Source organism: Cyclopterus lumpus, chromosome 16 (assembly GCF_009769545.1).
Source record: "Cyclopterus lumpus isolate fCycLum1 chromosome 16, fCycLum1.pri, whole genome shotgun sequence".
NCBI lineage: Eukaryota > Metazoa > Chordata > Actinopteri > Perciformes > Cyclopteridae > Cyclopterus > Cyclopterus lumpus.
Window position 1 is genome coordinate 6,007,549 of NC_046981.1, and position 72,089 is coordinate 6,079,637.

Sequence of the window (72,089 nt, forward strand, 5' to 3'; positions counted from 1 at the left end):
ACGTAAGAGTAGCTCTTTTTGTTGTTGTTGTTGTTGTTGGTGTGCCCCTGAACGCTTCATCTGTGTCCCAGCTGCGTGCTGCTTCAGCCACTCGACTCTTAGCTTTTGGCCAGGATGGACCAGCTCTAACGTAACTATAATGGCCATACAGCTTTTGTCTCGCAATTGGGATCAACCTGTTGTGACTTTATTATAACAAAGATCTCTCTCCGTCGCGCGACAGACTACTTCTTCTTCTTTTTTTTTCTTTTTTTTTTTTACGCACAACGATGAGCTCGGAGAAGCCAAACTTTCTGTCGCAGCCGGTCGTGAAGAACGTGTTTATGTACCGAAACGGCGACCCGTACTACGATGCCCGCCGCATTGTCATCAACCACAAGAGGGTGGCCAACTTCGAGACTTTGCTGAGAGAGGTGACCGGCGGCATCCAAGCCCCGTTTGGAGCCGTGAGAAACATCTACACGCCGAGAGGAGGCCACAAGGTGGACTGCTTGGAGAGCCTGCGGAGCGGCGAGCAGTACGTCGCTGCTGGGAGGGAGCGATTCAAAAGGCTGGAGTAAGATGAACTAGCATTATTATTTATCGAATGAATTCATATATATTTGCATATGCATGTTTTGAAGATTAACCTAAAAGACCACGACTCCCCGGTGCTGATTCACAGCATGAGACAGATGAGATCAACACTCCAGAGGAGTGTGCTCTGCTCTGGCCTAAACATAAGTGGATTTATACTGCAGATAATGAGATTTGTGCAGCGAGTTATTCATAGAATGCAGTGGTGAAGCAGCTAAGTGGGGAAGTATTATGAAGCCAAGACGCGCGTGTGTAGCTGCCACTGTGTCACCATTACAGGGACAGTTGTGGCTTTTGTATCATCATGCTGCAGAATATCAATTGCACTTATAGTCACCATCTTTTTTCGTTCCTCTCACTGCATAACATGTTGCAGCTTCAATGCCCCGAGAGATTGGGTGGAAAATCAGATCTCAAGAGATGATGAATTCACAAATGATTCCCCAACTCACCGTTTCCTTACAATAAATGTGTTTTGAACTTATTGGGCACAATGAGGAGCTACATTACTTTGACCATAACAGCAAAGCTAACAGCAGAGGAAACCCACGATTATGGATATGTCATGCTATAAATGTACATGTACCGATTGATAAACAAACCTTGTTTGTGAGTTAGAGAATACATCTGTCGAAAAATCATGTATATGTTTAATTGAGACAAATGTACCTTCATGTGTTGTCTGTAGTTACCTACAGATTGGTTCAAGAAGGAAGAAGATGATGCAGACTCTTCCCATGCAGGTAAGGCAAACGTGATGCTAAATTAAGCATGCCTTCTTTCATTTAGTCAGAAAGTAATTTGTGCATCTCGTCAGTCAAGAAATGGTACAAGTCCCATCTGAATGTAGTAAACTGTCTTCAGTAAGGTAGTGAAGTAGCTGTAGCTATAGCAGTGTGTTCATAGTATTTGCTTTAAGACTTGGCCCCAGCTTTATTAATACAGATGAATGTATCACAATTCAGGACCGATTCCTAAACGTTTAAGTGTAAAAGAGTGAAGTGTAGTTTACGAGGAAAGTACACGTACACCTGTAATTACCAATCGGTATGATCTTTGTCATCTTATGAACACACTCTGCAGAAATGGAACCTTGTTTACATCATCTACAAATTCTTGTCAATCACTCAGACATCCTCTGAGTGCAGTAAGTCCAGAGAAGATCCTCATGTTCCACTTTACCTCGTGGTCCTTTACTTTTAGCAGTAGGAAAAAACTAGCTTCATTTGACTGAGTCTGTCTGTCAATCAATCACTGGTGATTGGACAACATCTAAACAGTATCCCAGTACCCCCCCCCCCCCCCCCCCCCCCATGTCCAGCTGTGTAAGCTCAGTTAGCGTCTAGCCACATGAGAATGAAAACTTTAATTGCAGACACATTGTCTAAATTGTGGTTACTTTATTCCATTATTATTTAATTTTTTTGTTTATGGATTATTGAAATCCTTCAATGGCTATGTTTTTTTTTCAAGACGTGGTTTCAGTTACAGTATACCCTACATAATCCAACCTGTATGCAAGATACATGAGGATTTGTCACAGTGTCACGCTTTTGGAAAGATCATTTGAGGTGTTGTGTTGAGCATTCCTCTCTGTTGTTCACTGGGAATAATCACTTTGTTGTTCTCTCAATTACCATGCATTATTGATTTATGTATCATAATCACCCCTCCTTGCAATGCATCTTTAATCACCAGCTATGAAGTCTCAGCCACAACAAGAGCAGCTAAAAACCTGGTTCAAGGGTGTGTTGTTTTTTTTCCGTTTTTTTCTTCTCGTAATTAAATAGAATAATGTAACAACAAATAAATAGAGGCAAACGTTTTATGATGCTGATTTTAATCATTCCCAGGATTGTATAATATTTTCTTTGACTCTGGCTGACACACAGATACCTTTCTCTACTGTACACGTCAATCAAACAAATTGAACCAGGGACTGATTGGGAACCGCTCTTGATTTCGTCTTTTTTCTCCGGCCATTTCAATGTAAATAAGCCTTGTTTTTTCCCAGCTGAATGAGCTCATTAATAACCGTTAACCTCAAGGGTTTGTTGCTGCTGCTGTGATTACGTGACAGGCATGAAAAAGAGCCAAGTCCGTTGACGAGGACCCGGGCCCGCCCCCGCTACCCCCCCCCGCTGACCTGCCTGATTGTGTCGATTAATGATGAGAACTCTCAGCCGGCTGGATGGCTGGCGAGTTTATTTCTTGTCCTTATTGATTATTTTGAAGCGTCAGAGGAAGGGCTCATTACAGGAAGGTCACTGCTTCAGATGTACCATTCTGTATGTGGCTCATTATTCAATTCCGTTTATTTTGTATAGCCCAATATCACAAATTACAAATTTGGGGCTTTACAATATGTATACATACGACATCCCTGTCCCAGGACCTCACATCGGATCAGGAAAAAAAAACTTTCACGGGGGAAAAAAGGGAAGAAACCTTCAGGAGAGCAACAGAGGAGGATCCCTCTTCCCGGATGGACGGATGCAAACGATGTCATGTGTACAGAATGAACAGTGTTACATAAACACATTTAAATGAATATGATAATGTATGAATGGACCTCCACAATCCATGAAACAGAAGGAGGTAGAGAGGAGGGCGGGGGGGGGGGGGGGGGGGGGGCATCAGCAGGGTCCATGGCACATCAGCAGAGACCCCAGCATGGTGACAATAGTAGACAATTCTTACTTTTTAATGCACATACAAGATTCTTCTGTCTCACATTCTCGTTTACCTTGCAGTGTCCCTCTTTATTGCTCTATGTTTGATGAGGTGGGCTCGAGAAGACCCACCGCTCAAACCTGCTGGTTGCAGTGAACAGTCCTGGTTATTCACAAAATCCTTACATCATAAATTAGACAATGCGTATTAATTTAGCTACATCTAACACCTGCCCCCTGTAGATGGAATGGAGTGGGTGTGAGATGTATTCAATAGCAGGAGCAGCTTTTCTCCCAACATAACGTGCACATGCACACTAAAATGAGCTGAGGTGACATTTCCTTCCTGCTCCAGCCTCAACGATCACGTGCTTATAAAAAATCATTTGTGTATATAGAAAAACAAATCTAGTACATCTAATGGCTCCCTAGAGAGCGATGTACCTTGCTCGTGTTCTGTTTGTTCCTGGCTCGGAATGGTTACTAGCTGTGAGGTTTATTCTAGTCTCGGTGGTACACATCCAAGTGCAATGGTTGAAATGGAAGTGCAATGGCATTTTTTTAACAACCTTTGTTGTAAGAACCTCTCTTTGCTATGACGCGGTCAGTCGAGACCTTCTGCCCCGTCTCTGGTATCCCTCTAATTGTGTCCCACACCTTTTTTTTAATGAAGTAAGTTACTGAATTCTACTTCTGGCCTTCATATCTCTGTTGCCACGGTGCTCTTGGAGGCCCCCAGAAGACTTTTAATATACCTCCTTCCCTATCTCTCTCTCCTTCTCAGAGGATCCAAATCGTGGCGTCACAGTGGGTTACCGGGTGTTATGGGACAGGACCTGCAGTGCTCACTCTTTGCAACCCTCACAACCTCAAAGGATTTTTTTCCGATGGCTCATTCTTCTGCCGTCGCAGAGACGAGAGGCAGATTATGTTTTGGGGTGTATACAATAGCTCTTTCTTTTTTGCCGTCAGGGGTTCAAGCTTTTTGATGTCACATAATAAAGTTTTTTGGTGCCGTTTATCTCTCACAACGAAACTAGGAACAAAAAGATGGCAAACGGGAGATCGATACTTTTTTGTGAATTAACATATTATTATCTACAAATATGACACATCAAACTCTTCCCACTCTTGGTGGCTCTGGTTCTCCAAGCAGTTCTGACTTAAAGGACCTTCAGTATTAGACCTGTTGACACGGGCTGCTATATTTAGCTGACTCCAGTGTTAGTGGCTGGTCCCTAAAGCAAAAGTCCCCAAAGTTTGCACTGGTCTGTTGTTCTGAGTCTCCACTGGGAAACAAGAGATGTCCTTAAATCCCAACTGTTCACACTGATTTGCTAACAATAAGCAGTGTTAGACACACACACACACACACACACACACACACACACTCTCTCTCTCATTGCCCATGCCAGATGTAGCTGTGTGACAGAAAGTCCTCAATGATCTCTGATCAGCTGCATGTTTGACATATTTCATTATTTCCAGGTCAAACCACTGCCCCCGAATCGATTTGTTGTGTCAGCTCGATTTCTGAAACCCATCAAGGAGCCGTGTACAATTTTGTAAGTCAAAATTTCCCACTAACCACGTTGCACTGTTTTGATTTTGCCTCCAACGTTTTGAGATCGATTACATATACGTATGAAACCCCGATGTGAACTAGTCGGAGTCCGTGTTTGCGTCAGCGATGTGTGTTTTCTCTACTCAGTGCGGTAGCAAATGGCGATGTCTTGAACCCCGCCATGAGGCTGCTGATCCACCAGAGGATGCTCAGCCAGTTTGAAAGAATCCTGGAGATGATCACAGAGAAGATGGGCTTGAAAGTCCTCGGGGGGGTGCGAAGGTAGGCCCACGGCTCAACGATGCTCACACGTTTGATATTGACCTATTTCCCCTACATTATGATGTCATTTTTGTTTTGCTAAAGGTATGCTATGCAGCATTGTGAGGTGCTGATTGTAAAACAGTGTTCAAAGTTGAGGGAGGATATTTCTGTAACCGAAGTGCAGATCTTGTTTGGACAAAACTGGTACAAACGCATGATGGGAACTGTGGGACTCGTTGACGTTGTTTTCCTGTTTCCCAGTCTCTACACCTATGAAGGCCACCAGGTGACTGATGGGAATCAAATGGAGAGCGGTCAGCTGTATGTTGCTGTGGGAAGAGAAAGGTTTAAGAAGCTGCCCTACAGTGATCTTCTTTTCACCAAACCCAGAGGGACAAGGAGAGTCAATGGGTAAGTATAAGAAAACCTTTATTTAATGTGTTTATTTTCCTTCTCAAACCTATATATTAAAAGAAAAACGTCAAGGTGCGGCGTGTAGTATTTGGCGGCATCTAGCGGTGAGGTTAGATCCCCCTAATTACTACACACTTTCAGAAAACCTTTGAATGTCCTTGAAAACTCTATCAACAATGACCTTATACTGAGCAAGGTAACTTTTAACATTTAACTTCACCAACATTGACCAAAGAGTCACATGACAAGCATCATCAGTAAGACCATAATGAGGGTTAATATCTGCTTTCCAATGTCTTAAACCCCACATCTTCTGTAATGTTTAAATAATCTTTAGAAAGAAACACAGATCGTGTATCCTTACCATTTCACACGTTTACACACAAAGCTAAAGCATCTTAAACACACTCTATTTATTTATCTATTTCTAATTCAGTATTTCAGATATCACACATCACGGTGTTTGAACCTCAAACTTTTCACATTTTCAGATGAAGTTTGATTCTATTGTGGTTTAAAATCTACATTTCATTTCAGATTCCTTTATTCAATAATGGCAAGCAGTCTAGCATGTCTTTATGTTAATAAAACAATTGTTTTGTTCACAGAATGAAAGCTTACTCATTACCGCCTATCTACAGATTCTCCAAGCAAAATGGAAATGTAAGAATGACATGTGCCTTCCACATAATGTATTTTCGATTATTTAGTTTAGTTTCAAATTGGAAATCAGAAATTCAACATTGTCATTGCTGGCGTACTGGTTGCTTAAATAAACCAGCTTGCATATAGATACATGACAGGAGGAAAATATTGGATTTTCTGTATGATTTAGTTCATTGAGTTCATTGTTGCTCATGTTTTCCACACGTTTCTCATCCACTGAACTAGACTTGTTTTTCCTCCAGAGTAAGTCTATGGTCAGATGCAGTGATAGTGGTGGTGGAGACTCAAAGGCCTCTCCTCCGAGCCACAATGGCAGCAAAGATCAGCTGTCCTCCATCGTCAGAGAGATCTCTCAGGCCAGACTCATGTCCCTCAGGAAGAAGAGGAGTGGACAGAGCATGACCCTCGGCATCTCTGATAATGGTAAAGCAGAAAAAAGAATAGAACAGTATGAAATTGCAATGCAAATGCAATGTGGTGGATGTGACTTTGGCTCAACAGCATCACATTAAAACATAGAAGATGGTACTAAAGCTCCTATACGTGCACATCTATGCCTCCGCGTAGCCCACGGCCACGGCCGAAGAAATGACGTGTTTGGGTTGTCGGTCGGCTGGCGCACGGGAAGTGATGTGTGTTATGTCCGGGGCAGGAAGGGGAAGAGACCATAACGACAGTAAAATACAAGTGCCCGTTCAAAACCTTCCCTTATGTGCACACGTTGATAGTGTTTGTGTAATTACTCTCACTGCCAGAAGGAGGAAATAGAAGTTCCGTTTCTGTTTCTAAATCCCAGATGAAGTGAATCCTCGTGTGGGTGTACACTGACATGTGTGGGTGCATGTGCTTGTGCAATCAAGCAGATGAGTGCCCGGCTTAAGGGCACTTCTCATAAGAACGTCACATACTTTTTAACGTCCGTGCATCTGAATTGTCTTCGCCCATAAATTATTTCCAGAAACATGTGCACAAACTGGGCTCGTATATAGTTAAAGTGATACGATATCCAGATGATGTAATGCATGGCCTTTTAAATCTTATGTAACCTGCTGCAAATCTTAAATTGCCCACATAGTGGCGCTGTTGCACTGCAAAAAAAGATATAGCAAGAAATATTGAAAGTAGGTCTTGCATGATGACATTAACTACTATTCTAAGAAACACATTACGTCATCTTCTGGGCTTGTGATCAGTATTATAAACGCCAGTTTTGACCTCTGAACATTAAGCTGTGTTGTTGCTCTGTACCTACACATATTTTCCATGAATCGTATGTACATTGTAGATATATAAGGACATATACACATTATTATTACATATCATTTAGCTGACGCTTTAATCCAAAGCGACTTACAATAAGTATATAATATATATATATATATATATATATATATATATATATATATATATATATATATATATATATAATAATATACATTGTGAGAAGGAGTTAATGGCATTTCTTCTCTTTAAATAAACAACATCTTCCAGTAAAAAGGATTTTCTGCAGACGGCTGCTGACTTTGTTATAACTCCGACTGCGGTACGAACCACCATTACGTCATCTCTGGCTCATGATAGATGTTGCCTGTTTGCTCCTCTGGCAGGAGTCTTGACAGCAGAAGCCCAAAGGAGCGTGGAGAATTGTGTCTGTGGTTCAGGGGAGCTGGCATTTTGCATCAAGAGAGGGATCAGGAATGTGTGTGTGTGTGTGTGTGTGTGTGTGTGTGTGTGTGTGTGTGTGTGTGTGTGTGTGTGCGTGTGTTCGTCTTTGTGTGCTATTTGAAACCTGGTAATGTCACCCTCAAAATCCTCAGATTGTGTGGCATGTAGAGGAAACATGTTGCATTATTGGTCCCCTTCGGTGATATTGAGCAAAGATTAAATTAACAGACGGAACGGAAAACAAGACCAGGTGTCAGAAAAAGATAGTTCGAAAGGCTTTGAGAGCATATCATATTCTCATGCATCATTCACTCTTTGACCTATACAGTATTTTTTCAAATGTGTCGTGTTTACCAGGAAACTATATGTATTCTGGCTTATCAGCTTGGTATAATCCATGTGCTGCAGTCTCTGCGTGGCGGTTGGTTTGTCTCTGTCCATGGTGCTGAACAACTTTCTGTCAGATTCAGCAGGCTGAGGTTTCCTAAAGGAATCTGCAATTTTTTGCTTCATATTCTCTCCCAAAGCAAATCAACGCTAACATGTTTAATTGTGCATTTGGCTTCTCAAAAGCAAAACGAGAGCTGCGATCATAGTTGCCCATTGGCTGACCAAAAACAAATTATGTATGTACCCAATAACTGTTACATTTAGTGTTCATGTTTGTCCAGTTTAGCTTCTCACTAGGGACACAGTGTTCATATCCACGTTTATTTAGTGATTCACAGCAGCACAGAGGTGTTTTTTTTTTTTTGGTGTGCCTTTGGGAAATCCTGCCCTGGCTGCATATCAGGTAAACACATCCCAATCCGCTGCCAACAGGAACACAGCCAACAAGTTGACTGGCAGAGGCCGTGGAAAAAAAACACAGCATGAAACTCACACTTTACATCTCTGGTGGGCTGGAACACTGGAATGAAAACAAAAGATTATTATAAAAAGGTGCATTGGCATTATCAATGTGTTTTTTGAGAAAGGAGGCGGGGCAGGTCAATATTAGAGAGACGTTATGCTTTGAAAGAAGCAAAGGAAAAAGAGAGATGAGACAACGTGACCCCCCCGTAACTGGAGATTCTCCCTCTGTTCTGTGCTGACTGTGTTGTGACAGGGGGGGTTAGTTTTTGTCCGGTGTATTGTAAAGCTTCTGACTTTGTTTTGCTTCACAGTGGTGAGTGACAGCAAAGACAAGGGGGGGGGGGGGGCAGTGCAATAACTCATGCAGCAAAGGTCACGGAATTAATTTGAACTATAGCAAAGACATTTGCCATAAAAGACGTTGCCTGTCCTACACTTCACCCAAAATAGTTGTATTTCATGGCAGCCATCTTCAATGAAGGAAAATGATTTGTCCAATTTGGCCGGTAATGAAAAACACATTCAAGTTTCAGGTTGCATTTAACCCGTCAGCAGTTGTTGCTGACCTCAAAATAGAAATAGGATGTTTATCAGTGTTCTCTTTCTTAAAGGTCCTCGGTGACCAGTTCAGTTAATGTTTCCCTTGAGAAGAGAGGGGGTGGAGGAGGAGAAGTAAAAAAAAAAGAGAAGCAGCAGGAATGGGAGGACAGAGAAGAAAAAGGAAAGGAGTTGTTTTGGCAGGGGACGGGAGATAGGATGTAGAGAGATGGGGGGATAGAAGAGAAAAGGTTAAAGAAGAGGGAATAAATAGAGATGATGAAAGATAGAGGGCATTATGAGGAAGACATAACAAAAATAGTACAGTTGGAATCAAATAGTGAGTGCCTGAGACGGTGGAGCACAAGCATTGAGTGGAGAAAAAAAAGCTGTAGAGGTAGAAGGATGGGTGGGGCTGGAATAATTGCCTTTCATTTTGGATAATCTCTCCATTTAGAGTCATCAAAGCTGAATTTTACTTCCCAAATTGCTGCTCTGAAAATCAACAAAAGAGCCGTGCACTTAAAGCGGGACGGACAGACAGAAAGGTATGGACGAGAGGAGAGGAAAGGAAAGGGGAAGAAAGGGGGAGATGAAGGGGGTCTCCTGATTACCTGTACACTCACATGGATTGTATATGCCTCTGTGCATGCATTAGTAAAGGGGGCTTTCTGATTTGCAAAACTGTGTGTGTGTGTGTGTGTCCTTGTCAAGTCTACTCTGAACACGACTGGTATCTGCACAAAATAAGCAAATTCTCCCTCAGGCAGGAGATTGACGACATTAACGTCCTCTTAACGCAACGTAGCGGTCGCACTTTGGTTCAGTTGAGGCAACAAAACTACTTAGTTACGTTTTGATGAAGCGATTTGGGTTAAAAGGCTGTTTGTTGTTCAACTTAAGTTACGTAAGTAAGTAAGTTAGCCCACGTATGAAAGTTATATGACTAAATGTGGACTTTTGGTTTGTCATGGGAGACGAACAGCGGCCTCCTGTTATCCTTAGCCCCTCCCTATGCAGACGTTGTAGCTTTTTCGCTCTTTGCTCGTACAAATAAATGTAAATATGGGTCGTAATAAGGTGTACAAACAACCTATGGGTTAATTTGTTTGCAGTGAAAACGAACAATTCTTCCTTCCTTTCATTTTCTTTGAATCTCCATTGTGAATTGTTATTATCACAGTAAGGTTCATGTAGCCTTTTGTTTCTCTAAGTCTGGATACGACTCAGGTACCTCAAGGACGTCCACTTTACACATAACATCATGTTCCGAGGAGCCTGCTGCCTCCTTTTCATGGACAAGGCTGCATCCTTGAATGTAGCAGGAGCCAATTCAATGCGTGCCACACAATAGGCACCCATTATGTCCATTCCATTTTGTTCATGAAAGGACTTTGATTTGGAGTCTAGGAAGTTTTCACGTATCTTTTTTTCCAAAACTCGAAATGGAAATCCTCTCGCTAGTATTTGCGAGTTGAATATGAGAGTAATGGTGATTTCCTGCATATGTGAGCGTGCCTGTGTGTTTATGCGTGCCATTACACACGCACGAGCCGCCAGATCAACCTTCTGCCTCTGGTGTCATAAAATGTGACGCTGCCTCTGGGAATTAGCTCTGTTAGCATGTGTATCTATAACGCCTGTCAGATTGAAATAGGGTTCAAAACAGAATTGGAAGGCAGGAGACGTGTTCATAAAGAGTCTGTGTCAAAAAAAAAAAAAGAGAGAGGCTCAGCAGCAAAGGATGAGAGGTGGCAACATGTAAAGGATGTTCTTTTTCCCTTGCCAAGTTCTTAGAAAGTGTGGTGTGTGATTACTGCGTTAAAAGTATATTCATGTGTGCGGTATGTGCGTGACTGTTTTTTTTTACGTGCAAGCGCTTGCATGTCACATTTTCAGACAACATGGCCATCCTTTCCAATTCCCCTCCTCAATTCTTCTCCTTTCATCTCTCCCTTTTCACTACGGCTCAAAAAAAGGTTCTTGGTGACCCTTTGATGCAGGATTACTGGATTAAAGTGCAGGGTAGCCGTACTAATCTGCCACATAATCTGTTAACAAGTGTTTCAGCTGTGACATACAACAGTGAGGTCTGTGACACGTCATTTATCGGGTTAGGGTAACGTGTGACACTTTCAATGAAGGAGAAATTCTTAATTTCCCTCACTTGTAATCTAGCGTGCGTTTTTGAATTTGTTGAGGTTTAGCCAGTCTGGAGTAGCTGTGATAGGAACATCAGCGTTTGCAGGATTTGTATCAGCCAAAGACAGCGAAGCGGCGTTGACGTTCAACCTAAATGGCAAGAGTAAATATCTGTCATATGTTGGAGCTGGACTCAAGAAGTTACTGTGTTGCCAGGGCAACGTGCTTTTTGTTAATCATCGTGGGTTCTAATGCAGTCATACATACACGTTCAAAAGTTCTACATTCATCATTTAAAATCAAATAACACATTTTAGGGTGCAAAGAAAACATATACATGTTTTTCATGTTTTTTTTGGAATTTGGAAATAAATTTTTCATTCAGTTTCATGTCTGGTCATATCACACTGATTCATACGAAATAAACCTTTCATGTGATAAAGACACTGGGTGGTATGGTTTCCGGCAGCCGTGAGAAAAGTAAGAGAGAACAAGCACCATGAGTTATTAAAATATTCAACTGAAGATGTGACCTTTATGAATAGTACTCTGCCTGTCTGACTGCAACATTGTTAAGCAGCATTTTCCTCTGATTTTATTTCAAAACTGTCTAAGGACAGGGCTGCCCATAACTTTAGATTAGCGGCATTATCTACACCATTGAAAAAGGTTTTTTGAGTGACTATATATGTCCTATTACAAAATCAAGATAGCCCAGCGGAGCAAATCAGATCTCCGCGTAGTTTGGTTGGATCTCATAAATGGCTACTGGTCCCAGTCAGGTCAACGACTCCTCCATAGCTGAGTCAATGACGTTAGCATCCTCCCTCAGACACCAGCGTGCATCTCCAGACACCTGAAAAGGCCGAAGGAGAGCTGGGCCAGGATGAAAATAAAATCAGACTCGCAGTCTCTCAATCTAGAAAGGAGAACATCTCCCTCTCAGTTGATAGTGAACATTTCCAACTTCATGTGATATACCTGTGAAAGGTACACCCTGCCTTCCCCCAATGTCAGCAGAGATCAACCCTAGGCCCCCGCAACCCTGAATCGGGTAAGCAATCACAGATAACAGATGGATTGATATTTTAGTCCCCCTAAGCACAGTTTCCACCAGGCTCATTCATTAAGTGATTTAGCTTTGTATTTAAATGCTTAAAGTTGTAGGATTTAAAAAAAAGAAAGCTCACAAATGGAAGCAGCAGGGCTTAAGATATCATGACTTTTAGGCCCCAGTCTGGGTCAAGCCCTGTAAAAACACTGGATCCTACATTTACCACAATGCAACTGAATTTCCATTAATAAAGCTTCCTCCAGAGCCACACAACTGATTTGTGTAGTGCCCAATGACAAGTCATTTGAACGTCACGTGTTAAAATGATGGCATGACCCTTAAATACAGTTATGTATTTATTTAGCATCTACAAAGCATTACCATTACAAATATGATGACGGTGGATGTGCTCATGTGTGTGTTGCTGGATTGCTGATTGCATAAAATGCATCATCACTGTCACCCTAAAGACTCTCTTGATACCGACAATGTTTGCTATTTATCCGCGTACACCTGTGAATAAAATGTAAATATATTAGAAGAAACAGATGATCAAAAATAATGTTCATTTATCAGTTTTTACACTATATAGCTGGATTGCTTTCCTTTGTGTTCCGGCACTATACTCAATACCAACTGTTTTTTTTCCTCATGTTGGCCTTACGGTCATCAAGCGTTTTGACAAGACTCCGGCCGGTGACTGGAGCACACTTGCTGAGTGGCAACATTTCATAATGATCATTTAGAGTTACTACCCATGTTGGTTTACATCCCATCATAACTCAGCTATGAGCTGAGTGGGCTAAATCAGCTGGCTGTAAATAAGCCATATAATCTACTGTATGGTCATATACAGGGAGTGTTGTGTAAAGTGATTTAGGTACATAAAGTAGGAAGTCAAGTGTTTATTTGACACTGCAGAGCTAATCCGCTAAAAGTAGAATAGGCGTGTGGAGGCCATGTCAACAATGTGTTCCTGCCTTGGTTTATAAGCACAGATACAGTGTGTATTAAAGCAGTAATTTGATTTATTTTGTTAGAAGTGGCATTGAAATAAAGATTCTTCTATTCCTCATCCCAAATACAATTTAAAAAAAATCACTAGCAACGACCGTGGAATCCAAAACATGTCCAAGAACACTCATTAAAAAAGGCAGTCACAAGGAACAAGGCAGACAAAGGTTGCTCCCCTTGCCTCCTTGCACCTGAACCACATTCATTTTCAGTCGAGGATCACTGTATCCTAGTTTTAATCATTCCCATTCACGTGTTCACTCGCTGAGAATGGAGAATCCTTGACCTTTTTTTCCGTCTCCGTCTAAGCTCCCCAGACTTAAATCAACAGCACAAACACACACTTCCAAAGAAAGGAGAATTCCTTCCTTTTCAGTCCCCGTCAAAGCTCCTATTGGCTACAGTTAAATAGACAATTTGTTACACGGCAGTCGCTCTCAGTGCTGAGCACAGCTGTTGGACATTTTTATTTTACTGTCAGTACGAGTCTCGAATCTCTTACTCAATATCGTTCTTCAATTTTGTCATGTCCACTGTTTTATTATCTAGATTTTCCTATTTCACAGTCGCACAGCAATTCATTTAGTGTACAATTCATAGGTGATCTTTATCCCCTGAAAAACACTCTTCCTCTGGCCTATCTTAAGGGCCGGCTCGACCACATTACTATTCAATTACATTATTACTAGATATCAAAATTTAAAAAAGTATTTTTTTTAAATGTAATTTTTAACCCTCTTATCTATGCTTCTGGAAAATAATTGATCCCCAGAGGATCTATTTCTTTGTTGTTAGCGTTCCAAACGTGTGAGATGCAGTCACAGAACTTTTCCGGTGCGTTGAGATGAAAAAGAAAGTCAAGATTGAAGGTGGGCGTGGTCCGAGGAAGGGAGGGGGGGACATGAAATGAGTGTGTATTTATACGCTAAAATGAAGCTAGAGGGGGTAGTTTGAAACTTGACCAAGCTACGCATTTGATGCATTGGTGTGAACATGTGTTGCCAGGGATGGAGTATGTTTGCAGGCCGAAAGTTAGTTAGCATTACTATGGTTCCCTTGACAAAAAGCCAATGGGATTTTTCTATTGGATTTTGAATTATTGCAGAAAATAAGCTCTGTGACAAACAGACGTTCATGGCACATCTCCACTTTTATGATTTTGGATGCTTGAATGTAAGCATTAATAAAGGGCAAAGATTAGGCTATGAACGTGCAGTACAGTGTAACACAAGTGTGCACAAACGCATTGCATCAACAGAACTATTTCAGACAAACAGACAGAAGCACCGAGAGCATCTTAACGTGTTGAATATGATTCAACAGCTTTAAGAGAAATTATAATAATGATTTGCAGAGCATTAAAGGAAAGGTTTATTTAGCTTAGTGACTTCGCAACGCATATTTGCACTTCCAGTTGCCATGAAATAAAAGAAATGGGTTCATGTCCTTGTCTGCTATAGATTTCCTGTTGGAGTCAAGAACGTGAATGTATTTTATGGAATAAAGTCATGACTTCTTCCTGAAGGAGTGGAAAAGCATCTAAACATGATGATAGACCCTCCACGTCTCTGCTGGTACATGGTTACTCACTCCAACTCTGCAGTAGAGGACTGAAGAATACACAAATGACACAATCAACATTGTGATATTTGCTGATTGGCAACAATCCCTCATATCTTGTGGAATTCATCAAACGATGCACCTGTTTGCTTACGCTGCGCCGGGACTTGAATTTAAAAAAAGAAATGCTCTGTCATTGTTGACAATGTAGCTCAGATTCAGGGTTCACCTGAGCACAGGGAACCACGTGGGGTGCTTCTGCTGTGCTCCATATTGTTTTATTAATTCAGTTGATGAATAGAAGTCATACATACAGCATTTCATGGAATAGTATTTACATCATTTACCTGGTGTGAACTGCACACTCGATTCCCCCGGTGTGTTTGGGTTGCCAGTAACGGATGATCAAATGGAAACACAGATCAAAGCAATGGTGCACAATACAACTCTATGTAGCTGGAGTGGAGAGACACAGATCAGATGCCTTTTTGATTTATTTTTATTTTTTATTAAGGCAGAGGTGTTTGTAACGAGAGAGATCAATAGTTTTGGATTTATGGGAGGTTTTTGTACATTACATTTCTCTGGAACAACATTCATTTATAACTTTATCTTTTCATCAGAATGGCAGCTAGAGCCGTTTCATATGAGTAATTTATATACACGTACAGTTGCATCCTTGTTTCGCCTCTCACTGATGGATGAGATGTACCATCACTTCAGAAGTGTGGGTGTGCTCCGTCGGAGTTTGTTTGACACTAGTGTGTAAGGAAATACGGAATATGTGTGTGTGTGTTTGTGTGTTTGTGTGTGTGTGTCTTTGACAGAAAAAAAGAGACAGACAGATTCACATTCACAGACACACACACTATAAAGTCATTTGCAACACCACAACCCTAAATCTACTGGATTTAATGAAGAGCAAGAAAGGGAGATTCTAAATATTGTCTTTAATTTGATTTAGCATTTTCATGAGCCCGTGCCTCATACTCAAATCACGTTAAGATGTTTATAGTCGTTGCGGCTCATCCACTGCTTACTGCTTACACTCAATCGCTCGACTCTGGCTGTTAATGAATGCGGGCGATTTCCATAAAATATTCTTAAAGAGGTCCGGTATTATTACCATAACGTTTCATCTCCCACCATAGCTAAACTTCAATCAGTTTTGCATTTGAAATGCATTAAATGTCTCCATAAACTCTTCTAATCTCTACCCGAGTCATTTTTCTTCTTTAACTGGTCTGTGTAGAAAGGGAAAATAATATTAAAGACATTGATTACAGTTTTTTTTTCCCTCACTCTTTTGCTGCAATGCCAGTCGCATCCAGTGTTTCACAACAAGTGTGTAATGATGTTGTTTATCAGAGCGTATAGTTATCTTCCGCTTATGATGTTTAAGGGTTAATTACTTCAAGCCCTTTGATGCACAGGCTCACACAAAAAAACTGAAAAGAAAAAGAAAAGTAATCATTTTTTGCACTCCAACAAACAGCTGAGCTGATTGCTTCAATAGAAATGAGTGTGCAGGTATTGAATTGTGGCATGATGTCTTCATTTCCATCAAAAAATCCACGATATCACTATGTGGTTGTTTATGCTGTAAATTATGACAGATTAGTCCTTTTGGGGACTGGGCAATATGTTTTTCTATTACGGCAAATATATATATATATATATATATATATATGTATATATATTGTCTCCAATCTACTCCCACAATATACTTTTCAGTCTGTTTTGCACATCGTGTCTTGGGGTAGAATTATTTAGACTGCAGCTTGCAACAATGTTGATAAGAATATAGGAAATTTAAAAAAAGCTTCCGCAGATTAAACAAGTGATTTCTCCATATTAAGAATATATTTTGGGCCCCATTTCTTTTTCCAAATCAATGTTGAGTGCCTCCATTGAAAGCCAGTGTCGTGGGTAAACAGCAACACTGGTGATGAGCTTATAAAGGTGTGTGTTGGTTCTCTCTGCCACACTTCCATTGTCTGGGCAAGTTGTTTACTTGGCTGAGGCGGTTCTGGGTGCTTTTTATTTCTCTCCACCAGGTGTCAGTCTTGCGCTGTGTTTTTCATCATGAAAGACTGAAAACACAGCTGTGGGATAAAAGATGTATAATTTCAATAACTGGATGATGTATAAAAGCTTCCTTATTTCTATGAGGGATTTGATAGATTTCTGAAAATGATGTAATGGGCTCTGACTGGGCTCAGGGTCCTGAAAAGTATTCAGCAGTATTCCTTATATTAAACCTGTAAAATTCCAGATGGGAATGGAAAACAAATTACCTAACAAAAGAGGCATGAATCGGAATTAACCACTGCAACCACTGTTTGGGGTTGTTTTACGTTAAATTCTTTTTGTGATGTGCAGAATTACGATGCTGCATTTAGTCGTGTTGATCTTCTACAAAACCGAATGTCAAATCGAAAATTGTATTCATGGCTTTGATGCATTTCATAGCATTGTATTTATTACCTTTGTCTCTATTGTGTCTAATATGACCAAGAGAAGTCTCTTTGAGTCTGTGCGAGATATAATAAATGTCTATGTTTCTATGCCAGGATGACGCCCATAATCATCCTTCTTGTTATATTGCCCCTAGCAAGCCAATTTAGGCCACAATATCACACACTTGGTTGAGACACATCTCATAATGTCACACTTAAACATACTTTATTCACATTGTTTATTCAAAATATATATATATATATATATATATATATATATATACATTTCTCGCCCGCAATTCGCAAACATTGTGATTTCTTTCTATTTCCAGATGACCTGGAATCAAAGGCTGATGATGAGAAAACTGAGGACAAGACCTCCCAAGACGAGCCAGCTGAGGAGGTAGAAACATACAGCACTGTACATAATATAATATTACGGGAGCAAGTAATGGCATCTTTGTAAAGAGGTGTGGGTGTGCACTCAATTTTGAAGCGTGTTACTCAAAGGATGATGATGAGCCTGCTCTACATTTGAAGGTGCTTATATATATATATATATATATATATATATATATATATATATATATATATATATGTCTATTTCAATTACTTTCACTTTGCTTTAAGGGACATAATTCATATGAATATCACCCGTAGTATGTTAAGCATTAGTTTGATTTGCCAAGTAATGTGTAACACCATTACTTGTTGCATAATGTTCAACATGCCATAAAAAGGGTTTTCATTTTTTAAATATATATATAACAATAGAGCAAACAATAGGAATGTGTGGGTCACAGGGAGAATGGTTGTTACAATGCAATTAGATTGTATGCCTGTTATAAATATTTAGAGCCACACCATAAATTGTTTCTGTGTTATTATTGCATTACAGAATCCTGCAGATGATGCTACAAAAGCCTCAGTGGACAATGGTGAAACAGCAGAAGATAAGGAGGAGGCTGTTGCTGAAAACACCACAGAAGAAGAAGAGCCTTCCACTAATAAAGAGGAAATTAATGGAAACCAAGAGAGAAGTGGGGAAAAAGAAGCAGGGGAAGAGAAGGGGGATAATGCCAAGCAACATGATGAAAAAGAGGGAGAAATGTCTGGATCTGAAGAGAAGAAGGAGGAGGAGGAGGTAAAAGATGTACAGGAGGTAGTCACAGATGAGAGTAAGGAGGAGGTTAAACGTGAGGAGCTGCGGTCCAGCAGTAGCAACAGTGATAAGACCCAGGACGGTAAAGAGAAAGAGGATGGAGGCCATACATCTTCTGAGGGAAAGATAGAGGAGCGAGACCAAAACATAGAAGAAGAGAAGCGAGATAAAGACAGTGAGAACGGGGAGAAGAGCAGCGAGGACCAGGTTAATGATGAAGACACGGGGGAAGAACAGCGAGAGACAGAAAACAGCCGCCACCCGGGGACGACTCGTTCCGATAACGAGACAAAAGAGAGCGATGACGGCAGGAATAGCAGTCGCGGCAGTAACCGGGGAGAAGATGTGGGCCAGAAGAAAGAGGGAGCTACCGAGGAGGCCGGAGAAGAACAGAGAGAGGTGAACGGAGAGGTCAGCGGAGAGGTCAGCGGAGAGGTCAGCGGAGAAGACGATGAAGTGGAAACGGGAAAGGAGACGGACAACGTCGAGAATTCATCCAAAGATGCCGCAGCGAACGGAGAGAAAGAGGTTGATTATGAAGAAGAGAATCAAAATAAAAACAGGGAATAAGGATTAGGGGAAAACAAAAGAAAAGAGAGAAAGTTGGATGAGCGGCGCTGGAAATAGTAAGCAATAATTTACGATACAATCTTACAATAACGAAGGTGACAGAGCAAACAATTAAAGATTATATTATGTTATTTTTGATTGTTATTTACTGTTACCTCCTGGGCTGCTTCATCCTTTCATTATACACGTTCTACTGTAGTGAGTGATGCTGGGAAATTGAAATATATATACAATGTTTAATAAATATATGTTGGTTCTTTTTAAGATGCTTTTTCTATGTATGGCATATTTTTGTCTATTTCCCAAAACAAGTGGTACAAATGAACTTTTTTTATGTACAATAAGCTATGTGTAATAATGTGAGCATACTGTATGCGTTTGAATGTTCTTCCAAATCATAATCCTTTTTTAGTTTGTCATTACGTCGATAATCTGTCTATTTTCATCCATCTCCTATCATAATGTAAAAGAGAAACGTGAGGCACCTTTTAAAGGATCATTTAATAATAGAGACGTTGATCGCTGTCACTTCATTGTAACCATATGTAATCAAATCTGTCAAAAAATAATAAAAATAATAATTAGAGTGTGATATTACTAGCCTCTTTTGTCGCCGTGGATATGATCATTCTTGACTTTACTATTTACAATGTTTGTCAAATATAAAGATTCTTGTTATCTAGAGCCACAACTGCTACAACTTTTCTTTTTTTTATGCTTTATGTGGTAAGTACTTGTTATTTCGTTTCATTATTAATTTGTGTTTGTTGACTATAATCCAGCACAAACAAAAACAGTGATGGTGTTGTTGCTCGGACAGCTGATCCTACAGGACAACAACAACAGCACAAGTAGATGAAGTGAAAGTTAAATGACATCATCTCAGCACGAGCAACACAATATTTCTATAATTCTTTTGTCAGTCAGAAGATAATACATCTCCAGTAATTCATGTCGGCCAGTCTTTTCATGCAAACCAGTGATTTGTGTGCATGATGATAACGTGTGTGAGTGCTGAAACAGTCTTCTAAATGCACCAATAATAATATGATGACAACGTGCATCAACCATAACTTATTTAGGCCTTTAATCTAATTCAGGAAAAGCGAGACGCTAAGCTCAGCAAGGGACAGACAGTCTTGAGTCTTGGAACGGCTTTGATTAGAAAGACGGATGTGACAGGATGTAGAATGTGATGTGGCTGACACATCTCCTTATTTTCTACATTTCCTTTGCCGCTCTGTTCTCCCCCGTGAAAGACGATGAACACCACCTCCCACAGGCAGGGGAACTGTCGCGTGAACCGTGATCTAATTCAGTGTCTGTGATGGCCTCTCATCCCTGCAGCTGTTCAAAATTGGGATCCGGTCAATGTGTCCGTGAGTCACCATCCCACTAGGAGGTGGGGTGGGGGGAGGGGGTGGGGACGACATGGGTGAGAGAGAGAGAGAGAGAGAGAGCAAAGAGCGAGAGACACTGAGAGGCAGAGGAGGCGGGGGAGGGGCGTGTGTGTGAGTCACTCATTTTTGTTTTTGTTTTTCTCCACGACGTGAAGGGGACACACGTTTATCTTTACCGCAAAAAAAGACTCACTTAAATGTATACAATGCATAGAACTTGCCCTGTATTTCCTTAGCATTGTTAGGTGGAAAGGTTATTTTTTTGGGGAGTTTTTCCTGATTCAATGTGAGGTCCTGGGACGGGGATGTCGTCTGTGTACAGATTGCAAAGCCCTCTGAGGCCAATTTGTAATTTGTGATATTGGGCTATACAAAATAAACTGAATTGAATTGAATTAGGTATGACGTATTATGATTCATGAACAACCTGACAATGTAATATGTGTGAGTATGTTTTAATTAAAAGTATACATACAATATTCACACGTTTTGAGCTGCAGATATTTCAATTTTTATTGTGTTCTTTGAAAAATAGACATACTGTATATAGACATTGATATATATTTGTTCTTTATTCAACCCAACCTCCAATAGGTACAGTATACATGTTTTATTTACTTTTACATCAGGAGACACTTAAACTGGTAAAATGGTCAGATTAGGAGCAGACAAATATCCATTGTGAATTTGGGATTGTAATGTAAAATTCAACTTTGGTCAATGTCAAGATAAAAAAACTAAACAGCAACTCACAATTCACAGCATGGAACTACAAGTCAGCACATTTCTTGATTATTTAATAACGCTCTTACAACACTGGAGGGGTTTGTTGATAACCGATTGTTTAACAGTTTTTTCTTTGCAGCTTGACGGTGGTTGTGTCAATTTCAACAATGTCTTGATTATTATTATTATAATGTTCGTCATAGTTAAAGCTACATGTTTGTCTTGTGTCCGAGACCAAATGTGTTGACATAACAGAATAGAGTGGAGTATGTGAGATAGTAAAAGGTCAATTTACATTCTTATAGCTTATGGTATACTCTATATGTTTATAGAACCAGTACATAAACGTATATATTATTTCACATAGTATGTATCTGGCATGGATTTGAAGGGGCTGTTTTATTCGGAAAGACCTGCAGCACTGACGCACAGTAGGAGGCAAGTAGCTGGATGCACTGTGGCACCAAGCACAGTAAAAAAAAAATGAAAGTACTGTATCTGAGTGCAATTAATTCAAAACAAACAAAGAATAAGCAACAACAAAACATAACAATTTAAAGTGGCAGGGTCACAATATTAAAGAATATATATTAAAACCCACACATAAACGAAAACATCGAAAACATCCGTGCATCCAAACAGAGAGCTGTCGAACTCGATGGAGACGTCGTGATATCTCGCTGGAGAGCCCGAGGTGTGAGGTGCTCTCTTCGCGCCCCTTTGTGATGTAACATAACCTGTCGCTCCGTCTTCCTTTCAACACGCCTGCACATCTTTTCTCTTTCTCTCTAACCGACTGCTAAGTGCAGAAATGTGCACGCCTGGATGGCGTGTTCACGTGCTTGGGATCGTCACAGGGAGAGAAGGTCACTAATAAAGCAATAGAGCGTTTAGGATAACACTTAAAGATAATATGTAACTTTAAAAGACAAGATGAATGCCTCATTTGTATTATGAAGAGAAGATATTCACTGCACCTCGTCCGTCTGGTCTCGTCTGTCGTGTTTAAAGAGTCGCTGAAGGAGACAAGGTCAAGACGGAAGAAAAACCCGTGTGAAATCTACCCTGAAGGTCTGTTCTATCTATAATCTGTACTGAGGATGTGTGAACTTGTAGCAAAGTAAGACTTCTCCCGGCTTGCTGTTGCATGTAAGCAGAACTTAAAAAGAAGTGTCGAGCGACGGTAAAAGCACGTGTACTCGTATTGTGCGTTTGTGATTGACAGCTCTCACTGAGCGGTGTAACGAAGGTGCGCTTGCACATAGATGCACACACGGTACGCACAAAGTGTTCCCGCAAATATCATCTGATGTCCTTTTTTTAGACACTATCGGCAATGAGTTAACGGTTGTTGTGTTTCGGTGCTGCTTGTGATAATTTTCTGGCAATGGGGGCCAATCACCAATAACTTTTTAACAACACACTGCATCTGCTGCTCTCCACCCGCTGGCAGTAAACGCCATCTTCCTTCACAGAATGGGAGGGCCCACTTGACGGAAAAATACCAAGCTGCTGATGTTGTCGTTCTATTCATTTTGTTTTTCTGGGTCGGCCTCAAGTCCTGCGCGAGAGCTTTTTGTCAGATGACGATGTTGTTCAAACACAAGGCGTGAACGCTATAATAATAACTCCTATACAACCCCCAAATAAAACTTTTAATGTCAAACACAGCCAATAAAGATGACAAACTAGTACTATCAATCATGTAAGCTGACCTTTTCGAAAGAGAAAATGCACACTTAAATCAACACACACACACACACACACACACACACACACACACATACACACGTGTCCGTACTCACACACAGTCTGCACACTAAATCCATCATCATCACACACACACTTCTTCACTTCACGCCTTCATCGTTTTTTTCTGTCAGGTCTCCGACTTCGCGGTCACTGGCTGTATGTTCTGGACTTTGGAAAGTGTGACTGGCACCTTTCCCTCTCCGGGAGTCGGTGCTTTCATGACGGGGGTACCTGTGACCAAAGCACTTCTGTTACGTGGGATATTCATAAGCCCTCTGAGAACGGTTCGTCACAAGACGGCAGACCGTTGGAAACCTTACCGACTGTTGCGTGCAGATCTGCCAACCTCTCCTTGAACTTCTGCTGCAGGTACAGTTCTTCTTTGGAGTAGCTCTTGGCGAAGGCCGACAGCAGGAGACCCACGGCCATGGAGGTGCCTCCCACGCAGAACAACACGGCGCCGGTCAGCTTGCAGACATCCAATGCGCGGTTGAAACTGACGGCGTGGCTGTTCAAGAAGAAGAGAAAAAAAAGACAATTTGGTTTCAAGCGTTAACTAAAAGGGTAACATCTTTACTTGTGCACACTTTAACTGCGACCCAAAGTGTAAAGGCTGCACCCAAAAAGTCACCTTCATTTTACTGCTATTTTCAAATGTCACGAGTCTAGACTAGATTCTTGAGCTGTGTATAATATACCGTATGTGCCTTCCACTAACACAAGGTGCTCTCCCTTATGATCATATGATCACGATGTGAAAATCCTGCACATGTAGTAACTGTTTGTGTTAAATATACAATGTTCCTTTACAGTACCTGTCAACAAAAAGGAGATCGTCTTCGCCAAATGCTTCGATCCTGGTTGGGGTGGCATAACCCACCAAAACAACAATGAGGCCTGCAAACAATATCAGGGATCCGAACGCGAGACAGACCTGGCAGGGGTTGGGGAGGGGGGGGGGGGGGGGGGGGGAGAGAGAGAGAGAGAGAGAAGAATGTTTTGCATGTACAGTACGTCCACCCAAATAGTGTCATAGACGAGACGAGGGATTGGTGTTTGAGCGAGACGGTTAACCTCACCTTCCAGAGTAAAGAGCTCCACCTGCTAGGCGATCTCTGAATCTGAAAATCTTCGTCACGTTCCCAGATAGAAGCGGTGCACTCCTCATAAAACTGGAGAGGAGATCAGAGAGATATGCTTCGCTTTATGAACATGGAATCTGAAGATGAAGAGTTTGCGATAGAAGAGAATGTTTCCTTTTTTGTCGAGGGATGCCCTGTACTGTGTGCGCGTGTGTGTGTGTGTGTGTGTGTGAGATATACCTGGTGTAGGTAAGAACGGACTCCATACTGCTGGCAATTCCCGCTGGCTTGAGCTTGTTCACCGTACTCGGACCCACACATCTCTGAGCAAGAAGTCATCCTTCACATCTGCCTACCTGCTTGAGGACACACACACACACACACACATGCATGACTGCACCTCTCGCTTTAAGGGCCCACCCACACGGTTTGTGGACAAACTCTCTCCTGCATTTAGGAAAGTCTTAAACATGCTCACACAGATATGCAGTGCATGAATACATTCATAAACAAACAGGACATGCGGAGACCGAGAGTTATGTGACATGGGTGCCTCGGTACATTGAGTTTCATGATGCATCCTCCTTGTCTGCTGTTATGAAATAAGCCATGAAATGTTGCATCAGTCCTCCTTTTTAGATGCAATATGGTGTCGGCTGAAAACAGAGAGGGCTGACATGCACAGAATTATCCTTCTCTTTTCATATTGTGATTTAACACCGAACCCCTTTTTTTGTCCTGTACATCAAACATTCTGCAATATATTTAATTTCAAAGATCAAATAAAGGACATAATATTAACATTTATCATGTTTTTCTTTCTTAAAAGGCATATAATATCAGTTTCTGTAAAGATAAAACTTGTAATGGATCAGTAATGCGCCGTAAAATGTTTTACATTAAGATAATTCAGGGAATCTAACTAGCTGTTTTATTTCAGCTTACATTATGTTACGTGTTATACATGTTGACCTTTTCTTTTCTGTTACTATTAAAAACAAAAAAGCAAAACGATCGCATCCTGATAAAACAAATGATAATAAAGGCAGGAAGAGAGATGCTGGAAGAAAGCGTGTTTTGCACACAAATGCAAGTCCCTCCCTAACCATTTGGGATCTGGAGGCATTTCACAGCTCGGTGCCTCTGTACAAACTCACTTCACCATGTTTCAAGTCTCTGTCAGCGAGCACTAAATCTCAACTACGGCTTCTGTTGCACCCCGAGCGCACATGATTGGGACTCAAACACTGTTCCCAGCCCGTTGCTGTGTCTACGGCGTATGAGATTATATACGACACAAAGCAAATTGAAGACGCATCCCAGACACTCATTTATTTACAAAATGTTACGCTATAAAAGCGGCATGCTCTTATGATACACGTGTAATAGATAAAGAAACTGCCCTCAAACAAAAAAGCTATATATATAACCATAATGGGCTTTCATCTGCAGGTGCTTTCTAGCCTAAACAGTGTTTGTGCTGTTTACTGATGCAAGCATGTGCAGTAATAATAAGTGAGCACAAAAGAGCCTCTTTGACCTCTGGCCTGTGTTGCAATCAATGTGATTACACACATTGATTGCAACACAATCCGTGTTTACACTGCAGAAGACTGGCATTATGTTTAAAGGCATTTGTATTACTGAATCCATAACAGACTCCATCACTAGTGTCTTCCTTAATTTGGCTCGCCTCTGACAGCTGACATTACACATTCACTGAGGCTGAAGTGAAATCTTTTTCTAGCCCCAAATCACAAAATTGGCCTCAAAACGCTTGACAATCTGTACAGCATATATCCCCCTCTATCCTAAAACTTTTGATTTAGCATTAACTTATTTCATTAGATTGGTTGAATGTCAAACAGCAGACAGGTTTAATCTGTTTTTGGGAGTTATAGTAAAATGTAAACATTTTGGGTGGTTAAATGTTGGCTAGAAACGGCGACTGTGTTGTCATTCTATACAACAGACTGCTTGTGATATCTATACAAATAGATGATAGGGCGACTGTGGGTCAGGTCCCTCTTTCAATCGGAGGTTCGGCAGTTCGATCCCCACTCACATGGCCCGCCCTGGTCGATGTGTCCTTGAGCAAGACCCTTAACGCTGAATTGCTCCCCGTAGCTGTGTCTACGGTGTATGAGATTATAAATCGCTTTGGATAAAAGAGTCAGCTAAATGAAGTGAAATGTAATGATAGAGATGATAGATTTTCAGAAACGGTGTGAGGTTGAGAGTGTCTCACTTCCATAAATGAACACGGTATACGAGAGATATGCACGGTATTTCAGTCAGCTACTATAATAAGAGTGTGATGAGTGCAGTGCTGCATTAAGATGAGACACAGTGTTCCCTGGTACCTCGTGTTAATCTTATTACTGCTTAATTTGTACCAGCCGAGGTCTGTCATAAGACATCTGGCGCTGCCCAAATGCTATGAACTCTCTCTCCTTCTCTCTCCCCATATCTGAATATTCAAGTCGAGTTTAAATATTCATCATCGAGCCAAATAATGTAAAATGCAAAATATGAAAATGTGAGAGATTGTTTGATTATGAACTGCTTGTTCCAGGGAGCCTTACTGTATCCCCCGTTCAAACATTAAACTAGAGTAGGAAACATGTTTAATTAGGAATTTCATAAATCAGGCTAATTTTTCATTATCATATTATTATTTACCGCACGCACTCCTTTAGTGCGTGTAGATTGAATCAGCGCCCCTGTCCTTATGTCGTCCAGCACAACATCCAAGCATTGCAACCAACGTACATATCCCAAACTGACTTACAGATATTATTTGATCAACTTAATGAGATGACTGCAACGTAATGTTCCAACTATGGCTAAATAAACGCGACCAAAACAAATTGTGAAAATGGCCCAATATTAAAGATGAGCTAACGGGTCACAGGAGTACAGTGTGTCTCCAGTAAGGAGATGTTCAGTCTTATACTGGTCTTATACCTCTCGACCTACCTTGACCTCCATAAAACTAGAGTCTGGGAAATAAAAGCGGCATGCATCTGCAGAATATATCTGCCATATACAAGAATCCTAATATCTCGCAGTAACCCACGAGGTCTGCACGGTGTCCCCTGAACGTTGAACCGGGAGCTGACTGTGGTGCTGAAACGCCATGTTCTTACCATCCAGCCCCTCAGCCCAGCAGGACAACACACACAGACGTCATACGTGACGCCGGTCTGAAAGCAGAACCTCCTCCCCAACACCCCCAAGGAGACGCAAATAGAAACCCAGCACGCGTTTTCAATTAAACTTCGAAAGGCGGCCACATTTGCATCCAACACTCGATCGGTTCGTCTTTACCACCTGCAAACGCACGTAATGTCTAAATAGGACATCCGCAGGTACGAGGTTATCTAACTTTTATTTCATCTGATGAGGAAAGCGACGCCCCAAAAAAACAAAGCCCGAGAAATGGAAACGTGAACCAGCGAATGGGTACAAGGTGACAACACAAAGTTCAAAGGAACATTTCTTTCGACATTTGTTCCCACAATAACGCTTTACTTCCAGATGTGCTTAGGCGATATATCGCGTGCAAGGATGACGCCGAGTCTATGCAGGAAAATATAATATCCCCGATAATGTTATTGACAAAATCATCAATCCATCTGAGCATCTCTCTGTAATATTTCTGAAAATCACTGAAATTGTAATTTACCTGTCATTAACAGCTCGGAGAGTGATCACTCGCTGCGGTTCCCTCAGCCGGGTCCCATCACCCTACAGTCAACTCTCTCTCTCTCTCTTTCTCTCTCTCTCTCTCTCTCTCCATCGATGATTCAGATTTTCACGCTGCCCTGTGCGCATGCGTCACATCCATGACACTATATGATTCAACGGCGAATATAAATACACAGGCAGGAGGGAGGACCAGCTGAACAGAAGAAAAAAAAAAAGGCATTCATTCAAGATTCAAGATTCATGTCGAGATGAATGAATGCATATTCATTGCATGGATGGAGGACTGTTATGGAACAGAGGGCAGCAACACTCATTGTTTCAGGGGAGCTTGTCATAACAATGTCAGTTGAAAGTCAAAGACAGGTGCAGGCCTACAGAATGTGTTGGTCTCTATCATAATTACCATTCCGATATGCATTCAACTTCACCCATATTTACATGTTGGAATTTATAGACAGAAAATGACACAGTCACTAGTTGAAAATACAGTAATTTGCATATGCTCAATGGGATGTGACACCATTCACAGAAACACAAGCGAAAACCTCCGGGTGGAGGAAAGGCATCTCAGTCTTGCATCAAAGTCCACAGCAGGTACACAATAATTAAAAACACACACATACGCACATACCATTTTATTCCGAATTCCAGTCACATACAGCCCGCAGTCTATTTTTAGCGCTGCCAATGACATACTGTTGAAGGAAGTATTAGTCACCATCTCAGTGCTCCTCTCGAGGGATGTATGACCTAAAGGGATGAACCGCATCACGACTGAGGTACAAAAGTCCTGTTCATAAATCACGAGAACGAGTCTGCTGTTCAGTCAAAACTCGCCACATTAAAATGAGAGAGGCGTTCTCCAGGTTTGTTTAACGTGTGCCCTGCAGCCATAACGACATTTTCTCTGAAGTTAATTTCATCTAAAGTGGACAAAAAACACTGGGTATATAGGATGCGGCGTTGAATGAGCCTTGCTCTACGACCTTGCACACTGTGTACAGTTGGGTAGTTTGAACTGGGAACAACACTATCATTTCAGATTTTCAGAAGTAGTGCTAGCTCCAAATAAATATCTCTGAGGTTTTGATCAAGTGGCAGCTAAAATGAGTGAATCTTACTTGCACCTCTGCAACATGTATTCATTGGCAAAGGCTGTAAATGGCGAGATTTTATTAGCAACACTATTATAGATCTGGTTCTCACAATTTAGACTCAGGAGGCATTACAGGTGTGGTAAAGTTAGTGTTTATTTTGTCAAAAGGCAGCATTTTAGTCCATCTTCTGCAGGAAAACATAGACAGGTACTGTAATTCAGAAAAAAGGCCGGACTACTGAGGCAAGTAATGAAAAAATAACTAAATGAATGAGGAGATATGGACCGATGACTGGGGTCAGATGTTCAGCTGAGGAAAGAAACTCAAAATGTCCAATTCTTGGAAATTAACTGCTGGTATTAAGGTTTATTCAGTTGTTTTGTTGCTTTAGAAAGTTGTTGACTTGATATTAAATAATAACATTATTTCATATTATTTACATCTCAAGGATGAGTATAACAATTTGCAGATATGAGTCTTGAATAATAAGAATTGTTTATTATTTTAAGATGTAAAAATGACATTGCATCTCACCATCAATTACTCGAGTGGCGCAGACACATTTGTCTTACTGCTATGAACCACATACAAATGAGGATACGGGAAGGATTGGAGACCTGCCTTTTATCTGATGTTTTCATAGGCATCGGACATTCTTTATGATCCGGAATAGCGCAAAATGAAAGTGCAATAACAAGAAACCCTTTACCTGAAAAGCAGCCCCCATATCTCTCATTTGAAACAGGTGTTAAATCAGAATATGTCTGTTTGACACACCAGTCTTGATCATCTTTTAAAGCTCTTCAAAGTGTATTTATAGACATCTCAGAATACCTCTCACAGCATCCACTTGCTCTAGCTAACGATTGCAGATACATGTCAGTGTTCAATCACACAAAGCAGTGCTCGCACATGCTCATCCCATACGCATACAGTGGAGAATATGTTCCTCTGAGGCTCTGTCAGCTTACCTTTTAGAGTTATTTGTGTTATTTTCTCGCCAAATCCACTTATAAACATGTTTAAATCAGCTCACTCAGTAGTTACTGTGTTTCTGAGAGCTGCTTTCAGGTCAAGTTAAATAATGGACAGACAGTCCAAATCTTTTAATAAATTAAGTGCCAAAAAGTATACGAGACATTCAAGCATTGAATGCCCTGTTTAATAAAAATAGGTGAGTTCATCCTATTCATTATTGGCACACATCCTCTGTGCTGTTACATCATACACAGACTTGTTATTATGCTATCAAATTGCAGAATACTAATGCATTTTTGTTGGGAAGAAAATGTTCTGTCATCTCTCTCACGTCCTCCCTCACTCTGTGTACAAGCTGAGCATCTCCGAGCGGAGAGAGGAGGTTTCTATGGCGACATGGAAAGGTCACCTTCAGGAAGTTCTCTCTGAGCGTGTGCAGAATGCCAGTTGGATAATCAGGCTTCCTGTAATGACTGATAACAGACCGCAGCTCATTAGAGAGAAAAATAAATATTGGGTGGGGTGGGTGGGTTTGGACGAGTGAGGGGGGAGGGGGTGCAGGGGGGCGGGGATTATTAGTCATTGAGCAAAGAAACAATAGATAATTTATACCAAAAGTATGACATACTTTTAATGTAAAATGCTAATTCACACATTTTATAAAGTGGTACAAAAAAAAGCAGAAATAGTAGCAGCCAAGCAGGTGTGATTTTGGACTGAGCTAATTGTCTACTGTTCCCTCTAATTGACCAAACTGTAGCCCTGTAGTTAACTCAGTAGCCACTAACATGAAAGGAACAAAAGACACATTGATCTGCTAAAATGTCTGTGGAGTATGCCATACATGCCTGGTTAGAAAATCATCCAGACAGAAACAAGATGACCTAATTACCATGTGGGATAATGCTACCTGGCAGCCTGGCAGGACATTGTGACCATTAGCAGCAATGCTGCAGCTACATGAGGCATTTTTTCTGGACAGTGTGTTTGACAATAGCTGATTACAAAGGCAATAATAAGAATAACCGGCAGTCATAACCTGCTCAGAACAGTCAAATAAGTACCATGATAAATTGTACAAATCAAGTTATTTTGCCCATCCATATGTGAATTGTAATAGTCTCGAAAAAAATAATGTCTTCATATGTTTTCATCACTACTCTGAAAAGGGTTTTAGCCAACTTGTATTCATTAGTTTTCTCATTATTTTCTGTTAAGGCTACCTTTTTGAATTAAGTAGGGCATGTTTCCTTTAAGTGTGTGTAATGTATACTCCCTCATGCTTCACCCATGACACCATGCTTGATTAGCCACAGACCAAAACGCACATGACACACCCACATGTGTGTCTCACTCATTCGAAACAGTTAAAGAAAAACATTTCAATCTGAGCTGATTCATGTATGTCTTCATATGCGTGTTTATGCAATTGTACAATTGTAATAATCAAAAAAGGTCAAACATTGCCTAATTTATCATGTATAATCTGTGGGTCTTTGCAGGTGCTGTACAGTTCAGATATTCAAATTGGCAAAGGGGGAAGAAAAGCACCAAAACATTTAACAACCACATGTTCAAGTCCGATTTAATAGACACTCGTAATATTAAGACGATAAATGGGGTGTTCTTTCTGTCATTGGTCAAATTATGTCCCTGTTTCTCCAAACGTTTTGTTGTTATGATGTGTTTTCTGCTAATACAAGTACGCTATCGTGACGGTGTGGATGTGGCTATGAACTAGAACACAGCCCATCATTTTCTATTTAACTACGGCTGAAAACACCAGCACCGGAGTCAGTAATGACTTTGAACCAACAAGGCTGACATCTACTGGGCATAAGGGCCTCTGCATCAACAGTGAATCCATGCGTGTAACTATGGAAGCAGTTTAACCTTCAGAATCCAGTATTATGTTTTGCCTCATAATGATACATCTCGTCACAAATGTCGCCATTAGGCTCGTGAGCTTATTCTGTTTGTGTGTACTGTTTGCACTTTGATTTATTGTACATGATTCATTTTCCGTTCACATAATATAATGAGAATGTAAGGCGATGACATAAACACTCAGAGGTTACAGAGGTGTCCATCTAAAATGGAATATATGCTTCCACTCAAATAAGTAATAAATAATGCTTTATTGTAGGATTTCTTAAATACGATAGAAACTTTCTGTCAAATTTGTACTCCGATTTAAGCGTACGTGGATTGAGCTGACTTGCATTAGCACTCCCCACCTCTCTATATTTCATGACCGATGACAGGGACATGTGATCTATCCATCTCGGGAAACCCAGCCTTGGTGTTGTTGTCCATTCTTCATTATATATTGATTCCTCTGTCATTCTACCATTCCAGGGCTGGAAGCTCGGACTCTCCACTTGGGCCTTGCTGTATTTCATAAACTATTGACTGGAGGGGCCAAAAAGGTTTCTCTCTGATGTAAGGGATCTTTCTCTGTGGGAGAAAGCATGTCCACGTTATGGCTATCCAGACATTAACGTGTGGCAGTATTTATGCAGCCTCAAAGAATGCTGGTACATGTGAGGCAACATCTGAATAAAACCACAAATAAATCATTTGGAAAGCTGACATAATATATTTTAGCCTTGTGAATATGCCACGATTAGAATAATGGAGACACCAAAGCAAAAATCATTGACAGTGATACAAGAAAAGTATAGAAAAAAAAAACCAGTTTTCTAATTTGTCAATAAGTCAGGGTACTTTAAGCAGATAAAAAATCTGCTCTCTTTTTAATAACAAAAAAACAAAACATACAGATAACACTCATGCTAATTTTATTCTAATTCTAACACATACGCCCCCATCACTATGATATCAATATATTAAAAGTGTGGCCAAAGGCTCTTTGTTTTATTGGCCATCAACAAATCTAGTTATGAGAATGTTTTGCTCATATTTCCTGTAATCATTTATAAACAAACTGAGAAGCTTCAGGGGAAATACAGAGAATCAGGTTAAGATGGTAAAGCCACAGTTCTAAACAAATCAGTCAAAAAAATACTCAACGACAGGCGTAGAGCTATACGGGCAAAACATAATTGTACAATATTTTTCTTTATAATGAAAGTATAACATCATTAGACACTTGGGCTTCCAATACAAATTAAACTTACATCTTTTTTGTTATACAATCTTCTAGATCAAATGTCATATTAATGTTTAAATTATTCAATAAATCAGGAGTTAAAATGGTAATTAAGTCAAGAAATCATATGAAGACATAAATCATAAATACATCCTTTACTCATTTTACAAATGTAAGAAAAATGTTTGCAGAAGGGACACACGTGTTTATTGAAATAAAAGTTACACAAGTCCATGTTAAGTATCTCATGTTTTAATTTACATCTTGAGAAAGTCTAGAAAACTATATTTAAAAAAAATATATAATAGAATATATATTAATCATAATCATACGACACTCATAAATTACAGGTCATCGTTATAAGCTTTTTTGACAACTCTTTAGCTATTGGCCCTGCCACACATGGTTGTAGCCTTGTGTTCTGACGGTGATCCTCAGCTACCACCTTATTTTAATTGTACCACTTCACACATTCACCCTGAGGGGTCATCAGTCACCGGCCGATGGGGGTTGATGGATGAGTCTGAGTTGTAATAGTCTCTGCTCTGCTCTCCAGGCACAGCATCACTTATGAGAGACACACTTAATAGCAATTACTCATGTAGATCACACACACACACACACACACACTCTCTCTCTCTCTCTTTCTCTCTCTCTCTCTCTCTCTCTCTTTCTCTCTCTCTCTCTCTCTCTCTCTCTCTCACACATACTTCCCTATGATTATTTATAACCATTTATGTGATAACGGACAAAAAAAAGTTCATGTTTGGCAACTATACTAAAACAATATAGATCAGGATAGTTTCCCACAGGTCAGGTTTTCAGTTAAAGTCTTGGTTTAGACTCCCATATTCAAATTAGAAATGGTTAGGTATAGGAAAGAGTTTGTGTGGGGTTGGTATCTGAGGATAGGTCCATGGCTGCCTATAACTACAGCGGAATCTGGAGAGAGACAGTGTTTTCTGATGCCCTGTCATCGTAAATGTGTCATACATACAACTAGTTTCTAGACGCTATATGCATATTTTGTAAAAGAATGCTAGTTCCTTGAGTTACCCTGAAACCCTGATCTGAACATCCAATCTTGTACCTTCCTTACGGGCAGTAGGGTGGTGGTTGGGGCCTCTCTTTTTGTATTCTGTAGATCCATCTGCAATTGCAACCCTCTCTAATGTGGTTTTCTTCCCATCTCTTTCTCCGGTCATTTAAACAAGCCTCAACTTTGAGGATTAGAGGCACATGTCTCTCTATGTCTCTTACTGTGAGTGGGTAAGAGGGGTAAGAGGGACATACAGTCACATGGCAGACTGTAGATCCATCTGCAATTGCAACCCTCTCTAATGTGGTTTTCTTCCCATCTCTTTCTCCGGTCATTTAAACAAGCCTCAACTTTGAGGATTAGAGGCACATGTCTCTCTATGTCTCTTACTGTGAGTGGGTAAGAGGGGTAAGAGGGACATACAGTCACATGGCAGACCACGTCCAAGGGATGTCCTTAAAGAACAAAAGCATCTGGAAGAGGCCTCCTTTGCTCTCTCAGTTACCGTGGTTACAGGCTGGCAGCTTGTGTTTGTTTGTATAGTATGTGAGCCTGTATAACGTCAGTATTTGCTATCTTGTGCAGATGAAATAACCTGCTTGAAAAAGTTTCATTCTGATTATATCATTTTTTTATTTTTAGAGATGAGGTTGATGATTACATTTTTGGTTAGGATAAAGGTACAGTAGCAGTTGCTGTGGGGAAAATCAGGAAAGGATTACCACAAATGCTGGTCAATGGAAGGCACTCAAAAGTGTAAACGTCTGCCTAAATGTGTGTATTTGTGAGCGTCTGTGTGCATACATGTGTGTGTGTGTGTGCGTGTGTGCGTGTGTGCGTGCGTGCCGGCTGGCAAGCAACTGTCACCACGTGGCAACAGCCAACCACGCTTCACTTATGGCTGTGCCAAGCTCTCCAATTACAGAGGACACCTCTGCCAGAAGCCCCCTCTTTTCTTCTCAATAGATGGGATGACTGGGCTGCATCCTCTGACACACACACACACACACACACAAACACACACACGCACACACACGCGCTCTCTCTCCCCTCCTCTCTCTTCTCGTGGTGCACCTGCCTCCCTGTTCTCCAGGCCAGCTCAACTCCTATCAAAGGAGCTGAGCTTTTTTCTTCCAGAAAGCTAATCCAACACCTGTCTCTCGGCTTTATACTAGGGGATAGAGGACTGTGCGAGTGTGAATGCAAGAGCACAGTGGGTGGAAGGGAGAGTGTGTTTTTTTTTTTGGGAGAGAGAGAGACAGTTTGTGTTCCCGCTAGATCAAGAGCAGAAAAGAAAGAAAGTGTGTGTGTGCGGCTCTTTTATGTGAGGATTTGAGAATGGACATATGGAGACTACAAGGCACACTGTATTCTTTTCAGCAGTAATGGAGTATCAAAGTGCATTTGGGGAATAGATGGGGTTTTATTTTGCAGGGGGTCAGATTAGCAGTAACACAGAGACCAAGAAAGCTTCCATTCTATTGTCAATGATACCCACTGTGGTTGTTGGATGTTGTTTTTTCAGCAGAGCGAAGGTATACAGTATATATCCCAGACACATTACGCAACAAATAATGCTATACAAAAGGCATTTAGCAAGCAAAACAGTTGCATATACAAAGACTAGACTATGTATTTTACAGTATATCCTAACATATCTATTTAAATGAGCTATACCTGTCACATGAGGGCCATTCACTTACCATTCAAGTCAGTGTTTTTCCTGATTTTGTTACCTCTGGGCCTATTTCTGTCTCACCCTGGATTTAGCCACTTTGAGTCATGTTACTTCTCATGTCATATGAGAACTTGTTAAGCCCTACACGCCAAGGGGCTAAGTGATGCATCCTGCTCTGTGTACAGAACGAGGATGGTGTTTGCCATTGAGATATTTTGCCATATATTTTTTTACAGACTTTAATTTAACAGGACGACTCACATCAGACCCGCTGAAGATTCGCCTCCAGCAGCAGGGGTCTCTCAAATTGGAAATTGGGAGGTAAAATAAATCTAAGATTGCTTCCCTCCCTGTAGAGTCCCGGAAAATGGCTGCAGGGGAGATATTAGAGGGAGGGCTGAGGAGAGTTAGATGGATAGAAGGCGGGGGGCAAGAAAGAGAAAGAGAAAGAGAAAGAGAAAGAGAAAGAGAAAGAGAAAGAGAAAGAGAAAGAAAAAGAAAAGAGAAAGATAAGAAAGGAAATAAATGCAGGTAAAGGGAAAATGAAGGGAATTAAAAAAGAAAAGAAGAGATATAGAGTTAATGGCGCCTGATTCACTTTGGCCATCGGAGCCTGAAATAGTCTTTTTTTTTGCCAGTAACGGGTTCTGAAACCTCTGCTGCTTGTCAGGGAACATGCATGAGTCTTGGTGCATGTCTGTGCTTGCAGATGTGCCATGGACTTCACAGCATGTGGTCATACTTTGTTATATGTTCCTCCAGTCGTTGGGTGGGGGGGGGGAGAGAGCGATGATTGGACACGCTTAATCGTGGCATGCCAAAGCACCATGAACACACAGAAAATGAAACAAGGTTTATTTGAATCAGATGGGCCAATGTGGTGGCAGGTGATTGGTCACACTACACACAGCACTGAGAGTTTGTCACTGGTCGGGACATGTCCTTACATGAAAAGTGCTGTTTAGATTATAATCTAAATGTGTTACTAGGTCGAGTCTCAGAGATAGCGAGATGCATGTCCAATTGATTGGCCACAACAATGGAAGATGAAGGTGTCGTCATGTGATATCAAATTACAGTGTCTGTGGGTTGTCGGATATTAAAGTTTGGATATGTATGGGAACCCTTTTAGGCACTTTTACAGGGGATTAAGCCTAATATTTGACACAAAACATAATTTGTCTAAGATTCAGAGTTTCTTAATCATTAAGAGGCACATTCAAAATGCAGTCGGTCACTCTGAATGGCTCTGTATGACAAAATAATGTTCTCACATATATCTAACCAGGTAAAAATGTGTAATGACTAAAAAACATTTATTGAGCAAATACTGCTCCATAGAATGTACATTTATTACAAAGGAATTCCTCGTAAGGCTAGTTTTTTGCATTTTATTTAATCTCGGACTGAATTTCATTGTCTACGCCAGTTCGTCAAACTGCAATGTCAAGAATAATTGGGTACATTTTTCTTTCGGCTCAAGCTAATCTAATTGCATCAGTGTTGTTGAAACGACACCTTTGCCTTGATGACATAGGAATATTACTCAAGCTAAAATGACCTCACCCTCTAGCTCTAAATATGTATGTGTACCAATTGTCGCTTTCCCTCTGCCACATATTCACATAAATGCATGCACCCTTAAACCCCCTTCTTCCATGAATTTACCACACTTCTGCTCTCTTTTACCTACTTCCACAGACACACACACACACACACACACACACACACACATTCCACATTAATTCTTGTTTTCCCTTGGTCTTAGCACACACACACAGTTGAATTTTGTTGAGTGCCTTAGACGTGATTAATATTCACTTTTCCATTGCAAAGAGATTATAACTGTGTCATCGAGCACTGGCTAAGCATTGCTAGTGTAACTGGGAGCATGGACAACTGGGTCTTTTCTCACACTCAAGCTCTCACTCTCACTCACACACACACACACACACACACACACACACACACTCACACACACACACACACACACACGTACGCGCACACACCAGCCAGGCTGTTAAACTCATATCAGCAGAGGCTCACTGGATTAGCATATCTGGGTGAGATAAAGAAGCAGACGATGGTTACTTAACTTTGACTTAATGTCCCCCATCTGCCTCTTTGCATCTCTTGCTCCTGCTGTCTGACTGTCTTTGCCGTCACTTCTGAATGTTGTTTTTTTTCATTCTCGCCCGTGCTTATTTTGTCTCATTTCATGACTTACTGTCTGTCCTTGTCTCTGTTCCCCTCGTTTTTTTTTTTACCCCTCTTGTGCTCTCTCTACCTCTCTGCTTTTGGCATATGATGATATCAATGAAAGCACATTAGCACGACAATACATTTCTTATCATATTGCATCCACCGTGAGACTGGGGATTAACTATTTGTGCATTAAACTGGTCTGTCCCTCAATGCACACCACTGATGCTGCAAATCAAGGACATCTACCAATAAATAAATAAAAAAACATTACAAAGTCCATCTGCACACATAGAAACGCACAAAACACTCACAACACGATGGCACAACAGAGGTTATACACACAATAAACACACACTAAAAGACACAGATGCATAGACACATGCAAAACACACGCAGACAAATGGATAAAATAAGTTTATACTCCATGCTCCGGAAAATGTCACGGGTATGTACATGAGATAGAGGACCGTGACATTATATTCCCATTTTTGGAATTTGGGATTATCCAGATAAGGATGAGATGGAAAAAGGTTGCATGGTGTCTACACAGCATATCAGCATGGTTTAAATGGGATGTTCCTGAGTCCCCTATTTTCAAAGCATGTGTAAAATACCAATTGCTTTTCGTTATATTTTTCTGTTACAGTATATAACTTGTATTTCTGAATAATAAATAAATACTATGAATATGTAACAATTTGCAATTAAATGAACACATTAATACACATTTAACAATGGTAATGAGGATCCCTATTGTGTGACACTGTACCAAAACCTATTCCATGTTTTGTTTTTTTAAACCCACCTGCAGATGCATTATAATATGGTCTTATTTTAAGAGCAGTTATTCATACGCACAACTTCCACTGTGTTAGTGAATCCATGTGCCCATCTGTATCGTGTGAAGCTGTGTGTTATTTTTTTTTATTTAGTTCAATCGGATTACTTACATATATAGCTTCATAAACTGTTACGACTGTAAAGTTAACCTTCCTAGAGTTTAACATACGTTGTTATATATTAGAGCTGGACATTACCAATCGCCAATGATAATACAATCAGTCAACATTAAATTCTCCAATTTCACCTCTTGTAGAATCTGAATAACTGTGATCCATGGGCATGAATGTTTCGTTTGAATCAATGGCAGTTCAAAATGTCACAGCCATACATAATCATAAGATTGACCCAGGAGGGATGGTTAAGAAACCAACTGCAGTGAAACATATGAATCTCCATTTTGGACTAAGTTAGTGTTTTCATTTGTCAAAGCCTAATGGTGCTATTAGGCAGCTCATTGGCATTTTCTGCCCCGCAGAATGAATTCATGCATGTGGCTCTTTATCCTGAAAGGGTACACACGTGTACCAGCCTCCACAATAACAGACAGTACACAGACACACCCACACTGTATAGTCTGTGATACATTTGGCTGCACTCTGTATTCAGTTCACTGTCACCTGTCAGTGTAATTGAGATTGTCTTGCCACTGACCACCCATACTGTCTGTGTGACTAAGTCCCGAGGGTAAAATAGTGTTTGTGGATGCAGGAAGATACAGTAATTCAAATAGATAGCTGCATATTTAAAAAAAAGCGTATACAGGCATGTTCTGCACATGCATACAATAATGTGTTTCCAGGCACAAATTAATGACTGTGGATCCTGCAATGACACACTCACTTCACTGGATTGCTGCAAAGAAAAAGAATCTGCATGCATACAAACACGAGTACATCAACACACATGTACACGTGTTTGGTGAGATACATTAATTAATAGAAATGTAATAATTATGTTGGATAGCTGCACAGCTGACAAATATATATTGACATACTTTATGCAAATGTTTAAAAAAACAAAATACTCACTGTCACATGCACACAATATGGCAACCAGCAGATGTAATTGTTGCCAGTGTGAAATGATCTACAGTAATTTCATCAATGATGCAATTCCCAGTGGAGTATATTTAGTTGATTTCCAATTATCTTTATCCACCTGTCTCTTACAACTGTTTTTTAACATCTCTTCCTTCCTCTTTTGGCCCCTTTACTGTCCTTTCTCTCCAATTTCAAGAGACCTCTCTTTTTACTGAATTCTTTTCTTCCCTATCTCGCTCTCTCTCTCTCTCCCTTCTCTAATTTACCTCAATGACGGATCCCCCACCTGCCCCAGATAATAAGATACTCCCACTGGCCTGCGAGACTCATTTCCCCGAGTCACATTACTGCCCTTTACAAGCACCAGGATGTTTTTCTCCTTAATTGTAGCCGTATACATACCTCACCCCCCAGTAATAATAAATGATCTTGTCCTCCATTATGGCCATTAGGAAACTCACACTGAGAGTAGCATACCGCCCACAGTGATGAGAGCTTGTTTGGAGTCGGGGCGTTGTGGCCAAGAATGTCCCCGTGTTCTGGAAACACATGTTATCTTGACTGGGACTCTCACTCTGTTTCTCCCGGTTCCTCTCTTGCTTTGTTTCTTTCTCGCCGTGCCAGACAAACCCACAAGTAAATAGAAACTCCATGTCAGATCGTAAAAAAAAAAAGCAAAGGAAAGACTGAGTCTCCAGGAATTGAGCAACTTTATATGTCCGCAACCAGATGTTTCAGACTGTAAGCCAATTTCCTTTAAAGAATATGATAGTAGCCAGTCTGTCCAGGAGATGGCACTATGTTCCCATCATATCGCAAACACCATGCATTATACTGTCTTATAAAAACAGGGATGCTTCACAAAAAAAACTGACCAAATTGGATGCACATTAGGGCTTGAATGAAAAGGTTGAATGGTTGACTGCCTAAAAGCCAAGGCGTTTTACTGGTCTGGCATTCATGTAGTGTTGGTACTCTGGTCATGCAAACAATCAGAACAATTAACTACTTACAGAAAACCTGATGCTTGATTTTAGTCGGTGATGTTGCACTTCAGATTGTTAAGTAAAGACTGTTTTTTTTTCATTGTATAATTTGTTTACTCTGTGTGCTTTGCAACACTATTTGAACATATTATTTGAGAAGACAGCATCTATAATATTATATTTTGCTCGTGTACACAGCAATCGCGTTTCAAACATAAGTGGTTCACACACGTGATTTTTCTAGTTTTGGTTACTGCTATTTTATTGTCTTGCGCTATGTGGCTGATGGAAATTTATGAATGAGGCCATTGTGAGAAGAGTAGTAACTGTGGATTTCTGCAATGTCTTCATTCAACTAACTGTGCGGTATAGAAAACTGGTGATGTCATCCTCTCTTGTGAAGAGCAAACAGGTGCACACGTGGATGTGGAGTCTGCGTAGTTGCACTACAAATTGTATTTACTTATGGAGGTGGTATGACGATCATTTCAGTAACACATATATATCAGTAGCCTGGAGGAACCGCACATCTTATTCAGTATTGTGTTAATGACCCGAGAAGCACATCAGTATATTTTAGAGCATTGGATTCGTCATATCAATATTGATTTTTGACAAGGTCATGTTTTGCCTTTTTCTTCTTTTGTTCTTATCATCTTAGAAAACACATTTTGATGATATGTTGCGGTTTGGGTTTGTGATTTTGGGCTAATCAAACATTTTGAGAAAATAAAATCCCTATTAGGAATAAAAGAAGATCCACATTTCTTCAGAATTGTTGGCAAGATGCCAATTGCAAACCTCATTTTGTAATAATTTAACCAATATGTAATTGTATTTTGTGTTCTTACTTACTTTTTTTTAATATGCAAATACACCAGACTCCAAAGTCCAACACACACTACTTAGCGTTGTGTCCTTGTCTACTTTTCTATTTAACCCCCCCCCCCCAACCCCTCCCACCCCCACACACACACATACACTTTCTTTATAGATTGATTTCCTGTGTTACACTGAGACATTTCATCTCTTTTTCAGCAGTCTGCTGTCATGTCTGTCGCTATATGTGCCTGATACCAACAGGCCAATTTACAGATGGCGACACAAGAAACAGACAAGGAAATCATTACGGACAGATTCATAAATATCGGCTGCTCTGTTTCTTTTAATGGTCAGTAGTCAGAAGTTTAAGGCATGGGAGTCCTGGAGCTAAAAGACTCAAGGATAGATCAATGTCAGTCGTCAGGGGGAATGAGAGCCAGTCTGGTGGAAAAAGGGGAAAGAAGGAAGGAGCTTCAGGCACTGAAAAGTCATATCATAGAGTCGTCAGGGTGGGCTGTGGTGGTTTCAAATCATGAATTCTTTAATGTACTAAGTCCAAATGGTCCCCTGTGCCCCCGCAGTGCCTTGCCTGGCAGTCTGAAAATAATTGAGGACTTGAGCTAGTACAAAGGGAGGGGTGAGTAAAGCGAGAGAGTGAAGATGCGGGACAGGGAGAAGAGGAAGAGGGAGAATGAGAGAATGAATAAATGACAAAGAGAGAGAGATGGAAACTCTGCTCTTTACAAAAATTACCTTACCTTTACACTTACACAAGTCTCCTGTGACTCACGGGCCGTCATTTGTTCAGTCCTCCAGCCCATGTATCACTCACACTGATCATAAGCTCTAGTGGAAGGCGGAAGGTAATCTAGTGGCATTTCAGGGAAGGGACCTCAGAGGAATACTTCTTTCCTCTAAGGTCATTAATCGCAACAACCAATCAGCTCGCTCGTAGATCAATAGCACAGTCGCCGTGCTAAAAAATGACGGCATGAAAAGTGATGCTGTAGTATAAAACATGTGGCATATGTTCCCCCTCAGCAAGTTCACAGCTAGCTGGGTCAGTGAGTTGGTGCCGTGTGGCCTTTAAGATTATCATGAATGAGCTGATCTTGAGGTTTGGTTGCTTCAGCTGTGATTAAGGACTCTAAACTGCTTAAATGTCAACTTCTGATAAGACTGGATTGGAAGTGATGTCTTTTTGCAAGTGTGTTTAATTCTATTTACGATTTACAGCTGCTGTGGTGGATCAAATTTACTGCGTCCATGACGAGAGGGCAATGGCAAATGTATAATATTGAAAACTGCTGCAAGGCTGCTGCAGTAAAACCAGGGTCCTAAAACCAAGGTTAAAAACATTGCTCTGGGCAGCAATCCTCGATCAGTGCTGTTTGGGAACCTTGATAATTGCCTTTCCTGGTTTCTCAGTTCAGTGAGTACTGGCAACTAACTCTCTTAGCTGGCTGGGTGTTCATTAGAAGTCCTTATTCAGTAGTTAGAAGGGATATGAGTTTTCAGTCAGCCTATTAAAGGCCAAATGTCACCAATTTAACCGTGCGCAAGGCTCATAAAATAAGTCATGCATGCTATTGATGTTCAGTACCTTTCCATTCTTCATAACGAGCTGCCTGTACAGAACTGCAGTGTGTAGAATGCATACCTCTGACTTTAAATGGATGGATAATGAGCATGCCTATTCCATTACAATTGTGTCTGCCTACTATAAATAGAGTATCATTTTAACCGTTGTTTACCACTTACTTGGTTTAGCAATAGATTGCAACAACTTATATTTCTAATCATTTACCTCAGTCAGCCTCACAAAGCAACAGAGTAACAGAATATACCGATTTGCATTAATTATTTGTTTGACTGTTTATGGTGTATATCTAGAACGTCTATAACAGGTACGATCAGTGTTTTAAAATGTCTTTTTATAAAGTATCAAATGGTGTTTCACCATGTTGTCAGTAGCTCCCTGTTATCTACTTGACCATAATAATGTGTAGGTCTATAGTTGTAAAGTTTTGTGGAATCCTAAAAAGACAGTTTACGCTCATGCAAGAGGCTCTGTGATTGGCTCATTGATCTGAGTTCTAACATCAGCTGGTATACTGCTGACTAGGTTCACTGTCTGTGTTTAGCATGTTAGCATGCTTACATTTGTCAATTATAGAACAATTGTGTGGTCATACAAGCACTTCACATGCATTGGCTCTCTGGTTTACCTTGATTGGAATACATACATGTGGTGCATCTTTTATCTGGAGAGAGGATCTCTCCAATCAGAGAACTTGGGTAACCATCCGTTGACAATCGTGTCGAGACTATGTAAGACACACCACAAGGAAACTAAGCAGACCAGCTGCTCCTGTGGGAGCATGCAAAGGCAGTTCAAATGAGATGTCAACGGCACCAGAGTGCTCACCCATGTGCTCATATACAAATAACAATATTTACACACCCATGGCCCAGATGCCACCAAAGCTTAGCGGGCCCTGCCATACGCTAAGGCATGTTGTAAATGGGTGGAAGGCCACTTAGCCTGTCAGGTTGTAAGAAAATATCCCTCCGAGCCAAGGTCTTCTTGCAAGAAACTTGGTCCATGAGGCATGGTATGTCTGGCCATGTCCTGCAGCATTGACCTGCCTTCTTATACGCCTATTGGATTGCATCCACAACCCAATGAGGGAGCCTAGTCTTGGAGACTGGTTGTCCTGGACAGTTAGGTTTGTCCTATGCGAACAAGTCTGATACACAGTAATGTCTCAGCCCTCAGCACTAGCATGGAGATCAAAAGACTGAGTGTGGAGGGATTCAGACCAGTCCTTAGGGTGGAAAATAGAGTTCAGGCTCAGCAGTTTCCGAAGCCCAACACAGGCTGCCTTTATGGCTGCCACCATTCCAATGAAAGTAAAGGGAGACTTGACTACCGGGTTCCGCTGTTGAGGGCTAACCTGAGAAAGTGTCTATATCCCTCCGATATTAGGATCTGAACATTTGCATCCTCTAGGTCGACCAGTTGCCTTGGACGATGGCCTGTCAAGTCCTCGGTAACATCTTGTATTGCAAGGGAATCAAAAACTTGTTGAGCCCTTTCAAATCCAAAATCGGTCTGAATATCTTTTTTTGGGAATGAGGTAACATGAATAGAACCCAGCCTGCTGCTATTTTCTGCTTCTGCCCTGATAGTCTTCTTTACCACAGGAGAGTTGATCTTTGCACAGAGAACCCAACTGCGCTGAGAGTCTCCCACAAAAGAAAAGGTGGCTGACCCTGTCAGTGGGGGTGGAAACAGAAACTTCTATGGATTCATGGTGGAAACCACTAAGGGATTCCCCCAATGGTCTCCCAGGACAGGCGCTGTCCAGAGAGGCTGCAAGCGGAAGCTGGGATCTGAGAACTAGCAGGACTGAGGGGTTGGCAGTAGCTAGGTCGGAACCTCCCTCCTCAAACTGTTTGGCCAGCTGGCGCTGATACAAGTCTAGAAAACCATAACTAACTACCCCCATGGTGAGCATGGCATCCATTATTTTACTGTTCCTGTTTGGACAATGAGAATGTTTGGACATTTGTGATATGCTTGTGTTATGCTTGTAAACAGAAAAGGGAAAATATGCTGCAGTAGCCCTATTCACCCCTCATACATTCAACACTCAAGCTCAAGTGTACCGTTGAGGCATGTTGGTTAGCGGCGTTAAATTCCCTGTTCCTTTTGCTTATTACTTTCGAATTACCTGCGGTTAAAGTACGCCACTCGTATCCTCCAAATAGGTTGGATTCCTCGAGGGATTATGGCTGAGGGCGTTAGAATGCGCAGCCGGCAATACACAAAACCCAGAATTTTGGCCTCGTTGGTGGAACGATAAGCTGAGAAGCATGTTGTCGTTTATTCTAAGGAGGTCGGATTTAACGTCAGACGATGGCTATGCAAGCAGAGTCGATGTGACAAGTTGCCACACTTTCACCAGCCTGTGTAAAAACGAATGCTGCGATCCAGAGAGGGGCAGCAAGACCAGCTCTCCTTATCAATAAGTAAGCAAATAATGCTTCACTAAATGCCACACTAAAACATACACAACTCAAATGCCAAGATAAATACACATATGTTCCACATTTTAAGACAATTTAGCCAGTGGATATTCAGACATGTCACTCAAATATAGACACATCAACCTCATGATGGTTACATGATAACTTAAGTCATTAGAATGCATTGTCTGGGAAGTAAAAGTTCTACCAATCCATCTTGTGAATGTAGATATTTGAGAGAGGAAAAGCAAGGGGGATACAAAAAGACTTTTTTCTTCTGTGCACCATGGATGGCTGCACCACATTTTATGGTCATTCATGTTATGATTGTTTTACGAAACGTAAGTCAATAAAGTCAACCTACTGGTGGGCGCTTATGGAAAAGTCAGCGTATCCCCAAATAGGATTTCACTTCTGACAATAAAGAAACTCTGTAAACAAATATCGTACCAATCCATCATTTGCTTTCGAGATATTTCAGTCTGGACCGATGCAACGGACTGACGGATCGTCTGACATTTCCACGCCTAAAGCCATGCTGCTAGCGTGTCTAAAATCATTTGCAAGCAACACAAAAAAGCCATAGCTTTCCTTATGGTTTCAAGCCTTCCAATCTGCTGCAATAGTGTAGAGTATACTGCAACAACATCAACCCAAATACACTCACACCATGTGTTCAGCATGAGGGGACAAATAACCCACATCAGCAGGCCTCTCAACATACCCAAGGGGAGAAAGAAAGAAAGGGATTGGGTTATTCCAAAGATGAATGTGCCTTGCAGCTTTTGGGCACACGACACAAAACTAGCGAAAGGGAACATCGGCATCATTTGATGAGGCATTCCAAATGTCTCGAGGGGACTGAATTGCCATGGGCTAAATGACAAATATATGTTGTTGGTGGTAGAGAGTGATTCTGCTGGCTGCCCTAAGGTGCTCTGTGACTGCCAGCCCTATTCCATTTGTCCTTGAAGATGTTGGCTGAAAATGTTGTCATCTGCTTGGGTTAGTCTTTTGTGCCTAGTTTGTGTGTGTACAGTACCTACTCGACATCTCTCTTCTCTTGTTCTTGGACTCTCACTTCTTTAACTCTGTATGCGATTGTCTGTCTTTTCGTATACTCATCCCTTTCCTTCCCTTTTCCCCATCCTTAAGGTATTCTAGTCTTTCCATCACATTTTCCTATACTGTATATGTATATTCAAAAGGTACACAAGCAAAAACACATTTCGATTTAAGATAGTTAACGAGTCCCTAAATGTTAACAAAACCTTGTAAGTAAGGGTGCTGTAGTTATTGAACAGAATATATAATGAAATTAATGCGTTCAAAGTTTAACTCTAGTAGTCTTCAAGTTTAACTGTGGTACAGAAATTCAATGAAATTCTTGTGAAATAAATTCAGCATAATGTAATACAGCTCACATAAAAACTTAACATTTTCATAAACTGCACCATTTATACATTGTTCTCATTTAAAAGTTTCATAATTCAAAAAGGCTCACACTTACAAAATGCATGGAAATGAATAATTCTTCGTGCAGAGACTTACGTACGTGTTTCTTTTTTTTTGATCTACCTATACGCCTGAATAATTGATATAAGTCTCCGAGAATTTGTTCTCTGTGCACAACGTGGATTATCTATGCATATGCCTCAAGACAAAACAACATTGTAAAAACCTCAATCAGAGAGTAAAGCGAGAGGGATGGAGTTTGAATATTTACAGTCAGTTAATGACATTTCCATTCTGTGGGCTTGTCAGAAATAACAAAGCCTTGCATTTACCCTCTGCATCTGCTTAAGTCTCTTTTCCTCCTCCCTGTGCCCCAAGTGGCTCAGAAATCCTACTTTATAGCAAAGAGGTGTCAGAATTTTAAACAGGCCCCGTCTTTATCCCCTCATTCCCCAAGCTCTTTCCCTTTAATTCCTGGAAGACTAGGCCGCGGTCGCCTTTTAACCCTCACCTGCTTCTCGTCTAGAATAATGTTGGCTTCTTCCTCTTTTCTGTGGGGGAGGAGGGTGAGGGTGAGGGGAGATGATGGAGGGGAGATGATGGAGAGAGAGAGAGAGGGAAAGGGGAGGTATGTGAGAGAACAGACAGTAAAGAGAGATAGGGTTAAGATGGGTGGGAAAGGGTGGGAGGTGTGTGTGTTTGTGTGTGTGTGTGTGTGTGTGTGTGTGTGTGTGTGTGTGTGTGTGTGTGTGTGTCTCCGAGAGACTGCAAGTAAAAGAAAAGAAGCGGAAAGAAAAATAGAACATACTGGCAGAAGTAGAGACAGGAGGCTTGGACAGACAGCAAAGGCTGGAGTTTTATTATTCTCCAGTGGGACGCTGACTAGCCATTTATCACACCTCACTGTGAAAAGAAAAGAAGAGAGGACTGTGGAAGTTTTTTTTCCATTCCTTGTCAGACAAACCTGATGACAAAGCACTATCCATACAGCAGGTACATTCCCCTTTGTGAAATTGGAACAACTCTATACAAAGACAAAATAAGGGATGGTAATTGGCCTACATTTCAGCAGAAATAAATGTATTCCTTTGTCCTAACAACAGTGTGGTATAGAGTATGAGGGAGTCATATCAATGTGAATTTTGCAGTATTCCCCATCTAAATATCATGTTTAAATTTAAATAGATTTCATGTACTCTCCAATCTAAACCAAAAATAATTTGACAACTAATCATGTAAAGAAGGATTCTGATCTCAAATGTACATATTATTTTACCTGATACATTTTCCAAAATATACAACATCTAAACTTTGCCTTGGGGTGAATCTGCTTGGCACTTAAATGAATAAATTGGCAGAAGTTTTCAAATGAATTGTCTATAAATGATATTCTGCTGTATGAGTAATTGCCTGCAATTCACTCCCCTTTGAGTCAATCTCATGTGTGAAGTCAACGCTGTTAATTAGACTTGTTTTTATGTTCAGGGAACCAGCTGAGCCTGCCTCTTTCTCCGTCTCTCTCGCTCTCTTTCTCTCTCTGGCGTTTGTACTTAATTACTGAGGGACTGCTGTCTGCACCAGTGAGGCATAACAAAGAGATGTAATGCCATTAGCAAGCACAAAAAAATAGAGAGATGTAATAATGTATCTTCTTCTCATGTCTTAAGAGGGTGGAGTGCTTAAGACACACTTTGTAACAAGTAATATTTTCCTATGTCTATTATAAGGACTATTACATTTCTTGAAATTATTTAGTCTGATTGATGTACATATTGCATGTTTCGTTGGTATAAGCTAATGCTAAATTATAGACATACTATGTTAAAGATACACTAATAAAGAGGTATGTCTCCTTAGAATATATAAACACTGTGGCTTTAAATAACATTTGTGGCAATACAAAAAAATATTTATCCACATTGTACATGTGAACAATGATCAAAAAAGCATAGAGTTTGACAAGCTCATTAGTGCAGTATACGATGTTGGAAGAAGGATATGTTCGTAGTTATATCATTATTTTTAAAAGTGAAAATATCTAGCACTGATATAATGCTCAGTTTTCTGAGTATATGCAAAAGTAATGTATAAGTCATAATGATGTAAATGTGCAAAGTAGAGCGATCGACTTGAGGCACACAATGACACCTACTGGGTGTTGAAAATTGGATTTACACCACAGCAGTTGCTTCCTTGTTGTTCAAAGAACAGTCAGCGATTGTGCACACACACACACACACACACACACACACACACACACACACACACACACACACACATTCCCACGTACACACACGCTGAAAGGAAGTTTTACAAGTTTTGACACTTTTGATTGCATTTGACACCCCAGAAGTCCACAGGACGTGTACCGTGGAAATTATCCATTGATTACAGTCCCCTGTCCCAGGTTTTCTTTTTTATATTTGGTGAATTGAATCAGCCGTTGCTTTGCTAAGCTCTGCAATACCTGGGGTTATGAAAGAGAGCTCTTAATTTAATGCAGCCATAAGAGCGAGTGCAGCAAAAGCAAAGACACAATCGTGTAGTTGGAACTCATATGTTTGGCTCACTCAATTCCCAGAGGTCCATTGCAATTGCTTGATTTTTTTTGATCACAGTAATTGCATTGATTTTTAAAAGATCATGGTTTTCTTTATTACATCTAGCGCTGATGTGATTTAATACATGGAAGAACAAAGATTGGACCGGACATGTGTCATTACTTTACATTACACAACAGTCTGTAATCTAAGATGTACACTGCAATTGGAAGCTTTTCTAATTTTTGTACATGACTTAATAAAAAACAAACCTTCAGATTGTCCCTATTTATTACATTCCCTTTAACTTGTGTTGTTTTTTCTGCTTGTTGCATCTTTCTTTTTTCGATAATCCTCTTCTTTGGATCTTCATTAGCTTCCTTTCCTTTGTAAATAACCAAAGGTTTGTTTCCATGTTCGTATTCTTCACAGGCTTAGTTGTGCGTGATCAGATGGTACGTCTATGATGGCAGCTACAAATACTGTGGTTGATCTCACCTCTGACTTCTGTATCATCACCACCTTCTGGAGATTTGTTTTTTGAGTTATTCAGAGTGAGAGGTAACGAGCAGGTGGTGAGGATACTCACAAGGGCCCAGCTGAGCTCTTAGTGTTGGAGTTTCTCAAATGCGAGAAGGTCACCTCAGTGCTAATGGGTGTTGCAGGGTCCTTGTAAACACTCCACCTCTGGACTCTAAACAGTAATTCTACCATTAGCATTTAGTGTTCACATTTCCAATGAGAAAAAAAGTCCAAACTAAATCTCTCTGCTTTGTTATTGCATTTCTGTTTGAAGAATAATTGTCCATAATTATAATATTTGAGCATAAGGGGAATAAGTTGTCCTTTTTTCAAGTGAAGCATATTCTTAGTGTGTATTATATTCGGTGGTCATGTTATTTGTAAAGAATGTGTGTATTACCCCACCTGTGTTGAGGGTGCATAACTGCCAAAGACTCGAGTCTGAAACTCTCCCTGTGAGATCAATATGACAGCCATTGCAGGCTTGTGGTCATTGTGCAGGATCAGTGTGGTGAGGAATGAGCCTGACGTCTATGCTCTTTAAGTTCAAAACCCAAGTTGTGTAAGTGACCAAAAGATGAAATGAGCAGACCACACTGTCGCGGCACCTGGTCAAAATGCCAAGTGTCAGGGCTCACCTTTCAGGATCGAGTGAGGAGGTCAGAGTCGGGCCACAGCCTCATCTCATTGAAAAAGACAATGCAAGACTGCCTGAAGACTAAAGCATTTTGTCACTATAACTCCCTGATGCACTCCGTCGAGGTTATTTCAAACGTCCTAACCTGGAGGAAACCCCAGGGCAGACCCACACTGGATAGATTATAAATGCCAGGTAGCCTGGGAACACCTGAAGAGGTGATTGATGTATGAGGCACTACTGCACCATAAAAACCCCAACCTCTCCAGTTTTAATCCAACAGTGGACCTACATCGCATGTCATCTGCCCCTACCTCCCAGTATTTGACAATACTCTATTAAAACATGAAATAATGGCAAGACACGGCAATCTTTAATCAATGCATATGCATTACACTATGTTAACAATCCAAAGAATAATTTGCAACAATTAAATCTCTCTCTGCATATTATGAAGGCTAAAACTCAGCAATGTGCATATATGCCTGGGGGTCTATTCAAATATACACACATATGCAGGTAGTCAATCACACACATGATTCAACGTGTTATAGTCATAACATGAAAATATCTCCAGACGTTCATACGTCCGAACCATTTGATTGACGGCTTGGACTTAGACAGAGATATCTCAATTTAAAAGGCATCATGCAAACTGTATTGGGATTCCATTGATTACGCTCAGAAAGACAAATTCCATCAGACATAGAGTCTGATGGAATTTGCCTTTCTGAGTGTACTGTTACATATACTATATAATCGTCCTATATACTGTAAAATGAGAGTCCCGCCATGCATGACTGCATTTTGCACTTTTGAATGCGTGACAGTTTTCCATTCAACAAATGCTAAAATAATACAAGCTGCCACAGGCAACAACATATCTAATGGATCAAACTGAACACACCTTTTAAGAGAGACTTCAGGGCGTACTTTATGAATTGTTTGCATACATGAATGGTTAAGTTGATTCTTAAGGATATTATTACCTTCACCATTAAAACATGGAGATTTGCCTCAAATGTAAATTGGATTTGGATTGATATAAAGTATCAGATGTTAGAAAGAAATAAATGTAAAAAACATCAGATTGAAATTGGAGGCCTAATCCATTCTCCATGTTATGCAGATCCCCTGCTATTTGATATGTGCGGTGTTGTTTAATATCTTCAATCAGTTTTTCCAGAATTCTGTCAATCACACTTATTCTGTTCTGAAAGAAAAGGTCACTATGAAAAAGAAGTTGCAGTCCCATTTTGCATTACTGCACCAAAATTGTAAAGACCACAGACCGTAGGCCGATATACCATTACATCAATGAGAAAATGATGAGAGCTTAGATTGTCAGGTCGATATATGTTTGTTATTGTAGAAGAGCAGGGGTGGAAGTACCAAATTACGTTTACTCGTGTTACTCGTGTTAACAAATAGTTGTTTGTGTGTCAGGATCTGGAGTTTTGTGTCTTGTTTCCTGTTTTATTTTGAAGTCCCCGTCTCTGTGTCCTCTGTTTCCCTGCACTTCCTGTCCCTATGATTGTCTGCCATGTCCCTGATTGTTTTTCTTTGTTGCCTAGCAAGTTGCGTATGCATACAACGCAGTATGTAGAAAACAATGTATTAAAATAACTTAAAATCCATGAATCATTTTCTGGAGGCTAATATGTGTGTCTGTGGACTGTGGAGTTAAGTAAATATTGTTCATACATGTCCACGTTAAGATATATTATTCTACATTTATTTATTTTAAAATAAGGTAGGCAGTTACTGATATTAATTGATAATTCGTTGTATGCACTTACTGCAGAGTACCCGTCTGTTGGTTCGCACAATATTCTTGCAATATTCCAAATCTCTTCTCTCCTCTGATGAAGTAGCCACTATAGGGCAGTTGATTCTGATGGAGGAAGTCCCTTTCTTGTTTTGATTGTGGCCATCCTTCATGCTCAGGACATTGTGCATGGGGACAAAAACAATAAATACATAGAAGAAAACCAAAGAACTGAGCCAATTGCCTCAATAATGGTCTTCTAGATTCTCCACCAAAATTCTACAACGCTATCACAATGAAGTGGAGAATGTTATGTCCAGACAAAACCACATGGGCGTTAAATCTGTTTCTTCATTACGTTGCTTGCTCCCTGTCAATCTCTTTGCACTGTTTGATAAGATGTTGCAGCTGGATTACATTCAGACTTTCAACCTGATGACCTCAATATCCTCAATGCTGCTCACGAAAACAACATGTAAGTCACCCTTCAATATAGCCTCTCTATACAGGTACCACATGACAGTAAAGATCATATGATGAAGTGGGACATGATCAGTGTCTCACACTGGTGGCCGGCTGCTGCTGTTTATTACATTAGCATATATTGAAACGCCTCATTTTTCATTTTAGGCATTAGTAAGGGTGACCTTTCACTCTACACTACTAACGGCCAATTTGATTATCTAGACTACATGATGATTACAGTAAGAATAAATGACTCTGTATGAGTATTAAATCATACTCATGTAATATATCCGGGTAATCGCTGTATTATCCTTAAAAGACCATCATGGTCTTAAAGGGACAGTTCACACCCAAATCAAAAATGCATAATTTTCGTCTTTGCTGTCGTGCTATTTATCCATCTACGTTGTTTTGGCATGAGTAACTTCTCACAACAAGGTGGATTATTTTGAGTAACGGGGTCATGATTTCTGGAAAGAGAAAGTTGCGAATGTATTTTTTTAGTCGTATTAAAGAGAAGGCAGACATCTATTCTGCCTATATCTCCAAAACTAGGCATTTCACATCAAAACAATCTAGATTGATGAATAGCACTATGGGATAGGTGACAATATCTGTTTTGGGGTGAACTGTCTCTTCAATGTATGGGTTGTGATATTTGTTCTCAATCCAAAACAAGCTAGTGAGCCATCGAAATGACACAACAAAGAACATCTCATACATTTCGATTATTTATACAGAGCAAATAACTTATTTTGTTGACCAGCTTTTATCACGATGAGGTAAATATATACGACTCAATCGGACAATCCTGAAGATGTATCGTGCAGTGTGAGCATGAATGTGTCAAAAAATCAGGTGCATTTAGCTCTACCTGTTCTAAAGCTAGACACAATTACAGGTAACGTTTTCCACGCTTACTTTAATGATCCTCTGCCTGCGTGTTTAAGTGTGTCCCTGTGTATGTGTGTGTCCCTGTGTAGGTGTGTCTGTGTGTGTGTGTATCCACTTTCATGGCCACATGTCAGATGAATAATGTGATGGAAAGCTTTTAAGGCACAGTGTATTCATTCAAATTAATTTAATTCGAACAGGTCTTGACAGTCATGACAGCAGTACAGTACATTTTGGAATACCTTTTTTAATGTGTGTGTTTCCACTGTGTCTGTCCTTCCAGTTAAGTTACGACGCTGATAGAACAACAGTTCTTTGTATGGAGTTGTCACAGAGGGTGAGTGACAGAGTCTTGCTCTCCACACATGTGCACACACTTGTTCTGTTCACAGTCTCGTCTCTGTCATACTCCCTGTATCTCAACTTTGTCCGATCTCCTAAGTGCATCATAACTTATCATAATACTGCTATTTTTACTGAAGCAATCAGTAAAACGTTCACAACCATAGTATTAATTAGTAACCATTGTTGTAAATATTTTTAGTTTTTTGTAGACGTGTAATATGTTGAAGTTGTATCATAGTGCAGTCTGTAGCTTAGTACACCAGTTGTGTGTGTACTATTAAAAGCATTATGCACATGTCACATCCTGCTGTGTACAGTTTAGTGGTACAGTTATGACGAAAACCACATGAAACAACTGCAGCTATATGTAGCCAATTTAGTTACAGATTTATTAAAAATAAAACTTTAAAAAAACATTCAGACCCCCGTAGCCTATGGCCCTGTAAAGAGCCTCGGCGTGTAGCATGGAGTGATGGTAAAAGGCGTCCTTAGGAGGGTATCTTAAGGTCATCACCATCCCTCGCAGCTCACTGGAGCCATAAGTTGATAAATTCAGAGGGGCATTTGCCCTTCAAGCCGCACAATTTGCTAGCGGCCCTGCCTCTGTTAGGCCTGCCCTAATCTAATGCCAACTGTCTGCCTGTGAAGAAAAATGGAAAAATTGTTTGTGAAAAATGAGCGTCAAACCCTTTCCTCCGCCCCCAGCTCCTAATCAAAAATACGGTCAGCAGCAGCATTTATTGGGCCTGGGAGAATTTCTTATGTTTAGCCCTCTAAGGAGAAGTAAATGCAGGCAATTATAGATGAAGTGATTTAACATGCCAGGGTTCCTTCTCTACATAAGTGGCTCATTGTAAAGAGCAGACTAAGGGATCAGAGCACGCTAAGCACCCTATAGCATTGTTGCTGTAATGACTGTGGCCATAGCAATAATTTTTGACAATATCTTAAATAGAATATGACAAAGACATTTCTGTGCCATAGTTCTCAGATGTAGACTTTGGAAATGACGAGTAGGAAAACTGAACCGCTCCTCTTTCAGCTACAGAAACCCACTTTGTAACTGCTACTGTTTGCCAGCAGACTCCATCCGTCCTCATCTGTGTGTGCTTCAATACTTTAACGTAATCTAATTAATACAATATTTTGAAAAATATTTCTTTTGTCATGATCATCTTTTAATAAAAAAAAATAAAAAAAAGAGATTTAATTTAGCTTAAAGTTTGAGCACTTATCCTTTGCTTGTGTCAGTGAATTTTGACTAGTGTGTGCTATGTTTTTTTTTTTTCTTCTCCGAGAGCGAAGTCTCACAGCATGGCAGTAGCTTTGCCTCATGTCCGCTTTGGACATGCTTCACACAGACACACATGCAAACACATGCAGACACACAGGGCAGAACACATACACCAGACACACAATTGCACAAAGACCCACACACTTACACACACACACACACACACACACACACACGATAACCTAACACCCCCATAAGCGCCTCTTCTGCATGCCTCTGCCATAACTAACTGGATTAGTCAGCCACAATCGATTTGGCACATGCTATCAAAACCAAACAGCCAATCTCCTCTCCCCCGTCCATCTCAGCACCCTGCTCTTCCTTCCCCTCTCTCCCCACCCCTCATCTCCTCCTGTTCTTTGCACCATGCCTGCTTTCCTTTTCCCTTTCCTCATTCCATCTGTCCCCACCTCCTCTCCCTCCCTCCCTCCTCCTCCTTTTCTTCTTTCAACCACACTACTGCCCCTCCACCTCATATTCCTCTTTCCTTCTATCCGTTCCTCTTTTGTCCTAAAACAAACTATCAATTCAAGCAGCCATGTGCTCTTCTTTAATCCCCCCTTTTCATTTCCTGGTCCCTCCTTTCCTTTCCTCAAGGCTTCTATTACTCCTCATTTTTAACTCACCCAATTCCTTACTTTCCTTTCTCCTTCCTCTCCTCCACTCGTCTCACACCTGTCCTCTCCTCTGTCTACCAACCATTTAAAAAAAAAACTTTTTCTCCCTCTCTCTTCCCTCTCCTGTCCTTCACTATGACTTCCCGTTTTCCATCCCTCCATGCCAGAGTGCCACTGTTCCTCTCCTCCTCGCCACACATTCATCCATCCTTTCTTTCACTCCAGCAGCCAAATCACTCTCTAACAGATGCCGCGCTCATTCAGTCGGTCTCCCAAGTGTATGGGTGTGTGTGTGTGAATGAGTGTCTGTTGTGTCTGCGTAATTATGCATGTGTGTGTAAGGGAGCACGTGTGGGCATGTGTGCATGCGTGTGTCTCAGTGGAACAGGCCTGGCCAAGGCTAATTGCTGCCTCCTACCTGGTGGTGACAGGCCTAATCAAGGATGATGAGCTCTGTTGGTCTCTCTCTCTCTCTCTCTTTCTCCCTCTCTCTCTCACTTGCTCTCTCTTTCCCTCTTCCCTCTTTTGGCAGAAAAATAGATAGACAGCCTACAGTCCCCCATTATGGGTTGTTTTGGGAGAGGAGAGGATGATGGCGGGGGGGGTGGAAGGAGAGCGGGAGGGAAAGAGAAGGACAAGGCTTTTCATTTCAGCTCTCTCCTCTTAAGGGGACAGCATGGGAGCAAAAATTGGCCAGAGTGCTTGAGGGGTTGAGGTACACAGGTTGCAGCACAATGGGCTCATTCACCTCCTCTCAAATAGTGAAGAGGCCAAATGATTGGGTGAATGAATAAATGAATGAATAAATTTAGTTTCAGGATGTTTTGGGGGCAAGGCGATGAGATGGGATGAGATGGGGGTTTACATGCATGTGTGCATGTGTGTGCGGTGTGTATGTGTTGAGAGACAGACTGTGTGTTGAACTGTGTGTTGGCTATCAAACAACTGCCTCCTCTGGCCCAGAACTGCTTGAGTCTTGAATTAGAATAATGGCATTTGGCCTCAACGGCACCATAACAGATGCGGATTGCGAAGACACTCATGCATGCATATAATATGTCACTTTGTTTGTCCCCGTAGAAAATATCTACTTTCAAATGACTTTCTCCATAAGGGTCAGAGGTCAAAGTCAGGAGCAGAAGAGTTTGGGCTGCATTGAGGTCATAATGATGGTTTGAAATCAGTCCCTTAAAGCCATCCAGATGTCCACTGAAAACAAGTGGGGACATATTGAGGCAAAGACATGTGAAAATTAAATTAAAATATTCAAATAAGCTCATAGAACTTAACCCGAAGATGTCCATTTCCATGTGTTTGTTTATTAATGTTGTATACTAACAAGCTTATTCTTGAATGACCCAGAACTTAAGATCACTCATACTTGTACACCATTATATATTCTCTTGTTTCTTTTGAAAGCTTTTCTATTCACTTATTCCCTCTATTCATGTCATGCCAACTAGGTGGTTATGTTTCCTAACCTAACTTCCTGTGAAGACAGTTCAAAGTTTATTTTGAGAAGACATATGCAACAAGTAAAAAATGGTGACGATATGTGCCCCCGATTCCTCCACCTCCTCTTTCTCTCTCTCTCTCTCTCTCTCTCTCTTAAACCATTTTCCATGTTCTTACATATCTATCGCTCTCCAGGGTTTGTCAATTATGGGCAGGATTCACGTGGATGGTTATATTTGAGTGTAGGCCAAACCTGCATATTGAGATATTACCTGGTGTCTTTTGAATCAAAGCTAATGGGAGATTGACTAGATCTCTATGGAGTGATCTGGTGGAAATCTTTATTCTATATTCCACACACTCTGATGGAAGAATTCCGTGTGTTTACGTGGAGTATCTAGAAGAGTGAATGTGTTGTGTGGTACAAATACATACGGTGGAAATACCTTGAATTGCCTTTTACAAAGGTATTAGATATTTAGATTTTAAAGATTCATAACAGATTATATACCACACTATATGCCATTACTTGCTATCCCTTCTGTAACATTTATTACTGTTTTGAATTGTATGAGTAATGCCCCTCCAATGGAAGTTAATCATTTTTAGACCTAGAAGCACAAAGAAGTAATGTTTATGACCTAATCAAATACACGACTGCGGTTGTAATAAAAACTCTTTCCCCAATGAATGATATTAGATACATATACTTGGAATCATAATTTCTGGTTTGTGTATGAATTATGTGGATATAGCTTTGAAGCCGGCCTGTAGATCATCAGGTGATTTAGGAGAGGCTGGGCGAGAATAGTGAAAAGATGGCTTCATCGCTAATATGCAAATATCCTATTATGCCTATTTGTATTTATTAAAGTGCTGTTTAAGGACTTGGAAGAATAGCCCATTTTGGACTGAAAGAGATCCTCGTGATCCTTAGCTTTGTGTTATCACATGATATCACATGATATCAAAAAAAACAATACCAGAAGTGCAGCAATAATAGAGCAGCTTCTCATATTGTGAAAGTCAAGCATGTCTTTTTTTCAGGACTCACAAAACAACACACGAGTCATGCAAGCACAATGCATTTTCTTGACAAAAATATTTGCCCTTTGATTTCAGAATTGATAATATAATTATCTTGGCAATTATGAGACGTTTTCATAGAAAAACAAAAAATAATCTGACCTAAAATACCTTAAAATCCCTAATGAAGCTCTTATATGAACTCTATATATATATATATATATCTATAGCTCTATATATGTTATATATATATATATATATATATATATATATATATATATATATATATATATATATATATATATATATATATATATATATATATATATTTATACAGTATATATGTATATACACACACTTTTGAATCACACAATAAAACCACAGGGACGTCAATGCAGCAAATATATGTACACATCTGCAGAGGAGAAGATGTGTTCATGGGGGCATTGGGGACTTTTAGGCCTTTAGGGGTGTTTTTTATTGTCCATGACACTTGACGTACCAGCTCAATCTCTGCAGCTTTCAACATTAATGCATTGAAAATATGAGAGGGTATGGTGTTGTATATACCATGGTCAGTTGGATCTTTCCATTACTAAGAATCAGCAGGCATAAGGGAAAAGATACAGTGGCATTTCGCAGCAACCTTCCCGAAGGACGCAAATCTTCTTCTCTTGGAAGGAAGACTCTTCTTCCACAGACGCAAACACAATCATAAGAGTATCAGAGGGGAAAGGAGGCACAATGTAAATTGGCCAAATGTAGTATTTAAAGTGCACTCTATTCCAATACATTTCACTGAGCTATTTCTGATGCGTGTAAAGTTGATGGTTGAAGACACTGACCGCAATGAAACGGGCCTTCATAGGAGTACTGGGTCTCCTCAAATATTACATTATGGAACACTCTAGTGATAATAAAACTTTCCTTTCTGCTCTCACAGCAATAACAGAATCTAAACTGCATCGCACATGCAGCACACCACAGCAGCGTCAGGTCCATCAAACCTAATTGATTCTACTATGTCTTCATTTCCACCGAAAAACGTGTTGGGCCTTTGAGAATGATAGAGGGCTTGATTTATGAGGCGCAGGGTGCAGAGATGTGGGTGTTGCAGGTTTAGAAAATGTCATCTTACATCAAGCTGAGATAAAAGCTAAAAAAAAAAGAGGACGTTTGCACCTAAATAGATTATGTTTATGGCTAGTGTCTGGGTGCATGTGTATGTGCATGTCAGTATAGCTATCAAAAGGAGGTACTAATGGTTTACCAAGACACCTCCAACACACTGGCCTCCTCTGCCCACCACTGTGTTTTTACTCATGTATGTATACATGCATGTGTGAATGTTACGCATATACATGTGTGTTTATGATCTTGCGTTTTTAGAAAAACTTTCACAACAATAACAGCGAATGAACTTTCGAAACGAATGAAATAACATTGTTGGCTCCATAGATATATCGTTTTGACCTCTGGGACCTCAGATGTGAGACCCAAAAGAAAATGAATGGATGAGAAATGGAATTGTCAGCCTCCGTTAATGTTTCTTGAGGTATAGTTAAAGTATTAAACAAAAGAAATCATTTCAGAAAGAACATATTTGATATTTCATAGTCCTGGTGTATGACAAGGTGACACTCTTTGAAAGAGTGTGAGGGAATGGTGGAAGTGAAAAATTGCCTGTAGTTTAGTCATCATTGTGAACTTCCAGGCTATCTTACAGTAAATACTGCCACCACCCCCCTCCCACCTCCCACCTCTGATACATTGCCTCTGGCTATGCTTTGTATGACGGAGACCAATAAAGCCGAAAGTACAGACGGCTAGTCTTTTTTCAACTCAGCCTTATGCCATAGGAATCCTGCACCTGCTTTCAAGTTCCTCTTCCTCTATCCTCTCCGCTGGGCTCAGCCTGTGTGTGTAGTGTCCGGCTGGGCTATGTGATAACTCAGCCTAAACCCAGTCAAACCAGCTTAATTCTCCCTGTGTCAGAGTAAAGCTTCAGATTCATCCATTTCATGGCTAAGAAAAATCAGAATGTTCATTTGGCTCCCAGCAGCGAGGTTGGGCATCATCTAAAGCAGAAGATTCTCGCTCGCTTTCCTTTTGCTTTCATTACAAATATGCCAAGCTATTGGTCTTGTTCTTTGGTTTGGCTTATTTCTTTGCAGAACTTATTTCTCACTCAAAAGTATATTTCTTTTTCTTTCATTCTGACTTTCTTCTTTTCTTTTCTTTCCTTCTCTCGCTCTCACTGTCTAGTATCGACTTGAAGATATTAAATAAAGGATGAAGCTTTGGCTGGCCTTTGCCATCAGCCCCCCACCCCCCCAGCTTTGTGAATCCTGTCGGCCCATCAAATAATAGTAAAATGGATTCCTCAGCATTTGATTAAGTCAAGTCAAAAGGCCAATGAAATAAACTTCTGTGACACCAAATCCCTCTGTGCCAGGAAATTGGAACTAAATTTATTTAATTTTAACAGGACGTTTTATCCTCACATCCCCATTCCTCTTTTTTGTTCACTTGGCAGCGTTGAGCTTTGTAGAATCAGAGGATGTGCTCCATTTTTGATAGGGCCTGAATCTTTATTCTTATTAAACTCTGGTCTGACCTCCTCTAGCTTACTATCAGGTGAATGTGTGAGATTCCAGACATGACCCCCTTTGAAGAGTAAGTTTACAAAATATCTGCTGTACATTAATAACCTCTAACATAATGGTAAATATCGAATATGTGCCTTGTCATTAGTATCTCACATGTGTTCAACACCATGCAACCTCTTAATACATGGTACTTACAGAGGATCTATGCAAAGTGTAAAATGGTGTCATCTGTGGCAATGTAAAACTCTGCATTAAAACAACGCAGGAGGCAGTTTTGAAGGAGGCGTGTTTAAAGTTCTGGTGAGAACATGAAATGGGTTGCAGGAGGTCCAGGATGTGATAATCATAATGTTAGCAACAATTGTGTCTTTTGTCAAGATGATTACTAAACTTTTACCATTAGAAATACGTTGTGAATGTTATATGTAGACTTGCATGTACAGGGCCTTGCTGGAAGGTATCCGTAGTGTATTTGAAACCTTATGTCAATTCATACCACAGTATTTTCTATTGCATCTATCTTGCATTGAGACTAAGATGCACTGATTTGAAGGAGATTTGAGACTGGGCGAAGTTTGGTTGTGGACTATTCGTGCAGCAACTGTGGCTCAATGGTAGAGCAGGGTCGTCCAGCTGTGCCTGCAGCGACCATAATTACGTCGAGTCCTGATGGGCAGGCCAGTCCCTCCCATCAATGTATGAATAAGTGTGAATGGGTGTGAATGATAACATGTAGATTTAAAGCGCTTTGAGTGGTCGTAGGACTAGAAAAGCAAGATACAAGTAGTCCGTTTCCTTCTAAAAAAAAATGTAATTCTCTGTTTGTGTTTGTATCGCTCTGCTGTGGCTCAGCAAGTAAACACTGACATCAGGAATTTCGTATGAAAAAAAGACAGAAAATAATCACTTGATTTGTCCAAGTCAAACTGCCGAAGCCTCATAGTATCTTAAGCTGAACTTTAAATGTATTTTTACATTGAACCTGAAGTGTGGATTTTGTCCACTATAACATATATTAAAAATATTTCTCATAGCATGGACATTGTAGTGACCAACTACTCTTTTAGCGTACATATAGATAGTGAGTATTGTATTAAGATAGACTTTAAAAATGTGAACCTATTCTTAAAATCCAATCAGGATTTTCAGTGGTTACGAACTGTAATGGGAAAAGGGAATAATTCAATTATTAGACTTGTCGCCAGTGTCTCTTCTGTTAGGTGTCTTTGTGCAAAGTTGTATACAAATTTATTATTTAACACAATATTCGGCCATGATATGGGTTCTCCTGTGTCCACCATAACTGAACGATAGTCAATTATGCAATGCACATTGTGAATGTTGTGCTATTTTCATTCTCTCTCTCTTTTTTTTCTCTTGCTTTCATAAAGCTTTATCGCATTGCTGTAGTGTATTGAATGAAAAAACCCTGACATGGTAGCATATGCTTTTGTGTTATTATTATTCAATTCATGGTGTTGTCTGATTGCTGCCAGACCGCCCTGAAAATACAGCTGCGTGCGGGAGAGTAAACAGTTTTTTGACCTCAGAGAAAATATCATTTTTTTTAAAGATAAATGCCTACAAATAAAGATTGCCGCAGATTATTTCATTAGATAAAAAAAAACACATTCATGACGTTATTACATCTGTCTTTTTCAATGAATCTTGGACTGAGATAATTACAGAGGACGAAGCGAAGTGTCGCTTGCTCTGTACGTTTGAGAGAGAGAGGCGAGAAAATACGGTGGAAGCTGGTGGACATTGATGAATTATGTCCAATTTATCATTTCTTTGGTTTTAAACATGGACAAAGTGATTTGTAGGCTGTGCGATATATACTGGTCGGGATTAAAGATGGAAACACCACAAGTCTTTCCTCTTATCTTAAAACTCACCATTCAACAGATTAAAAAGTCTGCCACCGACCCCATCGAGAAAGGACGGCCGGACTAAAACCCCCAAACACAGGGAGGAATAACCCTCCGTGATCTGGGATTTTGCAAAGGCAACACTATATAAACGGTAGCAACACTGTACAATGGGGCCATTTAGTTTGATTGATCCGATTATTGATCTCAGGCCTCGGTTAGAACTGCGCTTACTGACGGAATGGGAGGCGACTGTGGGTCAGTGGTTAGCAGGTCCGTCTTTCAATCAGAGCATCGGCGGTTCGATCCCCTAGTCGATGTGTCCTTGAGCAAGACACTTAACCCTGAATTCCTCCCCGTAGCTGTGTGTATGATTGTAAGTCGCTTTGGATAAACGCGTCAGATAAATGTAATGTGTTTTGACATATGTAAATGTTGTCAGTAGGGGAATTTCATTAAAGCCCAATATGTGTGTTGCACTGCCTTGGTTATGTTTTGTATACAGTGAGAAGTTTCAAGTTATTTCATTTATGTTGCTTAATAATGCATGTTGCAGCCACTGTAATGTATAGTCTTTTTATTTAATGTTAATAACTTTAGTTAATTGACTTGTGTCCTCTTCTTTTGGTTAATTTGATTGTCTGCTGGGTGAAGGATTATTTATTTTTTTCAATTTAAATTGAGGAAGACTGTTTATGTTCATAACTAGTTATCAGTCCTAGGCACAGGTTGCACAGTGACGGTCTATAGGAGAGGAATTTATTGTTTTATATGTATAAATATATATTAGTATTTGAGTATAATAGTACTTTTCCCATTCACACTACAAGTAAAGTGGGCTTCAAGGAAAAACCCATACTTGTATGTGCCTGTGTACTATTTATTTATTTTATTATTATAGTATATTTATATTGCAACGGTTTTAAGTGTTTTGTTGTGGTCACAACAAAACACTTAAAACCGTTGCAATATAAACACACTGGGCAATAATAGTTATACTAGTTATTCTGTCTGTAAATATATTTCAGTTAATGTGGATTCTTGTTTTTTTTATTACTGATTTGTATTGCCTATTTGGCTATATATAATGCTTTTTAGTATCTTGTTTTTAAAAAAAAAACTATTTCTCTTGTTTGCACTATACCCTATGCTGCTGTATATCCTGTAAATTGCCCCGCTGCTGGACTAATAAAGGATTGTCTTATCTTATCTGTAAAGCTAATAAAAATAAAATATGAAAAGCAGTTAACCAGACCACTGTCAAAGGTAAAAAAAAAAGTGGGACAACCATGATAACCTGTAGATAAATAAAAAAATGACAAAATATTGTACGTAGATAAAAGCCATGTTTTAACGCCACATTCCTCTGAAATGAACCCATGCATGTTTTTTGAGTATAAGGCATGTTTCTCTAACCTCACCACATCATCACAAACTGAACAGTGAATAACATACCTAACTGTCAAGTTCAGAGGCAAGTAGAATTGAAATATCAAGTCATTGTTATGGTTCTGTGTTCATTAGCTTCTACAGTGATTCAATTATATGAGGCAACATTGTTGTTCAATAATTAGCTTATTAGCATGGAACCCACAGCACTGGAAGGCCAAGCAATCAGACCAACAATTAGCCATCAGCGTAAAGACAGTGAGATTGGGGCCATGCGGCGGTGGCAGCTTATGACAATAGTGGTCAACTCATTTCCATTACCATCAATTAGTGCTGGGCCTAATTTGATCTAATGGAAAAGGGAATCATTAAGCAACAAAGCCCTGTGAATAACAAAAGCATCTGTTTGAGTTTGTTCACATGCCAGTGATGGAAGGAACAGGTTACTTTACTCGAAAGGACCATTTGCTACTTCAAGTCTTGACAACATCCTTTAGTAAAAAGAAATATAAAGTTTGACTCATTTCAATGTTATTTAATCTGAATGTAGAATGTGAACATGTAAACAAAGACATGCAACAATCAAAAGTGTCTGCACGTATGATTGAAAAACACATGTCTATTTTGTATTTTGTGATGTGCATATATATATATATATATATATATATATATATATATATATATATATATAGAGAGAGAGAGAGAGAGAGAGACAGAGAGAGAGAGAGAGAGAGAGAGAGAGTGATTGATAGATGCATCATGTTTTATTCCTGCGGTTGCATATCCATACACATTGTAATATCCCCATGTTCTGATTTAACTATAACTTTGACTTTGTGTTGCGTAAAGCTAACCAGTGAAATGTCTGTCTGTGGGAATTGCCCTCCCAGAGCCCAGTCGATGCGCCAGATCAAAGACAGAGACATGGTGTGTTATTTCTTCTGTCTATGGACTTTTCTTGAAGTGCAAATCAGACTGGAAGCCATCTCCCCACTGTAAGCCCCTAGCCTGATCATAACCGAAATGCCAATTATTTTCTCATTGCTATAAAACCTCATCATGGAAATCTCACACCCATCTACACACCTAATGAGGTTGAGTCATTCAGTATTGGTTTAAGGACCAGTGAAGATTGCTCAGACATAATCACATCTCCGAGAGGCTAATTCCTGTGAGCCTGCCAGGTCGGCACTTTGTTGTTCGTGGTTCTTTTTTAGCAGTGCAACAAAAGCACTTATAACGTTCACATTATTGAGGCTTAGAGCAAGTAGAGAGACGAGTAGAGCCATGCAACCCAAAGTGTGATCTCAAAACAAAACCTCCACCACATAACAACGTCTAAGACAAAGCGGTGTACTGTACATCATAGTTTTTATTTTTATTAAACTCGCATGAGGGTTCATGCAAATGTGTTATGCTCAAAGGTACAGCCAGCACACATCCCAATCTCCTGATAATGGTGAGGGGCGCATGACAACGGGCTATCCTAATTGCACAGGCAAGGCATCAACTTGGCCCAGGGTGGAAGAAATCAATAAGAGAAGCAGGTATTGTTGAGAGAGCAGAGAAAGCAATCTTCTGCATCTTCTCTTGAACTTTTACATTGCTTCTATACATCAGTACAAGGTACTGTAAAGCCAGGGGCAAAGTGCTCAATGTATCTCGATACAGTAAGAGGTTTGGCGCTTCTCAAAAGATGACTAAAGCTACTCTCAACATGGCCCCAAATCTCATTCAAAAATGACTTTTTATTGAATTTCACTTCAGTTTTGTCAAAACGCACAACTTTCCAGCCAAGGTTTTCCTTTGAATCAGAAATAAAGCTTCTCCTCAGAACATAGTGCTGCTGGATCTATTTGCGGATTAATTCAAGGTGCTAAATACAATATTGGAAGCATTTCTATTGCTTCTCAACATCGTGATGGCTGAGCAGGGGCCGGGCAGGTCAACAGCGCAAACAGTGCACTGGCGCTGACGGAGAGAACGGTTCCAACACTGAAGGGGAACCGGAAGGTGGGTACGATGCTTGACCCATGAGCTAGCCATTGGAGCACACTCACATGCACTAACAGGCACGCTCGTATAACAACACACACCGAAGCAGACTGACTTCATCTGCTCAGGTAGACATTATTCCTCCATTTCTTTACATTTCCTAATGATATGGCATGAATGTAGAGTAAAAAGTTGCTTAGTAATTAGTTCATTTAAAATGATGTATAGTAGATTTAGAATGTTGTATTCCTAACTGACGTTCAAAAATCACATACGCTCAATGTAATTCTACGCCCCCTTGCTTTGACATTTACCTTTCCTTCAAGTGCAACTCTCATTAAATATTATATCCTCCTTTCTGCTATTCCGTTGTTCAAGTACCTTCCTTGGGCTGTGAGTTTGTCTGCCCCTATCTGTTTGTGAACAGGCTGGCCCACCAGATGTTCTCGCCAACAACATCTATCAGCAGTGTGTATATATGAAGGTTCCAAAGAGGGCAAGATTATTAGAATAACAATAGAGGAACCACTTGGGTTGTGCACACTGGAGATTACCAATCCTCCAAACACCTTTACACATCAATATGAACACGCTGCAAAGTTATTAAACTGGTGGTTTGATGGCTATTCAAAATACCTGGAGATTTGCATCACACAAATGTTGTGTGAACAGCATAGCTAGCGTCAACTCTAAAGGTACCGTCAGTACCTAAAATGCCAGGGTGAAATTTGCTTGCAACTCCTTGGTGAAAAATGTGACCTTCATTTAATCAGGCTGTACCCTTTCATGAGCGAGTCCTCTTTCCACGAGGGACCGGAGTTATTGTGGTGAATGACTTGTCAGCTAGCATTAGCATTTCACAAACCCCTGATTTATAAAGTATGATGATACAAAAAGTAGATGTTTGCCAAACACTTTATTGTCATCCTCTATTCATGTTGTATGCAAATGCGGAAAAAAAAGGCAAAAAACTGTCTTTTCACTATTCCTTCAATACACAATATACAAGTGATATATATCAGCAAAGGTCCACCCGAGCCAAGTGTCAACTTTTTTACACAAACAAACACAGAAATACGGAGAAACATGCACGCAATCACACACATCCATCCATCCATCCATCCATTTTCAGTACCGCTTATCCTCATTAGGGTCGCGGGGGCGCTGGAGCCTATCCCAGCTGACATAGGGCGAAGGCAGGGGACACCCTGGACAGGCCGCCAGTCCATCGAGGGCAGAATCACACACAGATATTGGTAAATACACACGAGCCGTTGGCCCCTAACATCTCAAAATGCCCCTCACAAATAAACACCACAACCACAACAAATCTCAACAAGCTCTCTCAGTCATCTGAAATGTGCACAAGCATCGCGAACAGCATAGACAAGAGAGGCGAGTGGGGGCACTGTGTGGAGTCATCCAAAGGGCAGTGGAGGGATTGATTGTCTGCTGGGTGGAGGATTACAGATGTTCAGCCTCCCACAGTCAAATTGGGTTTGTTCTGCCATGGCTAAATTATGGAACTAAGTCCGAAAGCATCATGTGGTTTACAGCTTCTGTGGAGGACCCAAACGACACCTCCGCGGAAGATGTGAGTGGGTAAGCGGCAAAGGCGCACACACACACACACACACGCACACACACGCACACACACACGCACACACACGCGCACACACACGCACACACACGCACACACACGATTACATACTCGCCATGCATTAACAAGGCAACATCTATATTGTATGTAGCAAAAATAATGTGTGATTTGTGTTCAGAATGTGGAAGTTCTATGAAGTGGAACATTTTAACTTGATTTAAAGTATTAACATGTTTTTTTTAAATATATATATATATATATATATATATATATATATATATATATATATATATATATATATATATCAAGTAACAAGCTTTTAGCACCGTGGATCATTTTTGGACAATAATTCTTGAATCGGGTTTTTGACATCACAATTGGAACCATTTTGATCGCGACAGCCAATTCTAAACACAAACAATTGAAATCTTAATTGTCCGGTTATTTTATTATCTGAAGTACAGCGAGGCAAACACCATCCTGACACTCTTTGAATGTGGAAAAAAAACAAGAAACATAATTAACAGACATATCTACATTTGCCCTGGAATGTGTCTCTCGTAACAATGTGTTAAAAATCCATTTCAAACAAAGAGTAGCCACAAAAGAACAATGCCAGCATTGTGTGTGCGATTCTCGAGAGCCCCACCGCCCAAGATGTTACCCAGGACACTTGTGCCCTGCTCCAAATTAGAAAATCTCTGCAGTGTGTAGGCCACACTTCAAGACACTCATAAACCATAGTCCTAATTGCTCTGTCACATCAGATATTGTCTCCCCAATGTACTTTATTGTCCCCTATTTAATGCTAATATCATTCCAAGAAGTTCGTAATGATGTATCATTAGGGCCAAAATTCAGCCCAGCAGAAAAGGAGGGAGAGGAAACAATGAACTGAAACACACCTCAAATCTATATCAACTCCCATGCTGGTATCAATGAGAAAGAAGAGGAAAAGAAAGATCCCCACGAGTTATATTTAAAAAAAAAGACCATGTCCATTAATGGCTCTGGGACTGATTTGCATAATTTAGCATTCCCTTTCCATTAGCAAGCATTATTTTCCCAGTATTTCTTTACACCCCTGGGTTTTAGCTAGAGCACAGACTATGAATCCATAACTTTGACATCCATTCCCAGGGACTTTGAGCTTGTATGACTGGTCTTTATGTTTCACCCCTGTGTCTATTTGTTTGAGTTGCGTATCTGACCTAATTAATTTAATTTTAGCATGAGAATGTGTTTAAAAGTGCCCTTTTCATTATTTTGAAAATGACTGTGGCCAAACAAGAGGAGAGTAGAGTGGCTATTTGGAAACACATAAAACTTGTGGATTCCTTGATTTACCATTCTTTCAAGTTGCCTTTGCATACAGTTGCATTGATACAGTATCTATTGATCTTTCATCTAAAAGCAATGGAATGTATTTCAGATCATTTTAAAAAAAAACTACAATTCATGACCAGGTTCACAAATGAATGGATGTCATAAAAGTGAAAACTATCAGCTGAATTTAGGGACTTCATTTCTATTTAGGACTGCAACAATTGTTACCTGACCATCACCCATCTGCAGTGTTGAATTGTGTCACGGTCTTCAGGGATTATGGCTCCAAGGTGTTCTGCAGTGGCTTTAAAGCGGTTCATTTATGTATTTATTTCCAAATTGGAATGCACTTTAGAATAAAGTGCTGCCTTGAAATGTGTTTGTGTCTTTGAAGAATCAATTGTGTAGCTGAAGCTCTACATTTGATAAAAATTGCATCATTACAGGGTTTCACTCAATTCATAATTCATCTATCCCCAGATGATACATATAACTTGTGTGACATGCAACCAGACTTTTCCAACTAAAACGTTTTCAGACAATAACAAGAAAACACAGACATTTAAGCGTGGATGTTTAAGATATTCAGTTAATCTATTCAAAGTGTGAGAACTTTGGAGAAAAATATTATATTTCACCTTTCGCTATATGGAGGAGGAAGATACACCATGACACTCTTCTGAAATCGTCTCTGTTCTCTTCTATTTCTTGTTTTGTCTTTCCTGCAGTTCCCTGCCAACAATGGCTTAGCCCAGACACATAAATAATAGATAAAATAATTAAATAGTCTCCTCTGTCCCAATTTGCTATGACATCATCGAGGCATTGAGGCTAGACAATGAGCTGACTTCATAACTTTGCATGGATGCTATATGTTTGACAGCCTGAGGGGGGCAGACAAGCCCTTTGGAATCACACATACTGTCCTGTAATATCATTATTTCACCACTTTTATGTATATTGCAGAAGAGAGGCTTTTTTAAAATGTATTTATCCCACCCACTTTTTTTCTGACTTAACAAGTAAATACATAAATAAAATAACACAAATGAACACCCACTACCAATGTGTTATTAAAGCATTTATTTTTACCCCCATGTTATATAAGTCAGGCAGAGGGTTACGTTTCGTATTTTTAAGGCTTACAATTTCATTTGTATTGGGCACACAGGAGATGTATAAATGAATTATTATTGGCACGGCTACTATTTCTTTTCAATTAGCCCATTTCCTTATTAATAAAATCTCGTTATTGTCTCTCTTATAGTGTCTCAGTGTGTACTTCCCAAACTCACAGTCTGGTTAATTATTACTATGATATTATTACTATATTCTTCCTTTTTGTCCATTCCTTTTGCTCTCTTACTGCATGAGGAGTCACAGTAAATTAGTCACCACACATCACATCATTCATCATCAATACATTGTGATTAAAGCGGTCTCATTATTCTTTAGTAACCATCACATTCTCTTTCACAGTGTGTCACTGTACAGTAAATGCCTTCATGAAACCCACATTTAATGCCTTTACCTGTTGTAAATGCCTAATCCTTTTGATTCAAGGAAATCTGATTGTGGTGCTCTCCCCCTCTTCAACCATAATGCTCCTACCACCTCCACCATCAACCCACAACACTCACACATTTTTTTATTTTTATTATTGATCTGTCATCTGTGTGTCACTTTATGAATTAACCAATCTATGTCAAAGACTGTGAGGATGTGTCAAGTGATGGCCCTCAGTGGCCAATAGGCACCTGGGGTGGGATAATCATGGCTATTAAGCTTTCTGGTGCATCTTTGCAGACCTGTTAGCCTTTTTCAATGAATGACATTTGAGTGTGTGTGTGTGTGTGTGTGTGTGTGTATGTATACGTGCATTCTTCTTGTGCGCCAGAATGTTTGCATTTACTGTAAAACAAATGCATGCATATTCACAAGATTGCTTCTCCTGTATATGTGTATGTGTATGTGCATGTGTGTGTGTTTGTGTGTGTGTGTGTGGGTGAGTGCGTTCTGAGCAGTGACATGTTTGTGTGAGTCTGTGTGTCACACTGGTGTCAACAGAGCACCCACTGAGTTACTGAGTCCCAGTCTTAATTAATGTTATAGATAGAACACAATATACAGAGAGACCAGCATGACAACAACCGGAAACCCTGATGATGGTGATGGTATGCACAATGTATGTACTGTATGTGGCCGTGTACGACTGTTTATTCTAAAAATGTTGTTGTTTGAACATACCAGTTGTATATGATGCTCAAAAGAAATGGGCAAAATAATAATAACACTTTTCAGAACACAAAATAGTAAGTGAACATGTGAGGAATGAATCAGGGATGACCTAAATAACTAGTATACAGTGGATAATGACAATTACAAGACTGGAAGACTATATTATTGAATCCTTGGGTAATGATTGGTTTAGTATTAGAGATCCTTTCATACATGCGTTGATACGGAGCAGCAAAAACGAGTAAGAACTCTTTCATTGCCATTTTTGAGGACCACAAGTAAAGCTGAGTGTTACTGAGTAGGTACCAATCAAGCCCTCGTTACTTCATGATTATTTGACCATTACTACCTTTTTGTAGTGGTTGT

General features: G+C 40.2%; 2 protein-coding genes across 2 annotated transcripts; one reads left to right on the forward strand and one right to left on the reverse strand.

The window, feature by feature from the left end:
• Positions 1-269: 269 nt before the first annotated feature.
• LOC117745772 (doublecortin domain-containing protein 2-like) lies at positions 270-19,174 on the forward strand. Its single transcript, XM_034554302.1, has 9 exons — positions 270-556; positions 1,265-1,319; positions 4,737-4,813; positions 4,960-5,094; positions 5,338-5,487; positions 6,099-6,153; positions 6,399-6,579; positions 17,775-17,845; positions 18,341-19,174. The coding sequence occupies exons 1-9, from the start codon at positions 270-272 to the stop codon at positions 19,172-19,174; spliced, it is 1,845 nt and encodes a 614-aa protein (XP_034410193.1).
• A 4,005-nt stretch (positions 19,175-23,179) lies between these two features.
• Positions 23,180-27,900, reverse strand: nrsn1 (neurensin 1). Its single transcript, XM_034554127.1, has 6 exons — positions 27,823-27,900; positions 24,375-24,493; positions 24,132-24,224; positions 23,868-23,986; positions 23,373-23,560; positions 23,180-23,283 (listed from the first exon to the last, which is right to left on the reverse strand). Exons 2-6 carry the CDS (start codon positions 24,471-24,473, stop codon positions 23,180-23,182), a joined length of 603 nt encoding a protein of 200 aa, XP_034410018.1. The 5' UTR covers positions 24,474-24,493; positions 27,823-27,900.
• Between the last annotated feature and the right edge of the window lie 44,189 nt (positions 27,901-72,089).

What these genes read in the sequence shown, in the direction of transcription:
- LOC117745772 (XM_034554302.1), top strand. Translation starts at nt 270, where the DNA reads ATGAGCTCGGAGAAGCCAAACTTTCTGTCGCAGCCGGTCGTGAAGAAC. An exon ending in TGCAGACTCTTCCCATGCAG is followed by an intron (nt 1,320 to 4,736) that starts GTAAGGCAAACG and finishes CATTATTTCCAG; the next exon opens with GTCAAACCACTGCCCCCGAA. An exon ending in AAGGAGCCGTGTACAATTTT is followed by an intron (nt 4,814 to 4,959) that starts GTAAGTCAAAAT and finishes TTCTCTACTCAG; the next exon opens with TGCGGTAGCAAATGGCGATG.
- nrsn1 (XM_034554127.1), bottom strand. Translation starts at nt 24,473, where the DNA reads ATGACTTCTTGCTCAGAGATGTGTGGGTCCGAGTACGGTGAACAAGCT. An exon ending in TCCGTTCTTACCTACACCAG is followed by an intron (nt 24,225 to 24,374) that starts GTATATCTCACA and finishes TCTCCTCTCCAG; the next exon opens with TTTTATGAGGAGTGCACCGC. An exon ending in GGAGCTCTTTACTCTGGAAG is followed by an intron (nt 23,987 to 24,131) that starts GTGAGGTTAACC and finishes AACCCCTGCCAG; the next exon opens with GTCTGTCTCGCGTTCGGATC.